This window comes from Helianthus annuus, chromosome 17 (assembly GCF_002127325.2).
Source record: "Helianthus annuus cultivar XRQ/B chromosome 17, HanXRQr2.0-SUNRISE, whole genome shotgun sequence".
Lineage (NCBI taxonomy): Eukaryota > Viridiplantae > Streptophyta > Magnoliopsida > Asterales > Asteraceae > Helianthus > Helianthus annuus.
The window spans coordinates 85,265,953-85,338,041 of NC_035449.2; the positions used below are offsets into that span (position 1 = coordinate 85,265,953).

At 37.1% G+C, this 72,089-nt stretch overlaps 1 non-coding gene across 1 annotated transcript; it reads left to right on the forward strand.

Annotated features, from left to right (window-relative positions):
- Nucleotides 1–70,843: 70,843 nt before the first annotated feature.
- TRNAQ-CUG lies at nt 70,844–70,915 on the forward strand. Its single transcript has one exon. It is a non-coding gene; the product is annotated as a tRNA-Gln (tRNA).
- The last annotated feature ends 1,174 nt before the right edge of the window (nt 70,916–72,089 follow it).

The window sequence follows — 72,089 nt, forward strand, 5'->3', positions numbered from 1 at the left end:
CGACTCTTCCATCGTTTGTTAGAAGTGCCTCGGCCTCGGCCCATTTAGACAAGTAATCTACCACCACAAGTATATATTTGTTTCCTTTTGACGGTGGGAAAGGTCCCATAAAGTCAAGTCAACACACATCAAAAATTTCACAAACAAGAATGCCATTTTGTGGCATTTCTTTTTGGAAGAAATATTACCTGATCTTTGGCAAGCGTCACATGTCTTGACAAGACTTTGGGAGTCTTTGTAAATAGTTGGCCAATCAAATCCTGAATCAAATTCATTTCGTGCGGTACTAGCGGCACCATGATGTCCTCCGTATGGACCTTCATAACAATGGCAGAGAATTCTTCTTGCTTCACTACCATGTACGCATCGGCGGATGAGTTGATCGACACACATTTTGAAAAGATAAGGTCTTCCCAAAAATAATGCTTTACATCGGCAAAGAATTTCTTTCTTTGATGATGTGGCTATCCTTTCGCGACTATACCGCTAGCTAGGTAGCTAGCATAGTCGGCGTACCATGGCTCTTCTCTGTATCCCACCCTTTCCAGGGACTCTGTTGGGAACTTTTCATTGATTTGCTCGTCCCTAGTTGCCTCCAAGGCTGGATCTTCCAAGCGCGAAAGATGATCCGCTGCGGTGTTTTCTGCTCCTCTTTTGTCTTTGATTTCAATGTCAAATTCTTGGAGGAGTAGAATCCACCGAATCAAACGTGGTTTAGCATCATGTTTCTTGAAGAGATATCGAATGGCTGCATGATCTGTATAGACTATCGTTTTAGAAAGAACAAGATAAGAACGAAATTTATCAAAAGCAAATACCACGGCTAGTAACTCTTTTTTTGTTGTTGTGTAATTTTCTTGTGCATCGTTAAATGTTTTACTAGCATAATAAATTGGGTGAAAATGCTTATCTTTTCTTTGTCCCAAGACGGCTCCAACTGCAAAGTCACTTGCATCACACATGATTTCGAAAGGTAATTTCCAATCAGACGCTATCATAATAGGTGCATTGACTAGCATTTCTTTCAGTGTTAGAAATGCTTGATTGAAATCCTTTTCAAAGATGAAAGGGGCATCTTTTTTCAAGTAATTTTGTTAGAGGCCTTGAGATTTTAGAAAAGTCCTTGATAAATCGTCTATAAAATCCGGCATGCCCTAGGAAACTTCTAATAGCTCTAACGGAGGATGGGGGTGGTAATCGAGAAATAGTGTCTATTTTTGCTCGATCAACCTCCATTCCCTCGCTTGAGATTTTGTGACTGGGTACTATTCCCTCCGTTACCATGATATGTCATTTTCCCAGTTAAGGGCGAGGTTAATTTCCTCACATCGGGATAGCATTTGTTCAAGGTTATCGAGGCATTGGTCGTATGAATCTCCAAAGATAGAAAAGTCGTCCATGAAGACTTCTATTGTCTTTTCTATCATATCACGGAAGATGGCCACCAAGCAACGTTGAAAGATTGCGGGGGCATTATATAGACCAAAAGGCATGCGTCAATAAGCAAAAGTTCCATAGGGACATGTAAATGTTGTCTTTTCTTGGTCTTTAGGTGCTATCGGGATTTGAAAGTAACCTGAAAAACCATCTAAGAAACAATAAAATTTGTGACCGGATAATCTTTCTAACATTTGATCAATAAAAGGCAGAGGAAAGTGATCTTTCCTTGTTGCCTCATTTAATCGACGATAATCTATACATACCCTCCATCATGTGACGGTTCTCGTTGGTATTAATTCATTTTTCTCGTTAGTTATTACCGTCATACCTCCTTTCTTTGGAACTACTTGGACGGGACTTACCCAAGGACTATCGGAGATTGGGTAAATGAGTCCAGCGTCAAGTAATTTAATGACTTCGTTTTTAGCCACTTCTTTGACATTTGGATTTACTCTACGTTGTGGTTGTATCACCGATTTATAGTCATCATTCATCAAAATTTTGTGCGTGCACATGGAAGAACTTATTCCTTTAATATCTACAAGCTTCCAAGCGATCGCATTTTTGTGTTTTTTTCAAAAGTGTAATTAATTTTTCTTTTTCTAAACTAGTTATTTTGACGAAATAATTACAGGTTATTTACCATCTTTGTCTAGAAAAGCATATTCCAAACCTTTTGGGAGTTCTTTGAGCTCAAGAGGTGGGTCTTAGGAGACTCCTTATTTGGTTGCTCATTTTGATCAAGAACCACAAAGGTTTGTTCTATGGCGACCTCTTCTTCAACAAAGTGGTCATTTTCTTCTTTTGTATCGGGTGGTTCATCTTCATCTTCAATTAGGGGGTCATTATTGCCGAATGGATATTTCATTGAACGCTCAAGATCGACACTTTTTTTAAATGCCCCTAATTGAATAGATAGATTGTTGTACTTTCGATTTTTCAAAGCTTCGTGGGTTTTTACAAAAGGTCGTCCCAACACTAGAGGAGCGTCATCAAGGATGACAAAGTCGGTTGGGATTACCATTTGATTTGTTTGGACCAAGACATCCTCAACTACCCCTATTGAATTTATTACTTTTCGATTAGATAGAAAAATGGGTATTTGAAGTGGAGAAAAATCACCAATACTTAATTTTTCGAAAATGTAATTTGGCATTATATTAACGCAAAGATCTTTATCAATTGTGATCTTACTAATAAAGGAGTTTTGAAAAAAAAAAACTTGGAACCGGTGTAATGTTAATTTCAAATGGGTCTTCTTTTATTAGCAAAGTTTGATCAGTTGTTAATTTAATGCTTACCGTTTCGTCAATTTTAGTGTTAGTGTTTAACTCCTTTAAAAACTTAGCATGAGTGGGTACTAAACAATGATTTTTGAAGAAGGTGACAAGAGATTATTTTTTTTCAAAATTAGACTATTCTTGAATTTTAACGTTGTCGGACTAACCTTTTTCGTTGTTAAACTCATGTGTCGGTTTTTCACTTACTTGTTCTTCCATTTTTACATTTTCAACTATCTCTTCTTTATTACAAGTTAATTCTTCCCTTACGCGGGACTCCTCTTCCCTTGCGCGGGATTCTTTTATGCAACGCTCGATAGTTTTAATGTGTTCTATTATTTTATCGGCTATGTGGGTGATAGAGTAAGGATCAGGATCCTCAAAGCTTGAATCCGGATGTTCGATCCTTTGTTCCTCATAATACTCATATGAAGTAGATGGTTCACACCATTGTTCTTCATTGTAAGTATATGATGGATAAGGGTCGTAATTTTGTTCTTCATAATACTCATATGAGGTGGGTTGTTCACACCATGGTTCCTCATAATAAGAATATGAAGGTGGAGGCTCATATCTTGGTTCCTCAAAGTATGAGTATGAAGGCTCATACCTTGGTTCATCTAAATATGAGTATGAGGGAGAAGGTTCATACCTTGGGTCTTCATAGGATATGTATGAAGTTGATGGCTCGTACCTGGGCTCCTCATAGTAGGTGTATGAAGTGGATGGTTGAAATACGTCACAATATTGTACCGAGTGAGGGTTACCACAAATGGTGCAATAGTCTTCCCTATAATCATCCTCCTCATAGGTGTAGTTGTAATCTCCTGAGTATTGATCCATAAGAATCACTCAGCAGACCACAACAGAGTCTCGAGACCAGAAAACAAAAATAAAAATGGAAACAGAGGCTGGACATGGCCCCGTGTTCAGGTTCTGTATCTGGGCGTTTTAATAAAAGTGACTGGTTTTGTGCAGCACGGGGGCGTGTTCAGTGAGCACGACCCCGTGTTCAGACTTTGTATCTGGGTGTTTTACTAAAAATGTGCAGCACGGCGCCGTGTTCAGTGAACACGGCCCCATGTTTAGGCTACTGTAAATGCAAAAACTAAGTAAAATGCAGAAAAATGTGTGCGCATTTTAAAAAGGTTTTGAAAAACTGATTAGGCCGTCAATTTTAAGCTTTCTTAAAATCCTTATATCCCCGGCAACGGCGCCAAAAACTTGATGTGTGCGGTGTGTTATAGGGTTTTATGTATATTTTTAGCCCTTTTTACACTTTAGTCAAGTTTTAAATTTATAAAACACGATATTTTACTAACACTAAACACACATATGGGCAAGTGCACCCATCGTGAGCGTAGTATAGCGTTGGTAAGATACCGAGGTCGTCCAATGACACAAGAGCTTTTAGTACCGGTTTATCCTCAATGTCTAATCAAATCAAAATTTTAGAAAAAGGTTTAAACATGAAAATAAAAACTAAAAATGCTGAAAATAAAAATAAAAATAGATAGACAAGATGAATCACTTGGATCCGACTCGCCTTTAGTGTAACCTTTGATTATTTCCGCACTTTTGCACTTTTTAAGAGATTATCTTAGTTATAGTAGTAGGCCCCTCTTTTGAAGGTGACGTTACCCTCAACCCAGTAGTTTGAGTCAGCAAGGATACAATCCTAAAGGGTTGGAATATTGAAAGATAATTAATTAAGTATTAATGCGTAATGTGGTAGGCCCCTCTTTTGATGGTGACGTTACCCTCGGCTAAGTAGTTTGAGTCAGCAGGGATACAATCCTAAGTAGCCGGGTTAATGTTTTAATAGTAGTTTACATATGAGGGGATCAAGAAATTCGGACCCCCGCCATCCAATACTAGTGGGTATTGAAGGAGGTCCTACTAAGCTTGACCCAGGTCCTTGCAGGAGCTATACACTGAACAAGGCAAGACGCTTACCAAACCATTCCCTTAACCCCCGACCAGGTAGCCAACATATCTCCATATAGACCATGGAGATATGAATGGTGTAAATCTTTTATTTTATATAGACAGTAAAATAACGCCAAGACACCACAGACAAATGACAAGGAAGTTTCACCTTCAACATAAGAAACTAGTTATTAAAGTCATTAATACATAACCAAATAAAAAGTGCGAAAAGATTAAAAATAAAAAGTATTACACTAAATGCTTGTCTTCACCAAGTGATGTAAGAGACTTAGGCAAACATGGCCTTTGATTGTCAAGAACTCTTACTATCAATCTTGGATCCCGAGACTACTACACACACTCTATGATGGATGATGGATGATGGTGGTGGATGTGGGTTGTGATGGTGGTGGTGGGTAGGTGAAGTGTGAGAGAGGTGGTTTGCCAAGGGATGCCTTTGAAGTGAACCAAGCACCTCTATTTATAGCCTGCACAGAAGCCCGGACATGGCCCCGTGTCCATCCATCTTTTCTTTCTTCATTAAATGCAGTTTGTCTGCATTAGTTGACCACGCCCCCGTGTCCATCCATCTTCTCTTTCTTCATTAATTCCTTAATCATACCTTTCAATCCTTAGCATCGTCCTTGATTGATGTTTCTTGTATTTCTCTAATTTGCTCATTTAAATCTATCTGCAGATTTAGTCTGAGAGAGCGTACTCATTTTGGCTTTTCATGATACTTTCGACTTAAAGCACCAGCTACTACATTAGCTTTTCATGCATGATACTGGATATCACAATCATAATCGCTAAGAATCTCCATCCATCGTCTTTGTCTCATATTTAATTCCTTTTGTCCAAAAACATATCTTAAGCTCTTATGCTCGGTAAATACAACAAACTTACTATGGTAAAGATAGTTTCTCCAAAACTTAAGGGAAAAAATTATGGCTCCTAACTCTAGATCATGGGTTGTATAGTTCTCTTCATGTTTCTTTATCTGTCTAGAGGCATAAGCTATAACCTTTTGATGTTGCATCAACACACATATGTATCCTAACTTAGATGCATCACAATAGACTACAAAGTCTTCTGTTCCTTCTGGTAACGTGAGTATGCGTGCGTTGGTTAACCTTTGCTTTAGAATCCTAAATGCTTCCTCCTGTTTTGATCCCCATTCAAACTTAACTGATTTGCAAGTTAGTTTGGTTAAGGGAATGGCTATTCTAGAGAAATCTTGAATAAAGCGTCTATAATACCCTGCCAATCCAAGAAAACTTCTTACTTCTGTTGGTGATTCAGGGACTTCCATTTAGTAATCGCCTCGGTCTTTGTTGGATCCACATGAATTCCTTTATGACTAACCAGATGTCCAAGGAATTGCACTTCTTGCAACCAGAATTCGCATTTTGAGAATTTAGCATAAAGCTTTTCTTTTCTTCACAATGTCAGAAGTATATGCAAATGCTCTGCATGATCTTCCTTACTCTTAGAGTAAATTAGAATATCATCTATAAATACAATTATGAATTTATCCAGGTATGGCTTACATATAATGTTCATCATGTCCATAAATGCGGCTGGGGCAATGGTTAAACCAAATGGCATGACCGTAAATTCATAATGACCGTACCTTGTCTTGAAGCAGTTTTAGGAATGCCCTCTTCCTGTACTTTCAATTGATGATATCCTGAGCGTAAGTCGATCTTAGAAAAGAATCGAGCTCCTTGAAGTTGATCGAACAGATCATCGATTATCGGTAGTCGGTATCGATTTTTAATCGTAACTTTGTTCAATTCCCGGTAATCAATGCACATACGCATTAATCCATCCTTTTTCTTGACAAATAACACCGGTGCTCCCCTTGGTGATGAACTAGGTTGTATAAAACCTTTTTCAAGTAATTCGTCCAACTGTTTCTTTAGTTCCTGCATCTCCGTTGGTGCTAGTCGATATGGTGCTTTGGTAATCGGTGTTGTTCTCGGTATTAGGTGAATTCTAAGTTCAACCTCTCGATCTGGCGGTAATCCAAGTAACTCTTCTGGAAAAACATCTGAGAATTTAGATACTACGGGAATATCTTTTAACTCTTTTCCTTTAGTGTTAATGATTATAGAAATCATATACACCATTCCTCATTTCCTTGCATAACTTGCAGCTTTCATCACAGAGATAAATTTTGTTGACCTGGTTGGCTTGTCTCCTTTAGTTGTGATCTTTTCACCCATTGGTGTACTTACTTGCACAGACTTTTGATCACATAAAATATTGGCATGATTGGCTACCAACCAATCCATTCCTAGCACTACATCGAATCCAGCTATATTCATTGGAAAGAGATTAGCAGTAAAGTTATGGTTTAGAATTTCTATCATGGTTCCTTGCAGGATTTCGCTTATCTTGATAGAATCTCCATTTGTCGTTTCCACCAGAGAGTCTTGTTGAAGTTTAGTTAATGGATGATTTAGAAGTTTGATAAAACTTGGGTTTGCACCAGAGTCAAATAATACTTTGGCAAAAATATCATTAACTAAAAACGTACCGGCAATCACATCCGGAATCTTCTTGGCTTCTTCAATTGTTAGAACGAATGCTCTGGCATTCTTCTTGGGTCCTTCGGTTGTCTTAGCTTTGCTGGTTGTCACTAAAGTTAGTTTTGGACAGTTCGGTTTGATATGACTAGCTTCTCCACAATTGTAGCATAATCTATTGTTGGCTTTCTTCCTGCAGTCTTCTTCCTTATGTCCAAATAGTTTGCAGAAGTTGCAGTATATTGAGCACCTTCCTGAGTGCTTTCTTTTGCAATACTTGCAGCTGGGTGAAGAGGAAGAACCTGTCCCTTTTCCACGATAGATATTACCATAACGTAATTCTTGGGTAAGCTTTTGAGCTACATTCTTTCTCTGGTTTTCCTTTTGTGTGCGTACCAACTCGTCAGTCAGAGTGTTAGCTAGTTCTACTGCTTCTTCTATAGTTTGTGGCCTGGCTGTCTTGACTACGTGTCTGATCTCACTAATTAATCCCCAGATGTAACGGGAGATTAATACTGGTTCTGGTGAGGCTAAGGTTGGTATTATCCTAGCATATTCAAAGAATATAGAAGTGTATTCCCTGCATTCTATTCCAATCATTTTATGATTTAGGAATTTATTAGCAATTTGTTCCTTTTCATGAGGAGGGCAGAATTTTCTTTCAACTATCTCCTTAAAGTTGCTTCATTCCATATTATAAACTTTGTCACTTCCTTTAGACTGAAGAATGGTATTCCACCATTCTAAGACTGCATTCTTAAAAAGATTAGAAGCAAACATGATCTTATCTTCATTTGCGCATTTACTTATTTTTAAGACTGCTTCTGGCTTTTCTATCCAGCGTAAGGCTGAAATCGCTCGTTCGTTGCCTGAGAATTCTATTGGTTTGCAGGCCAAGAATTATTTATAAGAATAGCCATATGAGATGGTGCTTCTTCTTTTTGGGATTGGAACTTGGATAAGTGGTCCGTGATTTTCGTTCACGTTGTGACTTGGTTCAGTGGTTTGACGTTTACTTCTAATTACAGAATTATTATTTTCTGCTTCTTTAATAGTCTTAATAATATATGGCATATCATCTATAATTACTTGTGCTACGATGTGTTCAATAACACTTTTATTCACTTGGTTCTCGTTATTATCGTTATTCTGGTTTTCCTTATTTACTTCGTTATCCATCTGAATTGTAAACATTTATCAGGTATTAATATCACAGAATAAAATTAACACAAACAAACAAACACTCAAACAGATTGAACCAAAAACGTCGAGCATTGCGACTTACTCTTTTTATATCTATATATTCATCGACTACAACTGAAATTTAAATACTAGTAATTATGCATCGATAGGTATTTTAGTTTATCTAATTTAGTTAATTTTGATGATTTTTTTAGTCAAAGTAACCAAATACACACACACACACAAACACACACACACACACACACACACATATATATATATATATATATATATATTAGGTGTTGGCTTGTCTAGAACTGCATCTCACGCTCGTCATACTTCCAGACGAGTTTCTCTCATATCTGACGGATCTGATTTCCCTCTTCAACTAACTTTTCACCATATTAGCAAAGCTCTTCCATATTTTCTTGGTTCATTGGTGGGAGTAGGGCTGGCACTGGCTCAGGGTAACGTGGTATGGTTCCCTTTATGGGTATGGGTTGTCTAATATATCCTGAATTGACCCGTTGTCGTTCCACCAAGGGTCTAAAGGGTTCAGTGTTGTATACTACTCTATAGGGGTTGGTGCGTGAATTCTAGGGATCTCATTGGGGTCGAATGCTGGGATTGGGAACTGGTCCTCCTGATTATGTTCTAGTTCCATGGGTTGGTTAGGAAATAAGGGTAGAAGTTGTGGTTCAGCTACTTGGTTAAGATTAGGGTCTGCTGTTGTATTTCCTCCCATAATGGTCTAGCTTCCTGGTTTTGGGTATTCCTATCTCTATTTGCTATTGCTCGCTATTGTTGGAGTTTTTTCATTCTTTTCCTCCTTTCATGAGCTCCTCTACTAACCAACCTCTCTTTTTAGGGGGGAATGGTTCCTCGGATTGTGCCTTAAAAATAAAGATTCCTTCCTCAGAATTAGCGGTGTAGCCTGAGGTTGGTTGGGATGAGGTTCCTTCATTCTTTGGAGAATGAGGTAATTGACGGTAGGCGTCAGAGGTACCTTCCTCACTCATACTGTAAACTAGAAAATTGTCAAATAACACAAAACGATAATATACATATTTACAAAGAATCACATAAGTTATTTCCTAACACAATTGGTTAAAATTTAGGTATTAGGAGAACACCTAAATGGCTTAAAACCAGTGGCTTTGGCGCTGATACCACCTTCTGTCGTAGCCCCCGACCCAAACCCCGGGAGCGGGAGCCGCGAACCAGTTAAGTGGTATCGGTGTTTATTAATTTGGCAGCGAAATTAAACATCAGGATCGTAGTTGGGAAATAAATTTCAGAGTTTCAAAACACTAAACTTTTATAATAAATAAATGGGATAAAACCAATGTTTCATTCACAATACATTTATAGGGATAAACCCTAATTATTGAAAACATAATCTCCTTTTATTTAGGTAACTTTTATAGCCACTCCTTTAAGCCTTCAGTGCTCCATAGGTGGCTTCTTATAGCTTCACATTAAGTTACCTGAAACGCGTTTTAAAAAGATTTTATCAGCAAGAAATACTGGCGAGTGCATCCCAATTTAATCAAAACAAGCTTTTATAACTTTACAGTATTGAGAGTGATTACAGTGTTTATATCTACCAATATTCTCATTCAGTACTTGTCACTCGACCGGATCTGTGACTATGGTCATATCACACATTGGCTAACCCGTTGTCTAATGGTGACGTTTATTAAGTAATGTATACAAAACCCCATAATATCAGTAGCAATTGTAGAATACAGAGACTCAATCACTGTAAGTATACTTGAAAATATTTGAGATTTCGTAAAAACAGTTTGGTAGGAAAGGAGAATGACTCACTTTTGTAGACTTAGGTAATTCTATAGCTTCATGTTGCTTTTCCTGATTATTTTCTATTAAAAATAAACAATGCATACGTGTTAGTAAGATAACCCAAATCACATTAGCCATACAATCACGAGACAGAACTCCAACGAAATTAGTCAGGCAGAGCCTCGACATGCGTTACGGAGTCCTAGATCAATCGAGCAGGGTAACGAATTAGCGACCGGGGGTTAAAATGCATACAACGGGGCAGAGCCTCATTGCTTAGGGGTATTTTAACTATAATTTTGTGCTATTAGAAGTCTGAGACAAGAAGAGAGGATGAACGATTTGAAATGTGCCGTTGATGCTCAATTTATAGGTTGAACTTGGGTTCCCACGCGCCCCGCCACCCACTGGGGTCTGCGCTTCGCCCCCTGCGAGAGACTCTAGCTAGGGCTTAGGTCAGGTTAGTCACCAGCCTAGCTTAGACGTGTGTCGTGCCACGTGGCACGTTGGGTGTCCTGCCAGGTAACTCTCGGTCGCGCCCCGCGAACCACAGGGATGTCCCTGTCGCGGCCCGCGAGTCACCTAAAGACTTTGTTTTATTTGATTTTTGTTAAAATTAAGGTTATACGGGTGTAATATAGCGTATATGGGGTATATTTAGAGCGTTTTATGAGGGTTGTTATACCTAATATACATGCTATGATAATATGCTTAAGATACATGCATGCTAGAAGCCATTCGTGTACTATACTTGTCATTAACTTCGTGAGCGTACCTTACAATGTATAGCACTATAGGAGTAGCACACCACCCTCGTGTTGGGCCATTATTAAGTATTCAATCGTATGATAGTCTTCTTCATTGTGATGACAAGATTACTCCGATGGACACTTTAGGTTGACTTGTATTTGTTACATGCTAGTCTTGTATTTTGTGCTTTAGTATACATTTATGCCATGTTGGATTAAACAATATTTTAATACGTATGCTAATACCAAACTTCTATGCTTTCCAACGCTTTATGTGTTGACCATTACTTTAAAATATGTTGCAGGAAAGTAATGATGAGACGTTCCAGAAATCAACTAGGATGGACTTAGAAACACACCATTTTAATTCATGTATTTCCGTTACGTTGTGATGGTTGAATTTGATGTAATTTGCTTCCATGTATTGTACTAGAATCTTTTTGAAACGAAAAGTTACTTATTAAATTATTATCACAATAGTGGTGGTGATGTCTCTTGCAATATCGTTTTCATCTCATTCCGATGTTTCTTTGGGGTGTGACAAATTGGTATCAGAGCCATAACAATAGGGAATTAGGGAAAATTGCTATACTTTTGACCTAGTCTATAGGTAAGAAGTCCCATACTTGACCATTCTTATATTCATGCTTAAATACTTGAAATCTCCCTACTTTGCTTCTCATCTTATGTTTCGTCTTAAATATACAAGTCTTTCCTAAGGTGAACTATAATATACACACGGAGACGAGAAGACACTCTTATTTCACAAACGAGACGATCTTACCAAAATAGGCATGAAAACCCTCACTTTGGTGATATCCCTCAATCTGCATTATCGATTTTTCACGAAATTATACCATCAAGTTAGGAGTGATTTCCACACCTTGATGGAGAATTTCCCATTCCTATTGTAGTGGACCCTTACCAACGAGTCGAAATTAGTTGCTTATCTCGTTCAACGTACTAACCACACTTAGGGTATGATGTTGTCAAGTTAGGGGTGAAACCCACATCATGATAACTAGTCCCACTCTTCAATTTTCAATTCCGCCAAAGTCTCGACTTTTCGATTGACTAGGGACATGTAGTAACCGGAAGGGTGAATATCGTTAACCGAAATTTCGGCGAGAGTATTCTACCTATTAGGCCAAAGCATGTTTTCTGAACTCAAGAGAATTTTCAGTCACTTTGGAATAGTCTTAGTTTCGTTCCGAGGCACTAAAAAATTTTACGTTGAAACTCTTTTATGTCATACCCATTTTAATGTGTTTTATACTTCATACCTTATTCATTTCAAAGTCAAAATTCCGAATCACGCTATACTCGCAATCTAAAACAATAATTATATTCAAGAACAAACGAAATTTACAACTCTTTCATTGTTGTTTGATTATGCACATGATAATACGCGTTATGCTTATGTGAACTACGTGAAACTTATACGCTACATGACATACTACCATGCTAAATTCGGGCAAAGAAAATTTTATTTTTCTAACACTTTATGATCAAGTCTCATCCTTTGTCCCTACTCGATCTTGTAGATGTCTTCTAGCCAATTCTCCAACTCTAGGAAAAGCTCCAAACAAGGCTCAGACAAGAAGATGATGGCATTCATGGCCAAGCAAATGGCCAAGGTCATACCCGAGATCATGAATCAGATCCAAGCCACTTCTAGCCCTAATACCTCGGTTGACACCAAGGTTGACCCCCCTAAGTCCACCTTCACCTTTAAACAGTTTAACTCATGTAGTCAGGTTCCCTTCACGAGTAATGATGGGGCGACTAAGATGCTCCAATGGTTTGACTCCATTGAGGTCACCTTCCGTCAGAGCGGGTGCCTTGAGCATCTTCGAACCACCAACGCCGTCGGCGTCTTTAAATCAAGGGTACTCGATTGGTGGACCGCCAAGCGTAACACCCGTGGATATGATGCCGCCTACGACCTACTTTGGGTTGAGTTGAAACAACTCATGATCAACGAGTTTTGCCCCCGTCACGAGCTCCGAAAACTTGCGGAAGAGTTTTGTAACCTCAGACAATTCGAGGGTGACAACGCAACCTACACCACTAGGTTCAAGCAACTTAGTGTGTTATGTCCTAGCCAAGTCCCCACCACTGAAAAGGCCATCGAGAAGTACATTCGTGGTGTCCCACTAGCCATTCGCGATGTCCTGGACGCCGCCGAGCCTGAGACTCTCGAGAAGACCTATTGGTTTGCCGTAAAATGCAACCATTGGCTCCATCAAAACCGCCAACCAAGCCACCACCGAGCCTGTCGATGAGCCCACTCCCTCCAAACCCAAAACCAACTCAAGCGGTAAAAAGCGTAAATCTTCGAACCGTAACTACGCAGTGGTAACCCCACAAACTCAACCTCCTCAACAACTCGCCATCACCCAAAACTCCGAACTAGCCAAACGAGCCTACACTGGGACTTTTCCCAAGTGTAACACTTGTAGCTATAACCACCCGACCAACGTGACATGTCGTCTGTGCAATACGTGCAATAGGTTAGGGCATTTCAATACCCAATGCCGAAGTGCCCCAAAACAAACCGCCGGTCAGCAATGGACGTATGTGCTTCAGATGTGGCGACCCAAACCATCTTATCAACCAAAGTCCGCAATGCAAAAACCAAGCTCAAGCACAAGCTCTTCGCGGACGTGCTTTCGTTAGCACTGCTGCTTAAGCGCAAAACAATAACGATGTCATCAACGGTACGTTTCTCATAAACGATGTATATATTTCTTTGTTATTTGATATTGGTGCAGATAAGAGTTGTGTATCCGTAGAATTCAAACAATTGCTTAACTGTAGACGCTCTAAGTTACTAGAATCATTCGCCGTCGATGTCGCTAACGGAAAATCCATAACCGTTGATTCTATTCATAGTAATTGCATTCTAAACCTCAACAAACATAAATTCCCGATCGATCTCATACCGATGCAACTGGGTAGTTTTGATATGTCACACCCTGGCTTTTGCGGAAGCGTGGATTATTTTGGTGTGACTTCTTAATACCATAGCAACAATCATAACAATGCTATATGTTAAAACACAAGATGTTCATCCATTCATTAAGTTTAAAAATACCAAAACGTCATTGTTTGAAAATGTCGACACCTAAAGTAAGTTACAACCATGACATAATTAACAGAGTTCACAAAGACTCATCAAAAGTACGTAAACAAAAACCCAAGTTTAGAATTGTGTATCCTGTCTAGGAAAGAGATCCACCTCCTAAATTCAACCACTCGGATGACATCTTAATTCACTACGCAGCCTTGACACAACGCATACTCTGCCAGATCCACTAATTTCCTGAAATACATGTAGTTTGAAAAAAAATCAACAAAAGTTGAGCGAGTTCATGTGTAAGTGAGTATGTAAAAACCTTTGTAAACAATGTATGTATGAAAGTCCCTGGTATGTAGCAATAAGGAAAAACTGATCACCAATGGGTTGCAAAGCCAATGGTATGTGTGAAATTGGTGCAGGAAGACTCAAATCTAGCAAATTTGTCTCCGGTATGAAGACATAGTCACCACTATGGGCCGCCCCGGCCTCACGGGTGTGGGCTCGCTACACCCAAATAGATCTATCACTCATGTCCCTTGGTCCTACAATGAGGATTAATGGCCTTACGTGTCATGCCCACCACTCACATGATCGCGTAGTAAAAACCCTCCTTAAGCTAACCATACCATGTAAATAAATGTCTGTAATAATTGTAACATGTATTTCACCCCCGAAGTATAAAACTGAAAACAGTTAAGAGAAAAGGGGGACATGAACTCACTGTACTGCGTCCTCTGAATCGAATCGTCAACCCAGACTCTGTCTGCTACGCGATGACCTACACGTACTAATGTCTATTAGACGAACGGGCCGTGCCTTGGCTTAGGGTTTAATGATTTTGAGTTGCGACTCTTAAGTTTCCGAATATTATTCCAAGTTATAATTATTAGTTAAAATAATTATCTTAACTTTAAATTATATTTTGTTTTGGAATAATCGTTAAACAATATTTCGTATTCATACTTCACAAGTATTTAATCTTCGTATTTCCTTCTCAAGGATGGGGGTATTTATACATCTATATTCGTAGTTTCGAAAAATATATTTTAAGTCCCGCTTAGAAAAATATATTTAAATTATCTGTCCAAAAACATCTTAATTCAAAATATATATATTTTTCCCAAAAATAATATATATTTTACTTCATTACTTCCCAAAATAATATTTTACCAAAAATGTACGTGTAAGAGTATTTTCTGAAATATTACATAAGTTACATTTTAGCGTTCCTTGTTGCAATAACAAATGCGTAACTTAAATATTTATTTCGTGAGAGTTTTGGTATTATTTTGGAGTTGTAATTTTTCATGGTATTTGTCAAGTTATATTATTTTACCCTAAAATAATATAACTAGTTCACAAAATATACATATATTCACACAAGTGTCTTGTATAAAATATATTTTTTAAATACATACTTATCCATTTTATTTGTAAAATCAACCTCCGATACTTGGTATTTTTGTAATAAAACTATGGCAAAGTTTATTTTGAAAACAAAGTTAAAAATATATTTGGAAACACTTGTTAGAAAAATTTCCTAAGTGTTGGATTTTTAGAAAAAATTTCGCCAGAGTTTCCTTTGTAAATGGAGGTATCCATGCTTATAAGCATATCATTTTCTTTTAAAAATTCATTCAACAATCATCAACAAGTTATTAGACAACATTACACTAACCAAGTGCAAAACAATGCATAATAACATGAACTTGGTTTTTAGTAGAAACGCGTAGTAACTAAGTGGGGGTGTTTAGTGGGTTTAGTTACCCTCCAAAGTGTGTTTGTTTTTGTAAAACTCTCGTTCTCGGGATTTTTAGGTGTTCACAACTAGTGAACTTATTTTACAAAAATATCCATTTTCAATATTTTCATACTTCACTAACATCCATATACTTAGTTTATTTCAAAGATGGTGTAAGTATATGTAAGAATCATACTTTTTAAAAAACCGCCTTTTAAAGTTGGTTTTCTAAAATAACTCACACACAAGTCTTGAGTTTACAAGCTTACTAGTCCACTAGGTTTATTATTTTCTAAGAAAATCACTTTTATTCCCAAGTTCATGCTTTAACAAGAAGATGATTATTTTATGTACACATAATCATCTCTAACTTGTTAGGTCATGTTTTTAATCATAACTTAACAAGCTTCATATGATGATCAAACATCGTATTGCTAGTAATCATCAAAATATCAACAACATAACTACAACAACTTCATTTTATCAAGTTTCCTTCTTATTTCATCATCAAATTAGTTTATGTTCATGTCTTCTTCATATGATTCATAACTGTTCTTAATGTTTTTGATCATGATACATCATTAACCACTTAAACAAGATGAAAAATGAAAGGATCTAAGTTCTTACCACTAGCTCAAGGCTAGGGAAGTTCAAGTGAAGAAATTGAGTGGATAAAAGAAGATAAGAGAGGTCCTTCCACTTCCGAGAACACCAAGCTTCGTTGTATGCACTTTAACACCTTTGTACACTCTTGAAATGGTTGAAGATGATCAAGTGATGATGGTGGTGGTGTCTCTTGGGGTCGGCCGAACAAGGAAGAGAGGGGGAGAGGAAAGTGTTGTTGAGTTTTAGTGAATGATGATAATGAGTGTTGATCTTATGGTTAAATAGAAAGTCTTCTAACTCTTCTTTGTCCATTAGGTCTAATGCTCCCTAAGTACATGGCAAACCAAATAAACAAATGAAGAAAATCAAGGGTGGGGTACCACCCTTGAAACCGTAAGAGGGGGGGGGTTGCTTGGTTGGGTTTCAGCTAAATAGTTCGTGATCTAGTTTGAAATCCAAAGTTAAGTTGGTGATTTATGTGTGTGGTGTAATATATAGTGTGTTAGGGTGTTCGGGGACCCTAACTAGCTTAGAAAAATAAAAACAATGCTTCTAGCATTATTTTGGTGTTCCGGGTATATCCGGTTGTTCGGTTAGATACTGTTCCGTTAACGTGCTTAATTAATCCGTAAAGTGTCTTTTATATAACTTTTAGTGACACTTTCAATTCCTGACACTTAGGAAAGTACACAGGACCATTTTGTCAAGTTTTTGCACATTACTGGCACATTTAAATGCTGAATTTTGATAATAAGTGCAGAATTTTGCAGTTAAAGTGTGTTTTAGGCACTTCCCGGCACTCTAACTATCACCTAGTGACGCAGTTTTATGATCCTCACTTTCCCACACTCCCTACTAGTGTAGAACCCCGTCTCTGGCTCATACTGGCCTTAAAAATATTGTCTGTCTATGTGCTGGCATTGTCAGCATGTTTTCTGGGTTCTCTGCTCACTGTGCTAACTCTACTTTGTGCATCAAGTTTGTCACTAAAGTTTGTATGTAATAAATGGAGTGACAGTATAAATGTGATGCATATATATGTATGATGCAAAAATCATAAAGTAATTTAATCTGTCAGTTGTAATCAAGCACAGTCATTAAGCACAAATTAAACATTAATTAATTGTACGGATACCTGAAATTGTGAGGGTTGTCACATTCTCCCCCTGTTAAGAAAATTTCGTCCCGAAATTTTAGGTTCTGCTTCTAGCTGCAGGGGTCTGGGGGAACAAATGTGGGTACTTCTCTTTCATATGATCCTCACGTTCCCATGTGAATTCTGGCCCATGACGTGCATTCCATCGAAATTTGACGAGTTTGACACTACTCCGGCGTGTCTTGCTAACTTTCCAATCAGTAACCTCAACGGGTTCTTCAGTAAAGTGGAGTGTGTCATCAATATGAACCTCGTCGGCAGGAATGACCACTGTCTCCTGAGTTGGACTCTTTTTCAGGTTTGATACATGAAATGTATCATGAACACCATTAAGTTCAGCAGGTAGGTCCAACTGGTATGCTACCAAACCAACCCTTTTTAGAATTTTGAATGGACCAATGTATCGCGGATTCAACTTCCCACGCATCCCGAAGCATGCCACACCCTTCTAGGGTGAAACCTTCAGCAAAACCATATCTCCCACCTCAAATTCCAGAGGTTTCCTTCTTTGGTCCGCATAACACTCTTGTCGATCACGAGCCGCTTTGATGCGCTCTCGGATCTATGCAATCTTGTCTGTCATTTCCTGGACCAATTCCGGACCAACTAGTTGTCTATTACCCGCGTCAGCCCAACAAATCGATGATCGACATTTGCGTTCATAGAGAGCTTCGAACGGTGCGGCTTGAATACTTGCATGGTAACTGTTATTGTATGAAAATTCAACCAATGGTAGGTGAGTGTCCCAACTCCCTCCTAAATCCATTACGCAAGCTCGCACCATGTCTTCCAATGTTTGAATCGTCCGTTCACTTTGTCCGTCTGTTTGCGGGTGAAACGCTGTACTCAGATTTAACTGAGAACCAAATGCTTCTTGAAAGGATTGCCAAATCCTTGACACGAAGCGTCCATCTCTATCAGAGATAATTGAGAGAGGCACTCCATGTCGTGCAACAATCTCTCTCATGTATACCTCAGCAAGTTTACTCGTGTTGTCTTTTTCCTTGATTGGCAAAAAGTGTGCAGATTTCGTTAAACGGTCTACAATTACCCAAATTGTATCATGGCCCTTAGGCATCCTTGGTAATTTCGTTATGAAGTCCATAGAAATCTGTTCCCACTTCCACTGGGGTATTTCAAGTTGTTGCAAGAGACCTGAAGGCTTTTGGTATTCGACCTTTACCTTGGCGCAAGTTAAACATTTGCTAACATATATTGCAACTTCGCCTTTCATCCTTGGCCACCAATAGAAATCCTTAAGATCTTGGTACATCTTATCCGCTCCTGGATGAATCGAGTATCGAGATTTGTGAGCTTCATCAAAAATAACCTTCCTCAAACCACCAAACAAAGGAACCCAAATTGTTTCATGAAGCACAAAGTTCCTTCCCCGTTTGGTACCAATTGCTTCTCCATTCCACGGAGATACTCATCCTCGATATTCCTTTCTTTAAGAGCTTCTCTCTGCGCGGCGTGAATGCGTAATGAGAGGTCTGTCTGAACAATCATTTCTAAAGCCCTAACCCTTATGGGCTTGATCCTTTCCTTCTGACTCAGGGCATCGGCGACAACATTCGCCTTCCCTGGGTGATACTTGATTTCGCAGTCGTAATCGTTCAACAATTCTACCCAACGTCTTTGCCTCATGTTAAGCTCTTTTTGATTGAAGATATGTTGCAGGCTCTTGTGATCAGTAAAGATCGTGCATCGCATGCCGTATAAATAATGTCGCCAGATTTTCAAAGCAAACACCACAGCGCCTAACTCCAAGTCTTGTGTGGTGTAATTTCTCTCGTGGGCCTTTAACTGGCGAGACGCATATGCTATAACTTTCTGTCGCTGGATTAGCACGCAGCCTAAACCCTGACTGGAGGTGTCGCAATATACCACGAAGTCGCCCATGCCTTCGGGAAGAGATAAAATTGGTGCATCACAAAGCTTGTTTTTCAATAACTGAAATGTCTCTTCTTGTTTGTCTCCCCAATCAAACTTCTTGTCTTTCTGTGTGAGAGAGGTCAAAGGTTGAGCGATTTTTGAGAAATCCTCAATGAACCTTCGATAATAACCAGCCAAGCCCAAGAACTGTCGGATCTCGGTTGGCGTCCTTGGAGTCTCCCAGTTCTTGATTGCTTCGATCTTTGTGGGATTCACATGAATTCCATCCCCATTAACCACATGTCCAAGAAACTGGACTTCGCGTAACCAGAACTCGCACTTCGAGAACTTTGCGTACAACTTCTCCTTTTTAAGTAGCTCTAAAATGGCTCTTAAATGTTGTTCATGCTCGTCCATCGTCTTCGAGTAGATCAAAATGTCATCGATGAACACGATCAAAAACTTATCAAGGTATGGCTTACAAACTCTGTTCATCAAATCCATGAATACAGCTGGCGCGTTTGTCAACCCGAACGGCATAACCAGGAACTCGTAGTGTCCATATTGAGTCCTAAAAGCAGTCTTGGGAATACTCTCCTCTAGTATCCTTAACTATTGATTACATGATCGTAGATCGATCTTTGAGTAAAAACTTGAACCTTGTAACTGATCGAACAGGTCATCAATCCTTGACAAAGGATATATGTTCTTGATAGTCAACTTATTAAGCTCGCGGTAGTCTATACACATGCGAAAACTACCATCCTTCTTCTTAACAAACAAAACTGGAGCTCCCCAAGGCGAGAAGCTTGGTCTGATAAATCCTTTGTCTAACAGCTCTTGAAGTTGCGTTGACAGCTCTTGCATCTCTGAAGGTGCAAGTCGATAGGGTGCCTTAGCTACAAGTGCGGAACCTGGAACTAAGTCAATATGAAACTCAACTTGTCTTTATGGCGGCAATCCTGGCAAGTCTTCTGGAAAGACTTTAGGATATTCCTTTACGACTGGAGTGTCTTCTATCTTTGGTTCAGCGGCTTCTTTATCAACGATATGTGCCAAGAAGGCAACACATCCCATCTTCAAACACTTTCTAGCTTTTAGACAGCTAATGATCCTCAGAGGCGTATCACGCTTTTCTCCATGAACCGCAATCGTTTCTCCATCTACCATTGGGATGCGGATGGTCTTCTCGTGACAAACAATCTCGGCTTTGTTGCTAGATAACCAATCCATCCCTACTACCACGTCGAAGCTTCCCAACTCGACTGGTAGTAGATCTAGTGTAAATTCGTGTTCTCCCAGCTCTATTACGCACCCTCTGATGACTTCATTGGTTTCAACTAGCTTTCCATTAGCCAGTTCAATTGAGTATGGAATATCTAACTTACTAGCAGTTAACCCAAGCATATTCTTAAATTCTAACGATACAAAGCTATAGTCAGCACCAATGTCAAATAGAACAGATGCAAAGCGTTGATTTATAGGGAACGTACCAGTAACGACATTTGGATCCTAGCGTGCTTCCCTCGCACCAATGTTAAAGACTCTTCCTTGTGCTTGGTTCAGTTTTGGGCATTCCCTTTTAAAGTGCCCCAGGTCCCCACAGTTGAAACATCCTGGTCCTCGACCATTCCCATGTCCATTTCCGCCTCGATTTCCGTTTGCTCCTCGGTTACCAGCTTGATTCCCAACATTTCCACGGTTTCCATTCCCGCCATTTCCTCCCTGTTGGCGGTTCCCTTTCCCATTTCCATGACCTCGCTGATTCCCACGACCAACTCCGGTACCAACCCAGCATGTTTCCTTTGAATGGCCAGTCTTTCCGCAAGACTCGCATTTCCTGAGTCTGCACGGGCCGGGATGATGGTACTGGCATGTATCACACTTGGGCAGAGTGCCCATGTAACCCTTCCCTTTGTTTTCGACACCGGTTTTGGCCCTGGTCGGTGTGCTTGACTCACCCTTCTTGCTCACACTGCTGGTACCTTGCTTGAAGTTGGAAAATTTCTATTTGTTTTCACCAGACGACTCCACATAAGTCTCCTTCTTCTTCGGTTCAGAAAATGAAAACTTGTTCAATCTAATGGCTTCCTCAGTAAGTGCCACGCTGAGATCAATGGCTTCAGTAATCGTTGAAGGCTTGGACGTGGTTACCATGCTCAATGTGTTTAAGTTCGGGCGTGACCATGTACGACACCACATGGGACAAATCATGAAACCTCTGAACATATTCGGCGATTTTAGGACCCTCCATTTTTAGGTGCCAGAACTCAGTTTCTAGCTTCTGTATTTCAGCCCGCGAACAGTAGTTCTTCCTCATGAGCTCTTTCAGCTCAGCCCATGTTAGTGCATACGCCGCCGCCTCTCCCAATGTTTGAACTTGCAGATTCCACCATGATAGGGCACCATCAAGAAAAAGCCCTGAGATGTATGTAACTTGTTGCTCGGGAGCACACTTGCTCATCCTTAGAATAGAATCTGTCTTTTCTGCCCACCTGACGAATGCAACAGCACCTCCAGTGCGATCGAAATTTACGGTCTTACAGTCAAGAAATTGTTTGTAGGTGCACCCTGCACAAACGATAGTATTTACAAATGGTATTAGCGGATGTGCTAGAAATATCCAAATGTAACGTAATGTGTCTCAGGCGACTTAACATTACCATTGGGTGGGTTGCTGTTGTTTTTGTTTGAGGTATTCCTGCTTGTTTCTGCGTGGGAGGCCGCATACTGTGCTACAGCTGCGGCAATTAGCTCCTGGAGTTCCGCCTTAGTAGTAGGCAGGCGAGTGCTTCGTCGTGGAGGCAGCTTCTAAAAGATGATCATATTGGTTAGGTCATAGTAAATAAATAATATGCGTACGTAATAACATTCATCAACGAAACAACACATGACATCCCATGTTATAATATAACCCAAATAATTCAACAAAGCATGTAGTGAGAACGTTGCCATTGGGCTTCCATTAATCATGACCACAATACAATTTTATATGTTTTACAGTACATCATATATCAAAATAAGATCATAGGGTGACATCACCCCCAAAATACAAGTCAGTCTACACTAGTCATATACAAAAGTGTGGTCTTCCAAAAGTCTTTGTCTGCTGGCCCAATTGCGACTTTCTCCTCTACCTGCACCAAACCAAAATGTAGCTACGCTGATGGCGGTGGAGGAGGAGGAGGGAAAAAAAATCAAACGGCGCAAGCGCACCCAGTCCTCCTCTAGTGCATGAATGACGCGCAGCAAGTAGGCAATCTGCTGCTCCGAGGTGAGGAAACGAATATCCGAATCAGGGGGCAGCGGGAGGGGAGCGTGTGGTGCGGCAAAGGGAGTCTGACAGTGACACGGGGGAGGACGTGGAGTCCTCTCTAACTCCTGAATGCGACGACTCAGTGCGTCCTGCTGTAGCTGTAGTGATATAAGTATGTCGTCTCTGGTATACCCGACATGAAATGGGTGATATGGGTCTGATAGTGGCATAAAATTGGACGAAGACCACCGAAACGGCTCGCCCGAAGGTACAAAAGATGGTGTAGTGTGAGGAAACTGAGACATGAACGGAACAGATGACGATATAGGAGGAACAAAAGCAGGCTGCTGCCTCGACGAACCCTCCCCAGGACGAGGTAGAGGTATATCCTGGAGGAATGTGATAGGAAGGTCGGTGCGATGGACATCAGAGGTGTGTGGGTGGTAAAATGGAACATCAATAGGTGCGGAAATAGGTGCTACAGGTGGTGTGACTGGTAGTACGAACGGAGGATAGTCATCATCATCCTCGATCCACCCATTGTGGGTGTCAGCGTATCGAGGATCGATGTGAGCGGCGAACGGTGCACGGTCAACAAATGCCGGCACGGGATCAGGCAGGGGTGCATCAGCAATAGGGACATCCACCACTAGTGGTGCAACAATGGGAATATCAACAATAGGTGGTGCAATGGCTGGTGCATCCATAAGAACAGGCGGTGCAACGACTGGAGCATCATCAGGAACAGGGTCGTGCACTGGTACAGGGTCAGGAGCAACAACAGGCTCTGGTGCCATGACAGGCTCAGGGTCAGCAAAGTCTATATCAAAGTCGACAGGTATATCAAATAATTGATCAATAGGAGCCACTGGTGCCTCCAAGGGCTGGTCAACAGGAATAAACTAGATCTCGTGATCGGGATCAAAATCAGGAGGAAAAACTGGATCAAACTCGTCCTCGAACTCATGATCAAACTCAAACTCGTGAGGTGAACCAGGTACAGCTGACATCGCTACGTCTGAGTCAGCTTCAGGAGAGTAGTGTTGCACGCCCTGGTCGTGCAATGAAGCGGATGCCACAGACTCAAACGAGTCTGGACCAGGTGAATCAGCAGGAGCCTCCTCCACAGGAGCCTCAGCAATAGGAATGACGACATCATCAGCAATCGGGGCCCCACCCTCATGGTCGTCCTCAGGGGGACGCTCGAAAAGATCGATGTCGTCATCGGACACAACATCGAGTGGCAAATCCCCTACGGAAAATGCGGCAAGTGGAATGGGAGTAGGGATCAAGGCGAGGGGTAAATCCCCATCAGAATACCATCATCGTGCTGGGCATCGTCACCGAAATCCGGCAACGCGAAGGGCTAGAAATCATCGTCGTCAGTACTGTCCGTATCAGATGTTAAGACCTCCAGATCGGTGTGCATCGGGTCCTCTGAATCTACTGCCACGGGATCAGAAACTCCTCTCGACGAAGACATAGTGTCTGTAACAAACAATCACGACAATTGCACATATATCAACATATAATAAAATAAGCATGTAAGTCACAATAATGCAAGTATTCGTCCTAGTCTTCCCAGACTATCCCACCCAGTCTCTTAGACTAACTCCCTGGTCTCTAAGACCAACTCCCTGGTCTCTAAGACCAACTCTCCCAGTCTCTAAGACTAAATCCCTGGTCTCTAAGACCAACCTCCCAGTCTCTAAGACTAAACTCTTCCTCAATCTCTAAGATTGAACCCCTCAGTCTCTAAGACTGAACCTCCCTCAGTCTCTAAGACTGAACCATGAATTTTGAAAAGTGTATTTGTGCCTTTTTGTTTGTAAAATGTTTGTGCCCTGGATCTGGACGTTTAGTGTATGCAATGTAAAAATGTTTTCGTGAGAGCCCTAGTGATCATAGTCTAGACTCGAGAAAGAATCCTAGTTCGCTATGATCGAGGCTTTGATACCAAGCTGTCACACCCTGGCTTTTGCGGAAGCATGGATTATTTTGGTGTGACTTCTTAATACCATAGAAATAATCATAACAATCCTATATGTTAAAACACAAGATGTTCATCCATTCATTAAGTTTAAAAATACCACAATGTCATTGTTTGAAAATGTCGACACCTAAAGTAAGTTACAACCATGACATAATTAACAGAGTTCACAAAGACTCATCAAAAGTACGTAAACAAAAACCCAAGTTTAGAATTGTGTATCCCGTCCAGGAAAGGGATCCACCTCCTAAACTCAACCACTCAGATGACATCTTTATTCACTACGTAGCCTTGACATAACGCATACTCCGCCAGATCCACTAATTTCCTGAAATACATGTAGTTTGAAAAAAATCAACAAAAGTTGAGCGAGTTCATGTGTAAGTGAGTATGTAAAAACCTTTGTAAACAATGCATGTATGAAAGTCCCTGGTATGTAGCAATAAGGAAAAACCAATCATCAATGGGTTGCAAAGCCAATGGTATGTGTGAAATTGGTGCAGGAAGACTCAATGCTAGCAAATTTGTCTCTGGTATGAAGACATAGTCATCACTATGGGCCGCCCCGGCCTCACGGGTGTGGGCTCGCTACACCCAAATAGATCTATCACTCATGTCCCTTGGTCCTACAATGAGGATTAGTGGCCTTAAGTGTCATGCCCACCACTCACATGATCGCGTAGTAAAAACCCTCCTTAAGCTAACCATACCATGTAAATAAATTTCTATAATAATTGTAACATGTATTTCACCCCTGAAGTATAAAACTGAAAACAGTTAAGAGAAAAGGGGGACATGAACTCACTGTACTGCATCCTCTGAATCGAATCGTCAACCCAAACTCTGTCTGCTACGCGACGACCTACACGTACTAATGTCTATTAGACGAACGGGCCGTTCCTTGGCTTAGGGTTTAATGATTTTGAGTTGCGACTCCTAAGTTTCCGAATATTATTCCAAGTTATAATTATTAGTTAAAATAATTATCTTAACTTTAAATTATATTTTGTTTTGGAATGATCGTTAAACAATATTTCATATTCATACTTCACAAGTATTTAATCTTTGTATTTACTTCCAAAGGATGGGGGTATTTATACATGTATATTCGTAGTTTCGAAAAATATATTTTAAGTCCCACTTAGAAAAATATATTTAAATTATCTGTCCAAAAACATCTTAATTCAAAATATATATATTTTTCCCAAAAATAATATATTTTACTTCATTAATTTCCAAAATAATATTTTACCAAAAATGCACGTGTAAGAGTATTTTCTGGAATATTACATAAGTTACATTTTAGCGTTCCGTGTTGCAATAACAAATGCGTAACTTAAATATTTATTTCTTGAGAGTTTTGGTATTATTTTGGTGTTGTAATTTTTCATGGTATTTGTCAAGTTATATGTAGGATCGTGTCTCGACCCGAACGAGTTGTTCAGAGGAGTTTTCGTCAATTACAGGTGCGGAAAACAAGTAATCAACGTAGAAACAGCTAGCAAATCACTTTAAACACCTCTTTGCATTGATTTATAACAGTTTACATCCAAATCTTGATCCGGCAGCACTTCGGTACGAGTTACAAGGTCTTGTACTTGTGGTTCCGCTTATGAGGCTATATATAGTGCGTGGAGTTCCGCTCCAATGGACATGAACGAATAAGCGGACCTCCATCAGACACATAAGCGGACCTATCTGATTAAACCAATATGCTATCCTATTTTCTCATAAAACATGCCTTGATCTAACAATCTAAAACTAAGACTCGATCCAAGACGAAGTCGACAGATGTAGTGCACCAACATTATATTATTTTACCCTAAAATAATATAACTAGTGTTCACAAAATATACATATATTCACACAAGTGTCTTGTATAAAATATATTTTTTAAATACATACTTATCCATTTTATTTGTAAAATCAACCTCCGATACTTGGTCTTTTTGTAATAAAACTATGGCGAAGTTTATTTTGAAAACAAAGTTAAAAATATATTTGTAAACACTTGTTAGAAAAACATTTCCTAAGTGTTGGATTTTTAGAAAAAATTTCGCAAGAGTTTCCTTTGTAAATGGAGGTATCCATGCTTATAAGCATATCATTTTCTTTTAAAAACTCATTCAACAATCATCAACAGGTTATTAGACAACATTACACTACCCAAGTGCAAAACAATGCATAATAACATGAACTTGGTTTTTAGTAGAAACGCGTAGTAACTTAGTGGGGTGTTTAGTGGGTTTAGTTACCCTCCAAAGTGTGTTTGTTTTTGTAAAACTCTCGTTCTCGGGATTTTTAGGTGTTCACAACTAGTGAACTTATTTTACAAAAATATCCATTTTCAATATTTTCATGCTTCACTAACATCCATATACTTAGTTTATTTCAAAGATGGTGTAAGTATATGTAAGAATCATATTTTTTCAAAAAACCGCCTTTTAAACTTGGTTTTCTAAAATAACTCATACACAAGTCTTGAGTTTACAAGCTTACTAGTCCACCAGGTTTATTATTTTCTAAGAAAATCACTTTTATTCCCAAGTTCATGCTTTAACAAGAAGATGATTATTTTATGTACACATAATCATCTCTAACTTGTTAAGTCATGTTTTTAATCATAACTTAACAAGCTTCATATGATGATCAAACATCGTATTGCTAGTAATCATCAAAATATCAACAACATAACTACAACAACTTCATTTTATCAAGTTTCCTTCTTATTTCATCATCAAATTAGTGTATGTTCATGTCTTCTTCATATGATTCATAAATGTTCTTAATGTTTTTTATCATGATACATCATTAACCACTTAAACAAGATGAAAAATGAAAGGATCTAAGTTCTTACCACTAGCTCAAGGCTAGGGAAGTTCAAGTGAAGAAATTGAGTGGATAAAAGAAGATAAGAAAGGTCCTTCCACTTCCAAGAACACCGAGCTTCGTTGTATGCACTTTAACACCTTTGTACACTCTTGAAATGGTTGAAGATGATCAAGTGATGATGGTGGTGGTGTCTCTTGGGGTCGGCCGAACAAGGAAGAGAGGGGGAGAGGAAAGTGTTGTGGAGTTTTAGTGAATGATGATAATGAGTGCTGATCTTATAGTTAAATAGAAAGTCTTCCAACACTTCTTTGTCCATTAGGTCTAATGCTCCCTAAGTACATGGCAAACCAAATAAACAAATGAAGAAAATCAAGGGTGGGGTACCACCCTTGAAACCGTAAGAAGGGGGGTTGCTTGGTTGGGTTTCAACTAAATAGTTAGTGATCTAGTTTGAAATCCAAAGTTAAGTTGGTGATTTATGTGTGTGGTGTAATATATAGTGTGTTAGGGTGTTCGGGGACCTTAACTAGCTTAGAAAAATAAAAACAATGCTTCTAGCATTATTTTGGTGTTCCGGGTAATGTCCGGTTGTTCGGTTAGATACTGTTTCGTTAAAGTGCTTAATTAATCCGTAAAGTGTCTTTTATATAACTTTTAGTGACACTTTCAATTCCTGACACTTAGGAAAGTACACAGGACCATTTTGTCAAGTTTTTGCACATTACTGGCACATTTAAATGCTGAATTTTGATAATAAGTGCAGAATTTTGCAGTTAAAGTGTGTTTTAGGCACTTTCCAGCACTCTAACTATCACCTAGTGACGCAGTTTTATGATACTCACTTTCCCACACTCCCTACTAGTGTAGTACCCCGTCTCTGGCTCATATTGGCCTTAAAAACATTGTCTGTCTATGTGTTGGCATTGTCAGCATGTTTTCTGGGTTATCCGCTCACTGTGCTAACTGTGCTTTGTGCATCAAGTTTGTCACTAAAGTTTGTATGTAATAAATAGAGTGGCGGTATAAATGTGATGCATATGTATGTATGATGCAAAAATCATAAAGCAGTTTAATCCGTCAGTTGTAATCAAGCACAGTCATTAAGCACAAATTAAACATTAATTAATTGTACGGATACCTGAAATTGTGAGGGTTGTCACATGATATCATAGTAAGCATAGATTAGCTTCGAAAATTTTGTGCCGAAGTTGTTTTCTTCGAAAAGTTCATTCATCTTCCACTATCGACCGGTGACACCTTACACGTCTATGGTGAGAAACCCTCAAAGGGTCTCAAGCTCATCTCATGCACTCAAGCGAACAAGTACTTACGCAAAGAGTATTTTGCCTTTCTGGCCCACATTGTGGAAAAGAAGGACAAAGGAAAAAGCGTAAGTGATGCACTGATCGTTTGTGATTTTCCCGATGTTTTCCCCGAAGACTTGCCTGGTCCTCCTCCTCGATCCATCGATTTCCGTATTGACCTCATTCCTCGAGCTATCCACGTACCGTCTCGTACCGTCGGAGATGCAAGAGCTATCAAACCAACTTCAAGAATTACTTGATAAAGGCTTCATACGCCCTAACATTTATCCTTGGGGGTGCTCCGGTCCTTTTTGTCAAAAAGAAAGATGGTTCATTTTGCATGTGTATTGAGTACCATGAACTCAACAAACTCACCGTCAAGAATCGTTACCCTCTTCCTCGAATCGACGACCTCTTCGATGGACTTCAAGGCGCAACATGTTTCTTAAAAATCGATCTTTGTTCTGGTTATCATCAACTCCGAGTCCTCGAAGAGGACATTCCTAAAACTTTATAACCGAGTTTTGTATATTTATTTATATGTATGTGTTTGTATAAATTCAAATTGATTTATGTTTAGGTGCAATTTTTTCCCGAAATGAGTTGGGCTAAATAGAATATGTTCTTACGCTTATTAATATATATGTTTTTAGTTAGTTTGCATTTTGACGTAAAGTTTACTTTTTTCCTGAAATGAGTCGGATCAAATATAATATGTTTGCATGCTTATTTTTATGTACGTTTTCAATTGGTCTACCTTTGACATTAATTTCATTCGGAAACGAGCCGGGTCAAATATAATACATTTTCATTATATGGTATAAATTTGAGTTACTTTACGTTTCGGCACCGCTGCAACGCACCATAACTACTTCTTACGTGCTTATTTTTATGCACACGTCGATATAAATTCAAGTTGGTTTACGATTCGATGAAATTTTTCTTCGGAAATATGTGGGGTCAAATATAATTTGTTTCATGCTTATTTTTATGTACCATTTCATTTTGTCTACGTTTTGACATAAATTACAATTAGCAAGTTGTGTAAATAGTGTTTTCATCCAATTGGTTTTTTTGTTCCTTTGTTGATTTTTTTCTGGACTTTATTACTTTTTTACTTTTCTTTATTTTTAGTGTTTTAGTTTTTGGTCTTTTTTTTATTAAAGTTATATTAAAGATAGCGTTTACGTTTCCATATGCAATTAATTAAAAATTAGCTCGTCCCGCTATCCACTTTAAATTTATTTTTATGGTTTTCGGTCAATGTAAAACATGGTCGATATTCTTTTGAGGGTATTTCTTTTGGTTGCTATACTGAACCAAAATAGATATCGACCGAAACCCCGCAACGTAGCGCGGGTAATCTTACTCATTCATAACATAATATATCTAGAGTCAACTCGTTATTTCTAAATAAATGTAATTTTTTATTTTCTTATCATTTCTTTATTTGAATTTTTGTTAAGGGTAATGGTTTCTCATACTCATTAAGGCATGTGTAGTCATAAAACCTTTTAGTAGGCGTTATATGACAAGTGGTGAAAAGTGCAAGAGAGAAGGCTTTATGGGGCTTTATGTCAGAAGAGGGTGTAGTCATAACTCTATACCTCATCATTACTTCATTATTAATTTCTATTTGTTATAATTAATTTCTAAATTTATAAAATTAAAAAACATTAAAAAAGTAAAAAAAACCGTTTCATTAAATTAAACATCATTACAATAAAATTAAAAATACTCTAAAACTCAAAGATTATATTTTTTCGATTCGCTGCTTTTTTTATATCGCCATTTGCAACGCTTTTCCGGTTAGTTGGTCGTGTGGTTTCGAGTAGAATGCAAAGTTTTTTTCCCATCATCTATCCCGCATAATCTCGGTCACTTCCCGGTTCTCTTGCGTACGTTGAGCCCCTAGGTTGTGTATGTCTTGAAGGCGTTGGTTCATCTCCGAAAAGGCATTAGTCAAGTCGGATCCCACCGACAATGACTCCGGCCTCCTCGATCTTGCAACGTTTCTTCTACCGAGTGGTCATGCTAGCTCTTCCGCTGGCTCATCCGCCCCTTCCTCCCCGGTGAATAACACATTAACATCGTTTACGTCTGTGTTTCGAGCGTCGGACGTTGGCGTTTCGGTTTCAACCGACTCAATGGTTTTCGATCTCTCTGACGACCTTTTATTTGCCGACCTACCCGAAGTAGTTCCTACCGTGGTAGGGACGTTCGCCCCTTTGGCGCTATTACGAAGAATTTGCCAACACTTCTAGTAGAGGAAAATCGGACCCGTAGAGGGTGGGTCGAGTGGGAACCGGAGAAACGGGTTGGCTAGGATTGGTCGTTTGGTTCGTGTCCGCACTAGAACGCGGAGGAACAAAACCGCGGTTGTAGGGATGCATGTATAAAAACCTAGATTTTTATAATAAAGATAGAGAGAAGATGGTGGTAGAGTGTGTAGGTTTTATAAAAAAATGAGTTGAAGAGGTGAATATATATAAAAATTTAAAAGAAATTAAATTTTTATTTTTTAAGTTTTTGACCGTTCAACAGTCATTTTTTGAAACATTCACTTTTTCTGACGTTATACATTTCGTGATGATTCAAAATCACTCATCTATAGCATCGGTCATAATGGTGTTGCCGACTCCGGCGGCATATTGGAGAGAGGCTTATTTCTAAAGTTCATCTTCTAAAATCCTTGTGCATCAATCCCATTTGTATTTAAAAAAGGAAACGATACTTTAAGAAATTTGTGTTAAAGGATTTTATTATTTTTAAGGGTGTGGCTAAACGCACCTCCATTTTTACTGTTTATACCCCCATTTCCAAAAATATCACTTTTATAAATTTTTAAATTCCACCCTTTACCTTTTATATATTATTGTTTTGTTCAATTGTTTACGGTTTTTTTTTTTTTTGTTCATTCCCTGTTTGTTTTTTATTAAATCTTGATTGTTTTGTTCAGGTTTCTTTCTCTTTTCACCCGGATGATTTTGTTTTGTATTATTTGTTGACTGTTTTGTTTAAATTATTTTTTTCACACATATGATTTTGATACTTTTTAACAATTTGATTTGACGTGAAAGATTTTTTATATTACATGTTACTGTATATTATTGATATAAAAACAGGACGTGTTCAACAACTAAATCTCAAAAAGAAACATTCGCCCAAAAGTTTGTAAATTTTTTTAAAAAGAAATTATGAAGTTTAACTAAACTAAAATGGCTATTCACGTGAAAAAAGCATGTGTAAATTCTGTTGTGATGGACTGATCAATCGTTTCAAGCCAGCTACATCATCAAGATTATCATTATTATATGAGAAAAAAATAGATGAAGTTTTAAGTGTTTAATCAAAACAAATTACAGTTGAAGTTCAACCAAAAACAAAACAAACTATGTTAATGCACGTTTTGAATTTTTTGGGGATCAATAATTGACAGAGATTCAATCTGTATAAAATTTTAGATAAGTTTTATCAATCTGATTTAATTATCTTTTTTGAAAGGTTTAAAAACTTAAATTAGATGCAATTAAAAAAAATACAAATTAAAAGGTTTGATTATACTTATTTAAAAACTTTAAGGGGAGAGTGCGATCAGTAAAAATTAAGAAGATGGGAGTGCATTTAGCAACACCCTATTTTTAATCATCATCGAAATCTACCAAATAGATTGATATACCACTATGGCACTATAATTACCACAATAACAGCTGCCACCACCATCACCATCCTCATCATCAACCAAGATCTCCACAATCACCATCCCAATCGTGGCTACCAAACCAATAACCTATTAGAGCATTCACATCCAGTCCCCTAAAATTATACATACATTTCACTAAAAAACAACTACTATATCAATATATTTCCACTAAAAACAAATACTTTTTCTCTCTCCTTTTCAATTAAATAATATTTTTATACCTTTATCATTACATTTTTCTCTCTCCTTCACTCACAACCACTTTCAATATATATTAAAAAATTATAGTGGGTGAACAGTGTCCCCCCAAACATACAGATGAACAGTAACATTTTCTCTTTCCTTCACTCACAACCATTTTTTATACTCTTTATATTTTAAAAACCCCACACTCACAATTTAGTTCTTTGGATGTGTTAGAGCATTCACATCCATTTCATCATTTTTTTACTTTAAATTACACTAAAAAATACTACATTTTCTCTCTCCTTTTCAATTAAATAATACTTTTAATACTCTTTCTCTCTCCTCCACTCACAATCACTTTCAAAATATATTAAAAAAATTAAAGGGGTGAACACTGTCCCTCTAAATATACAGATGAACAGTAACATTTTCTCTCCTACACTCACAACCACTTTTTATATTTTAAAAACACCACACACAAAATTTGATTTCATTAATGTGAATGCTCTTAAAGCTAAAAGAACATTCTAACATAGATTTGTGATTAATCATAGTTTTTTTTTAAATAATAATTTTTAAATTTTCTAAGATAAATACAATAAATTATGCATTTTGTAAAAGTGGAACCCTTAATCTTTTGATTACAAGCCACTAACTTAATCACGAGAATATATATATATATATATATATATATATATATATATATATATATATATATATATATATATATATATAATGAGGATGTAATTGATCAAACTAATCGCATGATAACATTATCTGCAGTGGCGAAGCTTGAGATTTCCGACCAGGGGGTCAGAAGTCACCGGACCTAAAATTATACCTTAGAAATTATAAAATCGGGGGGTCGAAAACATATATACCGAAAAAATTATATACGAAAACTACACACCGGGAGCTACTAAGCGAAAAGTTCGGGGGGTCGGGCGCCCCCCCGGCCTCCCACTAAGCTACGCCCTTAAATACATGTACTTTATTTTGACAAGTTAAATGTTTGGCTGGTCCTTTCAAAAAAAAAATGTTTGGCTGGTCCCTGTAGTTTGCAAAAATTATAGATTTGGTTCTAATGGTTTACTAATTACACGCGTGGTACTAAAGCTTTTCAAAAATGAACTCGTTTGGTCCCCATACCTAACTTCGGTTAAATATCTCTGTTAAAACAATTCATATGCTTGGCGCATGAGGGTAATTTGGTCCTTTCAGTCCAGCCCATTATAAAAAGAGTTAAGTAGCTGGTTGGTCCCACCCCACCCCCTTCTTCTTCCCCAAATCACCACCACCATCAAATCCCCAAATTCTTCATCATCTTCTCAAATCAATCGATTCTGCACTACATTTTAAAAATAGCTTCAAAACCTTCATATTCTGGTTTCAATAAACACATTATCAAACAAAAATTAGAAAAACAGAAACCCTAACTGCACTAAAATAACCATCAAACACAGCAGATGATCAACTGAACAACATTAACAAACCGCATTTACATGAAATATCATACATTTAACGGATTAGGATCAAATACAAAGGCTCCTTCTTGTAATAAGGGTACAAAGACTTCTAAAAAAACCCACTACACAAACCCCTCTCACCCATCCCTCCCCCCCCCCCCATTCTTTTTTTTTTTTTTTTTTGCTGGGTGATTGGGGGGGAGGGGTGTTAGGTTTTTGGGTGGTGGTGTGTGTTTAGGATTTTTTGTTTAGGTTTTTGGGGGGTGGGGAGTTTAGGTTTTTGGGGGGTAGGGGTGGGGGTTTAGGTTTTTTTTTTTTTTTTTGGGGGGGGGGGGGGGGTTAGGTTTTTGGGTGGTGGCGGGGTGGGGTGGGGTGGGGGTGGGTGCTTAGGTTTTGGGTGGTGGTGTAGTGGGTTTAGGTTTTAGGTTATTGAACACTTGTCACTCTATAAATCTTTCTTACATTTTTTTTACAAATAGGAGTCTTTGTAGAATAACTTAACCCTATATTTATTTTTTTACAAATAGGAGTCTTTGTAGAACAACTTAACCCTATATTTAACAGGATTAAAAAGAATAATCGAAAAATGCAACAACATTATTTGTGAATTTGTTCATATAATATTGTTGATTTTATAACCTAATTAAGAAGTACACAGATGTTACCTAATATAGATACGCAGAACGAAAACTGGAACAGAAATGAGTACTTATAGAAACAGTTACAGAGGATAGCCGTGAGGAAAGAGGGGAGATCATCAACCAATTACAGAGGATTTCCACCATTCACAATAGGAGATGCGCAGACGTGAGGTGAATTTGATTGATTTGAGAAGATGATGAAGAATCTGGGGATTTGATGGTGGTGGTGGTGGTGGGTATTAGGTGGAGGAGATGTGATGGTGGTGGTGGTTTGGGGAAGAAGAAGGGGTGGGGTGAGACCAACCAGCTATTTAACTCTTTTTATAATGGGCTAAATTGAAAGGATCAAATTCCCCTTATGTGCCAAGCACATGGGGTGTTTTAATAGAGATATTTAACTGATATTATAGCTCAAGGACCAAGCAAGTTCATTATTAACAAGTTTTGATACCAGATGTATAATTTGTAAACCACTAAAACTAAGTCTGTAATTTTTGCAAACCAAAAATATTAACTAAACATCTTATTTTGACAATGCATACCTTTTATTAGAAAATTACAAAATGCAAGTACATCTTAAAAAATAAAAAATCAAAACATATCCCCGCAGTTTCCTATGCAATTTACCATGCTTTATAGCTTTTTCACCCCCCAAAAAACCTCCATAATCACCATTCAACCATTCAAACTACACAAATTCTTCAAACTTCAAACCCCCACACTTTCCCTTCGCTTTCCAAACCTTCACCCAACATCAACTCCTCCAATAATGGGCTGTTGTTTAACCACCGCCGCCGCCGCCGCCGCCGCCACCACCACCAAAATCCAACCGAAAACACGTGACACATCTCCACCGGAATCCGGCCAAGAAACAGAAACAGTAAAAGAAATCCTCTCTGAAACACCCGTAACCTCCCAGAAACCACCACCGGCAACAACTTCCACCACCACCACCAGCAACACAAATACTTTTCAAATACCCAAAAACCCAGTTTCAGAAACCGCTTCTGAGGTCTCGTCGGAGCTATATACCTACAGCTACACAGCCAGTCTTTCTGCTGCAACAACCACGACGATCGGGACCACAATTGAAGCCGACGAAGATGGTGAAGTTACACAGAAAGTAAACAAACCTCCACCGGTGAAACTGGTGTCAAGAAGAAGGGTAGAAAGAGGTGTTCGGCCTCCGTCTCCGTCACCGGCTAGAAAACCGGTTGTTCGTTCAACGGATAAGAATTCCCGGCTGACGTCACGAGTTGTGACGACAGGTTATGGAAACAGGAATGTTGTGTCGTCGAATGTGGTCGGGCGGGAAAATTGTGTGAGGAGAGTGAGGTCGCCGGTGGTAAGGGAAGTGGGACGGGTTCGGAAAGTTAAGGAGGGTAGTACGGTTAAACTTAAGAAGACGAATGAGGTAAGTCCGGTGCCGGTGCCGGAGACGGAGAAGGAGAGGGGGAGGGGGATAGAGGCAGGTGAATCGTTGGATAATCCACTTGTTTCTTTGGAGTGCTTCATATTCTTATAAGTTACATGTTAGAAATATCACCTACGTACACGTGTACAACACGACCGCACATTAGCCGATTATCTCTGCTTATTCATATCAAAGTCGTGCGGGTTCAAGTTTCACGCGGCATAAGAGAGATTATAAAAGTAGATTTAGGAGGTGTGTGTTTCTCGTTGAGAAAATAATAAAGTAGGACGTGTTAAATATCATTATCAGGCTTCAACATGATGTAGTTGCGAGCCGAAGAGGATTTTTTATGATGTGATATATGTGTTGATTGAATCGAAATAACTCTTCGTCGGGCTATGTTAAAGCAAATGGAGTTTCTAACAAATCCATTATGTGGCGAGGCTAACGGTTTGCTATATGTATAGTGCATTCTAGTCGTTTTGGCTAGGCGTTGCAACTTCTTTGTCTAAAACACTAGTCTAGATCTCGGTGTTCGACATTGTTGAAGCAAAGACTTCATCATCGGGATTTAACAAAGAGGGGGAACAAGTGACTATATGTGAATAAAGGAAGAAACAAGCTCAAGAATGGAGAAAATTAAGGAAATGGATTTTAGGGTTGATTTTTTTTTTTTTTTTTTTGCGGATCATAACGCTTCGGTTTTTGTTGTTTTGTAGCATATTGGTTCAAATTTTTTCTTGTGTGATTATTTGGATGAGTTGATTGTAAATTGTTAGCTTAGTTTTGGTTATGGCAATTGGTATGATTTTGCATTAACTTGTGCTTAACGTTCATCAAAATTACATCCATGTTAGGGAGCTGGTGGGGTTCAAATTTTGTTGCTCGTTTACTTTTATATTTTATTGTTTTTTTTTTTCCTAAAAACACTAAAAGAGTTGGTTATATTATTGCCGGTCATTTATATTATTGGATCTGGACAGTCGTTTATATAAACCTTTTCTCTTTTTATAGGTGTTTGAATCTCTTGATTTTGTTTTTTGCGATTTGAACATAATTAAAGTTAAAGTGTGTCTTAGATCTATCTACATAAGACACAAAGTCTATAGAAATATCACCAATAACACATGTTTGTATATTCAATATTGTCACACATTGGGCCATTATCCTTAGTAAATGTTTCTTATATATGTAAGTATGTAACTAACATAGAACGACACGATCAACATTATATTTGTTATTTGTTTGATGAAATAATAGACACTAATAATGTAAATCTCACATGATAATTGTCATTACTATGTTAGCTAATTATGTATTTATCAACATATTTACAATAATAAGCCTACGCTTACATCTTTGGCATGAAACCAATGCATAAATGACGCTTCCGTATGGAACTAGTCCTGCTTGTATTTGGTTGTAAAATTCAAATCATTTACACATAACATCAATTATTAGACTATATGAAGTGGGTGTGGAAACGTGGTGTTGAAGCCAATCCACATTGAGCACACCATCGCGGGAACGATGTTGTTGAGGGGGCGTTGTTAGGAGACAACGTGGCCGCGTATGATTGGCTGTGGGACTGAACGACTAGTTTAACTAAAAAAGAAGTTTTTTTTATCTAAAAAAATACCTATACATTAAACTCATTTAACCCAATTTTTTTAAAACACACACATGTTCAACACAATTTTCTCTACCCACCTATATTTGCATGACACATTTTGAGGATGATGTGTAAGTTTATGGAAAAACCTAGAATTCGAAATGTGATATACGCGTACGTTATTTTACATAACATGATATTGGAGGATGAGTGGCGCACAATTTGTGAGTACTGCGAGGAGAGGAGTCAACCAAATAGTGTATAAACGAGTGATAAGGAAAGAGAAGAACACAAGGGATATTTATGACATTGTTAAACATCAAAACCTTCGAGCGAATATGATTGAACACATTGGAGTGTTCCACAAAACGACGTTGACAAAGACAAAGGCGATGATTAAAGGTTTATGTATTTTTTTTAACTTTATGTAATTTTATTTTAACTTAATGTATTTTTTAATTTATGTTATTTATCTAGTTAATATTTTTGTTTTTTATTTAAATATAATAGATTCTTTTTATAATATAAAATAAATACAAAAATGTATGTCACGTATCACACAACGCCACCCTTTCACGCTCTATCCCACTCTCTTCGTTTTTGCACCACGCCACTTTTCTGACACTTACTGACATGACTGTCACATGAAGTTTCACGCCCTATTTTCAAGTCTCACTACCCCCATATAATCTTAGTTAAATGGGCTTCTAGAATCACTGGGCTTGATTTGTTTAATCGCTTTACAAAGCATGTACATATAGGCATATAGGCATATAGCGCTTGTCCAAACTCTTTTAACAAGCACTCACTGAAGCACGTGTAGATTATATTATGGTTTTAAACCATAGCGTGTCTTCCATATCCTTCTTGTGGTCCTTGGCTTTAAGAAGAGGCTTGCTTGTCTGAAATAAAGTAAGGGTATAAATAAGTCGAACTTATGCTTGAGCTCGACTTGTTTAATCTATAGAGAGCTCATAAACGTTCTCAATTCGTTTAGAGTTCTATTTTTGAAGCTCAAGCTTGGTTTGTGAGTAAAGCTCGAGCTCGGTTTGTTTATTAATGGCAAATTGGAAATAAATAATCCCAACTCACTGTTATTAATAATCCGAACTATTCACTTTTGTTTGTAAAATACTCCCACGTTAAAAAAACACTAACTAGGTTAAAATATTGCTGATGTGACTTAACATGTGTGGACTAACGTGGCTGGTTAACATCTTACCTGTGTATAAAATGATTATCAGCCTCATTTGCACACACAAACGACTGAATGTGCCCAATTTGTAGAATTAGGGTTTTGAAGGAGAATGCGATTGTGTGTGCAAATGAGGCTGATAATCATTTTATACACAGGTAAGATGTTAACCAGCCACGTCAGTCCACACATGTTAAGCCACATCAGCAATATTTTAACATAGTTAGTGTTTTTTTAACGTGAGAGTATTTTATAAACAAAAGTGAATAGTTCGGATTATTATTGGTGATTAAATGAGTTGGGATTATTATTGGCCAATAACAGTGAGTTGGGATTATTTATTTCTAATTTGCCTTTATTAATTATAATTATTAAGTATTAATTATTTGTATAGGGGTGAATCAAATGAGAAGAAAATCGATTTAAGAAAAAAAATCTATAATGGTAAAACATTATATAGTTTATAATTCCTCACTAGGAATGGAAATGGGTCGGACATAAGCTGGGTGTGTGGCTAATCCTATACCCATATTCGTTTGTAAAATCTTGTCACATACCCAGCCAATTACATGTCGGGTATTTACTCGTCAGGTATCAGGTATACCTGATAGTATTTTCATGTATGTGTGTGTATATATATATATATATATATTACTTTCCTTTATAGTTTTATGTTTTATATATCTATATAATACATTAAGTTATGATAAATAACATACATATCATCATCATCGTAATAATATTTGATATAAAATGTAAATATAGCATAATAGTAATCTGAAAAATAATTTTGTATTTCATAGCGTATAAATATTGTCATCAAAATATATACTTCAAAAGAAAAGTTTATTTTCAAATAATAAAGCTGCTAGAATGAAACATTACTAAACAATAGTTAAAGGAAATACGTAAAAGTTTTCGAGTATATATTTTGGGTAAACGGGTATATAATTTCTGGTAATCTGGTCGGGTATCATTTAATCACATGCCTGTCCCATACCCGCGAAATACTTTTTTTTTCAATCTCATACCCAGCTCAATACCCATCGTGTATTGGGTATACCCATCCCAAATGCTTTGGGGTTTGGGTATACCCTTCTAGCTTGGGTATTTGTGTCATCCTTACTCATTATTTTCTCCCTAATTAATTAGTCAATATCCTTTTATCTTACACACGTAAAATTTTATCCTACACATTATCAAATTTTATACTATACATGTTGAAATTTATCCTACACTTTATCCTACATAACTCGTAATTTATCCTACACTGTAAATTAAAATTTTCTTTTTGAAACAAAATATGTCTTTTTGAAAACAAGTTACAAATCTATCTATTATACTAAAGCAAAATAGTGCTGACTATTTGACTTTGATGTGGCTATTCTCTTTGGCCAGAGAATTGGGTTTTTAGGCGCCATTCTCCTTTTCTCTCTATTTTCCTTCAATTCTTTTGGCCGCATCTTTCTTCATTCAATGTGTCTTTGGATTATATGTGGTAGGTTGAAAACTTAATCAATTATCGGAAGTTTTTTTAGGAAATTGTGGAATCGTTTCCAATTCTACAGCCTATATACAAATTATTGCTTTTAATCAGATGTTTCAAACGACAACTGAAGAAGCTTGCTCTGTTTTATCTTCATCATCAAACTTCGAAATTCAAGCATCGGTAAGTTGGATTCCACCTCTGTATTTGATTTTTTTGTTGCTATTAGAAAACCCTAATTTTGTTGTATGATTTCTATGATGTTGTTGATGTCAACGGATCCGCTAATTGTTGTTGATATGCAGATTTAACCCATTCATTGTTGTAATTTGTGTGTTTATTGAAGTTACTAATTCTTTATCCAGAGTTTTACATCGAACGGTAACTTGCATTCCACCTCTGTATGTGATTTTTTGTGCTTGCTATTAGAAACCCCTAACTTTGTTCTATGATTTCTATGTTGTTGTTGATGTCAACTGATCCGCTAATTCTTTTTCATATGCGGTTTTAACCAGTTCATTGTTGTAATTTGTGTGTTTTTTGAAGTTGTTATACACCCTAATGGAATTGTACAAACTTTTTGTTCTGCTTTCTGGTAGATAATATGGTTCTAATTTCAATATTTTTGTGTGTATTTGTTTTTTTGTTTGCAGGTATGGAAGTTGGGTTTCTGGTTCATATGACGGATCCGTATAAATCTGAGTTGGTTAGGATCATTATTTTGAAACAGGTATAATCATTATTTTCTGAATTGTGAGAAGAAATAACCTTCAATAGCGATTTTGAAACCCATCAAATTTCTTTAACATTATATGTGGTTTACCTCACTTTCTAAAAGAAATCATTATTTTTTTTTTAGTTATATGTTATAATTTAGGGATTATGTCGAGTCTGATTTCCCTGGAATGACAATTCTCCTGAAACTGTTTGTTTATCTCGAGTGGCGATTTGAAATGTTTACTTATGAATAGATCGATAAATGTTGTATGTTATTTCAAATGGGTATAACAAAATTAGTTTTTGTAAATGTTTTATATATGCTTTGTGTCTGAATTTCATGACTTTTGGGGCTTTTGTGAATCTTATAGTAGTATCCGTGGATTGACTTTGTTATTAATCCATGTTATCCTTTGCTACCCAATGGGTAGGGGTATGTTGGTGTAATGCAAACAAAATAACTTTGTTGGAAAAAGTTTTGCACGAATCGTGTTTTTTGTTGGAATTCGTTTTTTTGTTATAGATTTTGTGGCCTGATTTGCTCGGTATATTTCTTGAAGTTTGAGCAGTGGTTCAGATAGACATCGTGGCAGAGCACTGAATACAATCGGAAAGGACTCGCTGGAAAAGTTGATTGGAAAGTGAGGTCTTGAAATTTGGGTGTTAGTGTGTTCAAGAAATGAATTGAATCCAAATATTCTCTCTGGAAGATCATAGAATTGTAAAGAAAGGTTAGTTGTTATTCATTTTTTATGCTTTTTTAATTATAAGATATTAGCAATATTGATTTTCATCTTAGCAAAGGGTATTGATTGCTTTTTTTCTTTCGAAGACACAAAGGAAGCCAGTGAGTTGTTTTGTTATTTCTGTTTTGCCATAACACAAAGAAGAAAATAACCAAGTGGATGATCAAGTCAGAATTAACCCTTTTTAATAAATGTTTTAATTTATCTTTTATAAATTTTATCAATTTGTAAAAAATTCTAATCTGGTACCATTAAAATGAGTTTAAATTGATGATCATATTGGAATAGGGGTGAGGGTGGTACCGGTACCGTATCGAACTGATACCAAAATTTGTCAAAACTCGGTACCGGTACCGAAATATTCGGTACGGTTCGGTACCATTATTTGAAAGTAAAATTTGGTATTTTACCGGTACCGAAAATGCCATGGTATCGGTACCGAAAAATTTGGTACGTGAAATTCGGTACCGGTACCCGGTACCAAATGCCCAACCCTATATTGGAATTTATGGTAAAGTTGACCATTGCTTGACCATTTTATAACTTATTAAACATTATCGGGTTAACAAGTACATGGGTGGGTCGGTTTTTTTGTATTCAAAACTCATTTGACAAGTGTTGATAAAAATGTTTTTTATTATCGCTATGATTATTAGCCGTGTAATAGTCATATGTTATTATGATAGAGAAGTTGACCAGTTTTTCACCATTTTCTACCTTATTAAATGAATATATTGGCTTAACATGGGTGGGTCGGGTTTTTTGTGTTCAAATTAATTCAATAAGTGGTGATAAAAATGGTTTTTGTTATCACTATGATTATTAGTCGTGTAATAGTCATGAGTTTTGTTATTGTATGCTCTATTGAAGATAAATAGGATATACCTTCGTGTTTCTTGATCACATGAAAAGCACATCAAAACAAGAGATAGTGAAAGAGAAGACGAGATAGAGAGAGAGAGAGAGCGTGAAGGAGAGAGGGGTGATCGTAGCTTTACCACAGTTCGTCCACCATCGTTTTTTTAATCACCCAGAATTGTAAAGTGACAAAAACTTACCCTTGAGAAAGGTTATCTGATGCAATTTTTATTACGGTTTTTTAATTGAGATTCGATTAAGTTGGTGTTCAATTTGCAGATTAGACGAGGTATGTATCTGAGCATATATTTGATAAAATTCAGTAGATCAGTAGGGAACGGGGATTATGGGTCAGAAACTCAAGAAATATGATTTGGATTTTTTGTTTCGCACTGATTGATTGTTGAATTAATGAGCAGTAAAGGATCATGTATTTTTTATTATGATCAAGGCCGGTTTTGGGCCTGTGCGAGAGGTGCCGACGCACAGGGCCCAAAACATCTAGGGGCCCAAAGTTGTTTAAAAACAAGTATTATAAAACATATATATATAGAATTTTTGTAGTTTAAAATAAACAAACTCAAATTTAGCTCAGTGGATACGGAAATAGCCTGAGAGTTGGAAATTCTAGGTTCGAATCCTGCTTCTTTTATTTTGGCAACTTCACATTCTGTTTTTGTTTGGGGCTTTGGGCCTCAAGGGGCTAATTTCAGCCTTCTCCACTTACACAAATTGGAGCAACTTTTGCTAGCTTATTTTTTAGTTTAATTTTTTATATTAACATCTAAATTTGGGCGTCCATAAATTTGCCAGTTCTTTTATTTTTCTTCTCATTTTATTGTTCTCCATAAATTTTATTTGTATAAAAATGTTCATATTTTCAAACTAATTTGGATATGTTTACACATATTACACTTGTTTTTACTACAGTACTTTTGTTTTGTTTATTTTTCTTTAACAATTATCGCCGTATTGTGTTTTTTTTTATAAATGATTGATGAGTTTATATAATAAGGAGAGGGCCCAATTTTTTTTGTCTCACACGAGGCCCAAAAGTTTTTTTTTATCATTTTCGGGGACGGCTCTGCTTATGATTAGCTGTTTTCTTTTCTTTGTTATTATTCAAAGTTGTATATATGTGATTATTCTCTTTTTATTATTATTTTATAAATATAGAGCGGCCTATTAGTGTTTAGAAAGAAAGATATATGAAACGCTCTGTGGTTGCAGTGTTATTTCAAAAGAATGAACAAGATCTACACCGTACTCATCTTTTCCATTTTCAGGATCTGTCAAACGGGTCTAACAAAATTAGTTGATTGGAAAGTGAGGTCTTGAAATTTGGGGTCATGCAGTTTAAGAAATGAATTGAATCCAAATATTCTCTCTGGGAGATCAAAGAATTGTAAAGAAAGGTTAGTTGTTTTTCATTTTTTATGCTTTTTTAATTATAAGATATTAGCAATATTGATTGCTTTTTTCTTTCGAAGACACAAAGGAAGCCAGTGAGCTGTTTTGTTAATTCTGTTTTGCCATAACACAAAGAAGAAAATAACCAAGTGGGTGATCAAGTCAGAATTAACCCTTTTTAATAAATGTTTTAATTTATCTTTTATAAATTTTATCAATTTGTAAAAATTTCTAACCTGATACCATTAAAATGAGTTTAAATTGATGTTCATATTGGAATAGGGGTGAGGGTGGTACCGGTACCGTATCGAACTGGTACCAAAATTCGTCAAAACTGGGTACCGGTACCGAAATATTCGATACGGTTCGGTACCGTTATTTGAAGGTAAAATTTGGTATTTTACCGGTACCAAAAATGCCATGGTACCGATACCGAAAAATTCGGTACGGGAAATTCGGTACCGGTAACCGGTACGAAATGCTCAACCCTATATTGGAATTTATGGTAAAGTTGACCATTGCTTGACCATTTTCTAACTTATTAAACAATCTCGGGTTAACAACTGCATTGGTGGTTCGGTTTTTTTGTATTCAAAACTCATTTAACAAGTGTTGATAAAAATGGTATTTATTATCGCTATGATCATTAGCCGTGTAGTGGAAAGTTCAAATGGGAAGAATTAAAAATTACGAATAAAAAGAATAAAGGATATAAATGTAATTTGAACAAATCATTAAATGAATCTATTATTTATTTTTGCTATTCAAATTAATGAACTCTAATCATTTAATGAGCCCATCTTATAAAATAGTTGTGGACCTTACACAATAAAAACAATCTTGCACATGATCTTACATTTTCAAGGTTTCCTACACCATTAAAACAATATTTTGGTGTAGGATACAGAATGTGTAGCACTCAAACACTTTTAAATAATTTTGCGACTCATAATAAAATATGTGTAGGACACAAAATTTTTATATAATTTTGTCACTTCTAATAAAATTTGTGTAGGAGCCAATACATTAATGATGGTGAAGGAGTAATTTCTGGTTGCATTAATAAGACTTGGATAACTCCTTAAAATATTTATTTATATTCTATATCAAAATGTCTATACTACCCTTAGTAATTAAAGCATTTATTAAAAGTGGACAAAAATTATATTTTGATTCACAACCATTGATCAAAAAAATATAAGGTCTAGATTAATTCATTTTTTCTTCTTTTAAGAAGATTCTTCTCAAATGAACCTTCATATGTTATCATGATAGAGAAGTTGACCAGTTTTTCCCCATTTTCTACCTAATTAAATGAATATATTGGCTTAACATGGGTGGGTCGGGTTTTTTGTGTTCAAATCAATTCAATAAGTGTTGATAAAAATGGTTTTTGTTATCGCTATGATTATTAGTCGTGTAATAGTCATGAGTTTTGTTATTGTATGCTCTGTTGAAGATAAATAGGATATACCTTCGTGTTTCTTGATCACATGAAAAGCACATCAAAACAAGAGATAGTGAAAGCGAAGACGAGATAGAGAGAGACCGTGAAGGAGAGAGGTGGTGATCGTAGCTTTACCACAGTCCGTCCACCGTCGTTTTTTTAATCACCCAGACTTGTAAAGTGACAAAAACTTACCCTTGAGAAAGGTTATCTAGTGCAATTTTTATTACGGTTTTTTAATTGAGATTCGATTAAGTTGGCGTTAAATTTGCAGATTAGACGAGGTATTTTTCTGAGCATATATTTGATAAAATTCAGTAGATCAGTAGGGAATGGGGATTATGGGTCAGAAACTCAAGAAATTTGATTTGGATTTTTTGTTTCACACTGATTGATTGTTGAATTGAAGGCTTGCTGTTTTATTTTCGAATATGGCAAACAAGAAGTTGAAAAGTATGCCTTTACCTGAATCTTGAACGGTAAAAGAAGTGAACGATATTTTTTTATTAATTAAAATTGTTGCTTATGCCGTAATGACAAACTTTGTTTCATATGCTGTTGGATGTTAAATGACAGTGGTTCAAGCAAATCAAACTCATTACGCGCCTAATATTAATGAGCAGTAAAGGATCATGTATTTTTTTTATTATGATTAGTTATTTTGTTTTCTTTGTTATTATTTAAAGTTGTACATATGTGATGATTCTCTTTTTATTATTATTTTCTAAATATAGAGCGGCCTATTAGTATTTAGAAAGAAAGATATATGAAACACTCTGTGGTTGCAGTGTTATTTCAAAAGAATGAACAAAATCTGCACCGTACTAATCTTTTCCTTTTTCATGATCTGTCAACAACATTGTCACCTCTGCGTAACAACTCGTTTCTACCAAGGTAAGGTCTTCAATATCGATTTGTTTTCGTTGTTGTAGAATGCTAGATGTGTGCTAATGCGATTGTTCAAATACATTTATTTACTGGATAGGGTTGTTATAACTGTAAACATCGACTTTTTTTTTTTTTGTAAATGATCGCATCCCTTATTGGGCCACATCTTGCGTGTAAAGGCAGCCACGCCTCTACTTCTTCATGTCATCTCTGTTTTATAGTACCGTAGAGAGAGACGAAGATGCAAAGTTTAGAGCGAGAAGAAGCACTCGCGAAGAGAGAGAGAGAGAGAGAGAGAAAGAAAGAGAGAGAGAGGGAGAGAGAGAGAGATAGATATAAAGATGGAGCTAACACCGCTTCCAGTGTTCCCAGCGGCACAACACGGTGCTTCTATCTTCGGTATGCCAACAACCCCAAATTTCTTCTCACTTATCACATGAAGATACACACACACACACACACACAGAGCGACAGAGAGATGTGAGAGAGATGTCAGCAATTGTCGTGGATGATCCGCGGTGGTAACTGGCTGCCATCGCACGTTCCCGATGACTTTTTGGCCAGGTGATTCACCCTACATGATCTTCTTTTGTGAAGATCGATGACCTAGGGTTTTGGCGATTACACCTGATAACCATACAATCTTTCATATACCATAATTGAGTTGAGTAGTGCCATCTGAGCCACAGAGAACTATTAAGGTAACCGATTTGAAATCTTTTTTAAATTTGTTAGCTTTTGCAACATTGTTGATCTACATATGATTGGATAGTTAGGTTACTATGAATCCAAAGCATTCAAATGAAGTTTCATACCGAATTGATTATTTAGGTTTGAATCTAACACATAATAAACTGGCTTGTACTAAACTATACATTATTCTTTACAAGTTATTTGTAAATACAATGATGCCACCTGTTGATGTTTTTAGAATGAAATAAATGATATTGTTATTTGCAGGAATGGGACATGTTATCATAACTTATTCAGACTCAAACGAGAGTGGAACTGGGAATGAAGAGCCTAATGACGATGTTGCCCATGAAGATGAAGACTATGACATGGTGACTATTCGATTGACTTGACGGTACTGGTCGCATAATATGGCGGAAAGGTTGGTTAGTTTATCTGCACACATTTTATTTGTTCCTGATCTATGTAAGATGTCGGGTTCCACAACACAGTACACACATAAACAAGATTAAAGAAATGCAAAACTGGATGGGAAGCTTCAAGAAGGAAGGGCCGAAATGAACAAATTGGGCATATCATTGGGTTTTTTTAGTACAACGGCTGGTGGCGTTTCTCACTTTACTCTTGTGGAGGACCCGAATCCGAGCTTGCGTCTAATCTATCAACTATTTCTCCACCAAATTCCTATGTCAACGGTCAACACTATTGAATATATAATTTATTGTAAGACCACCCGTGTAACACACGGGTACTTAGACTAGTTTACTAATATACCATTACAATAATATTAAATTAGATGAAGCAAAATAAAGAATTCTTATTGGTTGAAATTTATTCTTTTTCCTTTTTACAAAGAATTTCTTCTTATTTGAACACTTCATTTATTTATATACTTTATATTTACACATTTGTGTTTATCCATTTTTATACCCCATTTATTCACCCATTTAGACCACACGGTGTGAAGGGGCTTGAAAAATTGGCATTATGCGACATGTGGACGACACGTAAGCACGAGTCAGAAAAGTGGTGTGGTGGAAAAAATAGGGTGTGGGAAGGGACGTGGAAGAAGAGCGTTATTCGACACGTAACACCTATTTAATATTATTATATTTTCTATTTAAATAAAATCAATTAAATTTAATTTAAGAACATCAATATTGATTGAATAAAAAACATAAATTTTAAAAACCACAAAAAAATATTAGTTACATAAACTTAAAAATAAAAAAAAATGCATAAACTTAAAAAAAAATTACATAAACTTCAATCATCATCCTGGTCTTCGTCAAGGTGGTCTTGTGGAAGGCTCCAAATATGTTCAACCAAATCCGCTTCTTTTTCTTGATCATTTAATTCTACGATGCTTGGTTGACTAGTCTCCTTATAATACTCACAAATTGCGCGTCCATCATCCTCTGAAATCATGTATGCAAAATAACGCACGCGTACATCACATTTCGAATTCTTGGTTTTTCCATAATTCTACACGGCACCTTCAAGATAAATTGGATGATTTAGTGTGTGGTTTTCAAAAAATGGTGTGAAATATGTTAGTATATATAGGTTTTTTCAAAAGTTTTTTTTTAAAGATCAAACTAGTCGTTGAACGGCTAGTTTGAAGCAACCAATAACCAAGTTGCACGTCGACTCGTGTTAGCCCTCCACGCCGGTGGAATATCTCTCGCCCAAAAAACAACGTCGTGCACAACACAGGGGACGGTGTTGGAAGGTGGGCGTTGACTGGCAATAACGTCAAGAACGACGCCGACACCGTGTGGCCTTATAAATCAACTTCATTGATATGATTTCAGCATGGACCAATAAAACCAGCTGGACTCTTAACTCAACTTCAGCTCATACTAGGGCTGTAAACGAGCCGAGTCGAGCCGAGCTCGACCCAGCTCGAGCTCAGCTCGAACTAAATTCGAGCTGGCTCAAGCTCGAATTTCAAATCGAGCTGAGGTTTGAGGCTCGAGCTTGACTCGATTAAAATTCGAGTTGGCTCGGCTCGCCTCGATCTAGCTCAAACTAATAAAGAACCACAAAATTTACTAGTTAAAAAGCCATAAAAAATGAATCTCTTCATAGACTAACGGCCGTAATTGCAATTTTATTTAACCAAATGGCTAAATATGCAAGTATAAATAGTTAGCTCACCTTGTACATTTTTCCTTCTTTTATAGGGGAGATATTTGCTTAGTTTTTGTTTCTGGGCGATGTGGGACAAAAAATGAAGAATGTAAACCTTATCGAGCCAGCTGACGAGCCGAGCCAGGCCAAGCTCGAGCTCGACTCGTTTATAAACCGAGCCGAGCTGAGCTGGCTCGTTTACAACCGAGCCAATTTCGAGCCGAACTTTTTTTGAAGTTTTTTCGAGCGAGCTGCGAGCCACGAGTTTTTTGAACACCCCTAACTTTTTTTTTGGAAGGCAACTTTCATTAAAAAACACCGGCCAATCTCCAAGGCAGAGATAGCCACATAAACAATCACTTACATAACATCAAAATGAAAAGAGCGCCAACCCTCCCATTTAACGTCATTACCCTTACAACGACTATTGAACCAAAGAAAACTAAGCGCCTTCACATCCGCGATAAGTTGAGTAATTGACACCTTCCTCTTCTTGAAGACTATGTCGTTTCTTGCGTTCCAAATCCGCCATAACGTAATCACCAGGATTCCTCGAAGGATATCCTTCTTCGGCTGAGAAAAACCGGAAGAGTCCGCAATGGCATGAATGTCTAGAACCGAAAACAGAAAAATCGGAGGAATATTACACCAACTAGCAATACCACTCCACACTCCATTAGCAAACAAACATTCAGCGACAATATGATCTATCGATTCAACCGGCCCATCACATAAAACACACCCAGCAGCCTCCACATTAATGTGCCTGCGCCGAAGAGCCTCAATGGTCGGTAACCGATTCAACCCAGCTCTCCAGAAGAACAAATTGCATTTGGCTGGAATCCATTTCACCCATTGCGCTGCATTAGAAGGCTCCATACTGTGCGCATCATTAACCCATAATTTGGTGTCCTGAACCGAAAGATTCTGCAGCGAATTAGCATTCCAAATCCACATATCTGAGTCGTCATTCAATACCGTGTCAGCAGCCATACGAGTACTATCTATCAGCTCTGCAATTTCTTGACCCGTAGCTGGGTACCGCTTCCAATCCCATGCCATAATGACCGATCTTCCATTAAAATTAACTCTATCCGCTACTACGCACCACTTGTTTTTATCAAGACGGAATAAAGCCGGATATAAAATCTTTAGGGGAACCCCGTTCAACCACGGATCAATCCAGAACTTTATCTCCTTTCCATTTCCTACCCGCCCTTGGAGCAAACTATTAAACGACGAACCGTTAATGATGAGACGATCTCCACTAGACACAATCTTTCCCCAAACCCCGCGCACTAATCTGTTGTAGGGGACCGAACTCCATCTTCGTCTCGACCCATGGATTGCATCTATCACTTGCCTCCACAACGCCATCCCCTCCGTTCTATACCGCCATATCCATTTCAATTAAAGGGCGCTGCTACTAACATCCAACTTTGTTAAGCCGAGACCACCCAACTTTTTAGGACGTGTAACCACCTCCCACCCAACCCAATGAACCTTATGAAGATCCACATTTCCACCCCATAGAAACTTTCTCACCAACATCTCGAGTTTAGTCACTACCGCTACTGGGGCCTTGAATAAGGAAAAATAATATGTCGGGATACTCTCCAAAACCGATTTAATTAAGACCACCCTGCCCCCCCATAGAAAGCGTCCTAGACTTCCACTTAGAAAGTCTTTTTTGAAACACCTCCACGATCGGGTCCCAATTGTTAATTCTCCCCATATTAGCTACAACTTGAATCCCAAGATACTTGAAAGGAACAACACCCGGGCTACAACCCATAGCTTCTGCTCGAACCGCAATCTCCTCACCATTTACCCAATACCAAAAAGAGTGGACTTTTTAATATTAATTTTGAGGCCCGAACAAAGGAAGAATATCCTCAAAATTCTTTTCAACGTTTTAAAATTAGAGTCCGACCATTCCCCCATTATCATGGCATCATCCGCATACAATAAATGGGAAATACATGGACCATCATTAGGAAGTTGAACCCCCTTAAAGTCCCCATCAACACACGATTTTTTAACCAGACCCGAGAGCGCTTCCATGGCAATAATAAAAAGAAAAGGAGAAATAGGATCGCCTTGCCTCATACCTTTGCCACAGGAAAACTCAAAAGTAGGAGCGCCATTGACTAGAACAGAGGATCTAGCCAAAGAAAGCACCCCTGATATCCACTCGCACCAAGTATCCGGGAAATTCATTTGTCTCATAACCATTAACAAGAATCCCGAATTCACATTATCGTACGCCTTTTCAAAATCGATCTTAAACATGAACAATCGTTTACCACTATGTCTTGCCCAAGCCAAAACCTCACTAACGATCAACGGACCATCAAGGATGTATCTACCCGCAACAAACGCAGATTGGGTCTCATGAATAATCGAATTCATCACTTTCTTCATTCTGTTGGCAAGGCCTTTTGAAATAACTTTGCTCAAAATCCCAATCAAATTTATCGGCCTATATTCTCCCAAGGATACCGGATCGCTAACCTTAGGAATTAAGGTTATGAACGACGATCCAACACCCCTACTAATAACACCCGTGTCGTAGAAGTCGTTAAAAATACTAATAAAATCATCCACCAACAAAGGCCAAAATTTTTTAACAAATCGAAAGTTAAAACCATCCGGCCCGGGAGCTTTATCACTGCCACAACTAAAGACGGCCTCCTTTATTTCAAGCTCAGAAAACCTCCCCACTAACCCACTCGCATCCGTAGAAGAGACTTGTTTCAAATCGAAACATCTTAAAAACGGACGAACCACCAACTCCTCTGTAAACTTATTTCGAAAGAATACCAACACCTCTTTTTTAACCAGATTAGGACGTGTTTCCCAAACCCCGTTTATCATCAACCCCGGAATCCCATGGCTCACCTTGCGACTGTTAATGAAACCATGAAAGAACGCCGAATTCTCGTCACCCTCTTTAGCCCACTTAACCCGAGACTTTTGTTTCAAATCCTTACTCTTCAAAAACTCCATAACTTTCACTTGCTTATGGCCCTCTTCAAAGACCCACTGCTCTTCTTCGGACAAATCCCTACTTTCCATGGTCACCTCCAAAACCTCTAACTCTTCTTTAAGACCCACCATCTCCTCTGTTTCTTTTTTACTAACTTCTTTAACCCAATCTATAATAGCACCTTTAACTCTTTTAAGCTTTTCCATAAATTTCACATCCGGCTTCAAATCCGCATTCTGCTCGAAATCTAGCGCCTTCCCCACAACATCTTCAAACCCTTCCCTACACAACCAAGAGTTGAAAAACCTAAACGGTTTTGCGCCAAAGTTTCTAGAAACCAATTTCAATATTAACGGGCTGTGGTCGGAATGAAGTCTAGCTAGAACACGATACTCCGCATTAGGCCACCGATCACTAACATTAGACGAAACAAAGATTCGGTCTATACGGCTTAACTTATTACCTGCGCAAAAAGTAAACTTACGGTTACGCAAAATAAATTCACGGAGAGCCAAATCATCAATAAACTCGTTAAACTCCGACGCCGCTGCAACCTTGAATTTAGAATTTCTTCTTTCATCACGGTTACGAACACAATTGAAGTCTCCTCCTATTAACCAAAGACCCGTATCCGTATCCACCGCTGATCTTAAATCGTTCTAGATACGTCTCTTATCAACCAACTTTTGCGGAATATAAGCGTTAACACAAGACATAATCAAACCATCATCCTTCAACTCTCCTGAAACTATCATAAAATTCTCGTGCTTCATAACAACAACACTCGAAAAGACTTTCGGATTCCACAAAGTGACTAGACCACCTGATCGACCCGAAGAAGGAACCCAATCGAAGTGGAACTCACCATTACCCCAGAATTTACCTACATCAATCCCATCAATGGAGACAAGTTGAGACTCTTGTAACATTATCATACCCACTTGGTTCTATCTACGTAACCCCCGAACCCAATCGGCTTTGGACTCGGACCCCATACCCCGAATGTTAAGAGACAGCACATTCATTGATCAACCGTTTGAAAGCCTTCCTCCCTCACCATATTACCAACCGATTGTTCAAAGAGGTCAATATTTTCGACCCCCAACTTCTTTCCAAGAGCCATTGTTTCCAGCACCTCTTTCGAAGGATCACCAACATTCTTTTCCAAACCCGCTACCTCAACAGGAGCGTTGGAATCAACCCTACCCTCTACGGATTCAACATTCACCTCATTCAAATTGCCACCAACCATGTTATCCATTTCCGCCAAGTAAGTTGAATCATTCGGCCTACTGGAACTTGAATGACACTCCACATTCTCGTAAACAGGACCAGAGCTCACACAGTTTAAAAACCTGTCTAAGTCGAATAAATCTTCCCCTTCCCTTTGTCTCTTTTTCGGCCTTTCATGCCCCACAGGAGAACACGAAAGCTTCTTCCTCGCCTTTTTCCTGTAAACCTTTCCTTTCTTTTTAAGATCTTCTTTTTCTAACGTAACCCTTACCGAATTAACCTCCTCGGGATCCTTGTTACTACCAGCATTACCCAAAGAAACGGCCTCAGGAACAACTTGAGAAGAGTTGACCATGTTGGTGCACTACATCTGTTGATTCCGTCTAGGTGTCTAGGATCAGGTCTTATATCGTATTGTATAGCATAGCGCACGTTTTACGAGAAAACAGGAGTCTGTATAGGTGTTATATGCTAGGACCGCTCATATGGACATAGGGTGTCTGGACCGCTTATTTGTCAGGTATGGACCGCTTATTTGAACATACCTGGTCCGCTCTTATGAACATGTGTCACATGAGCGGACCCAGCATCTTATATATAGGGGTCTTTAGGGCGGATCTCATAACGTGTATGTGAAATTCCACGCCGAAGCTCTGCCGGTGTGACGATCGAGCTGTAAAACGTTTGATATCAATAAAACAAGCAGTTAGAAAGAAGAACAAGCTACTTCTACTTGTATTTCTTATTATTCCGCATCTGAAACGCAAGAGATAACCTCTGAACGACTCGTTCGGGTCAGCAAACGATCCTACAAGTGGTATCAGAGCTTGGGAGGAGGTTTTCTGCAGATTGTAGCTGTTTTTCATCGTTTCTTCTCACTTCTACACTTTTTTTTCTCATTTCCGGGAGATTTCACGGTTGAATTTCGTTCAAAAACTCACAGACTGTGTATAATCATACTTAGACAAACCCTTGAAAGATTCAGGCCGAAATACAGCTTAAAAACAGGTCAAAACATGTTCGTTTTATGGTTCGCTCGAAGTGACGTCATCATGAACCGCTCTTAGATCACGTTTTGGACCGCTCATTCGTACAGATTTGGCTCTGGTTCGCTCCAAATTAGTATCTTGGACCGCTCGAACGAACAATCTTGAACCGCTCGAACAAACAATCTTGAACCGCTCGAACGAACATAAAGTTTGGACCACTCCAAAGATAATTTCTGGATCGCTTATTTGGATCAATTTGGTTCGCTCATTTGGTTATCTGCTGGTCCGCTCGAACAATCATTCGATAAATTGATTGGTCCGCTCGTTAGTCAGTCACCCGGTTCGCTTATTTGTTCAGTGTTGGATCGCTTTTCTGTCATCTGCATCGAAAAACGTGCTAATTCAACATGGATTCCGAGTTTTACAACGCTTTTGCTACATCGACTACTCCAGCCGCAATTGCTCAAGCAATGAATTTAGAAAATGAGACGAGAACAACTCAAAAGCCCCCGAAACTGATGAGTATTGAAGAATACTACGGGTGGAAAGATCGCTTTGAAAACTGGGTTCAGGCAAATCATCTCAGATCATGGGAGTGCATATTGAAAAAGTACACGTTGCCTGAAACTGAATTACATGTTAAAAAGGAGATATCTGAGTTTACAGATCAAGAACGAGCAATGTATAGAGCCGAGAAAATGATGATTAGTTTGTTGCAGCAAGCAATAAAGGAAGATATATTCATCTTGTTACAGCATGAAAAAACTGCTAAGTCAATATGGGAAGCTCTTAAAATCAAATTCGAGGGAAGTACGAGTATGGTCAAGAGCAAGAAAGCATTGTTAAAGAAAGAATTCGATTTATTTAGCAGTTTGCCAGGAGAGGATACTAAACAGCTAATCGAGAGATATTGTCATTTGGTGAGATCGTTATCAATGTTGGGAGTTGAGAAAGGTCGTGATGAATGGGTGGATAAATTGGCTGACACGTTACCCCAGAAAGAGTGGGGAACGTATTTGATGATTTTAAAGAATACTGGTGTGTATGACGGGCTGACTATCTCACAGTTTATTGAGAAAATTGAGAGTCAGGATCTTGAGCAGCAGAAGATCGCAAGGATGAATAATCCTAGTGGTCAACAGGATGTTAAAATGTACTATAAAGGTAGTATTCCAGTTTCTGAAGCTGAAAGAAGTCCAAAGATTCAAACCGCTTTCAGTGCTGGAGATTCATCAGACAAAGTTGATCAGGGTTCAAACAAGAGCAGCAGCGGGTTTTCATCGTTTCCGAGTGTGAATCCGAAAGAGACTAACACAAGCTTTCAGTCTCAGAGTACAAAAACTGGAAACGGATACGTGATTCAATGCAACATAGCTCTCAACCTTCCAGAAGGTCAAAGTTTTTCTGAAGATACTGCAAAAGACCATATGGCACTTCTGGGTTCTGTTCTGTTATCTTATGAGGGTCTGGTAGCTGGTCGGATCGGAAATCCTATGCTCACCAAAGAGGATTACAATCAGATAGACGCCGAAGAGATGGAACTCATGGATATCAAGTGGTGTCTTGCAAGTGTTCTTCGACGTGCTGAGAAGTTCAAAACTATTACCGGGAGAAATGACTTTCTTGATGCTCATGTATCTACTTTAGGTTTTGATAAATCTAAAGTTACTTGTTTTCGTTGCAGGGAGAAAGGCCATTTCAAGCGGGAGTGCAAAGGAAGAGAAGCTAGCGGAGCACAGAATCCATTCGGGAAAGATGACTACTACCGTAAAGCTATCTATCAGCAAGTCGGTCAATCCCAAGAACCTCAGACAGCTCATGGGAGAAAGATTGAAGATCCCAAGAGAGCATGTTTGGTAGATTTTAGCTGGAGTGATTACATATCATCTGAAGCCACAACAACACGCATTATTGATCAAGATGATGAGAAATTACCAGAAGGTTTCAGCTGGGATATGTTTGTTGATGAAAAGGGAGAGTTCAAAGCATTCATTGCCAAGATTGTCAAAGAGCCAGATTTGTTTGCTACTTGGATGAAATCAATTGGAGTGAATGTGGTTAGTGAGGATGAAAAGTCTGTTGCGTCTGTTGGAAATTCAGAGAGTACCGATGAACTTTCAGAAAGATCTGGAGAAATTTCAGAGGGTTCAGATGAGAGTTTATCGAGTTCTGATGAGAGTGTACAGAATGAAATTGTTTCAGAAAAAGCAGTTGTATTTGATAAAACACCGTCTGATTCTGGTGTTTCTGATGATGATTCTGAAAAATCTGTACAGTTTGATCAGTCACCAGTTGATAGTAGCAGTGATGTTGAGGAAGAAAAACATATAAATGTTGCTAAATCTCATCTTTCTCCTGAAAGTTTTCATTTCTATTTTGCAGAACGAATGGAGAAACTGAAAGAGAAACGAGTTGCTAGAGAACAACAAGCTGAATCTGAAGGTGATATTCAAAACGCTGCGAATGTTGCTGAGAAGATTACTGAGGTTGTGAAAGAAAAAGAAAAGGTGATTGAAGAAGAAAAAGTGGTTGAAGTTATTAAAACAATCGAAGTTGAGAAGATTGTTGAAGTCGTCAAGCCGTGTGAGAAGTGCTTGAAAGCTTGCAAGGATTGTGTATCAAAAGATGACATCATAGCTGAGTACGAGAAAAAGAAGGAGCAGTTACTGTTCAATCTCAATTATGTGAAGGAATCGTACGACGTGTTGAACAAAACAGTAACTGGTCTCCAAACAACAAACTCAGAAAGAGAACAGGCGCTGACAATGATGAATGCAACTTTAATGTCAAAGCAAAAAGCTATAAATTTCTACATTGAAGAGAGTGCCAAATGAAAGCAAGAGTTGGAAACTGAAAAGATCGAAAATGAGAGAATTAGGCGGTTATTGTTAAGCTATTCTACTTCTGATTATCTCATTGATCGAGTTTACCCAACTGTTGCAGGATTGGAAGCTTTTCAAGACGAGAAGCCAAAGAAGAAGAAAGACTGTGGTAAGAAACCGACTGTTAGCTATAACAAGTGTCCGCCTCCAATTTGGGATGGGTATTCTCCTAGGAAACCAAATGAGGAGCAACTTGAGAAAGCAGTCAATATAAAGTTAAAAACCGACACAACTGACGTTTTACTAGACAACATCGATGTCACGTTTACCTCGTCCGATACTGATCATGAGTCTGAGTTAATTAAAAAGGTGGTCGATCGGGTGTTGGATACTGATGAGGAGTCCGAGTCGAAATCTGAGTCTGGAGGGTCAAAGTCGTCAGTTAACAGTCAAAATTCGTCGGTCAAACGGTGTTACAGTAAAGAATTTTTGTTATCGAAAGCAAATTTGGATGATGAAACATTTGAAGTTGCATACACTTTAAATGATTCGGACAAATTGTACTATGATAAAGAATTTCCTATAAGAAGTGTTCGCTTTGATTTGATCAAAAAGGTTTTCAAAATGACAGAAATCAATATTTCTGAAATAAAAGATTTAAATCTTACTGAAAAACCTAAAAAGTACACTTCAAGAGTTCAACAACGTCTAAACAAGAAAAAGGGTTACAATTCTGGTTCTGGTTTTAAAAAGAAACCTAACCAAAATCGTAGCTACAAAAAGAAAGGATTAGGCTTTGTTCCACCAGAAAATTATAAAAATGATAAAAATTCTAAAATAAAAACAGAATTTGTGTCAGGTGGAAGCTCAGATGAAGAACAGAAGAAACCGTTCTGGAGACAGTCAAACCAGGAGTTTCTTGCTGAGAAAAAGAAGAATGGAGTTGATGTTTGTTATCAAAGAGAGACTCGAACCTGTTACAGATGCAATGAAGTCGGTCACATTGCATGGAACTGTACACAGAATGCTAAAATAAAACAGGGAGTTTCTCAGAAAATGAAAGAGAAAGTTGTTGATGTTGAATCACCGACTGAAAAACTTAGAATTTTTGAGAATTCAAAATTCGAGGTTGGTGAATGTTCACAAAAGAACAAGTATGAGAAGAAAGGAAAAGACAACCAGGTCTGGGTTGCGAAGAAAGATGAAGTGAATGTCGGCGATGAATCTGGTTCCACAAAGCCAGAAGAGCCACAGATTGAGAAGAAGATTTCAGTGAATGATGAGGAATTTCCATCATTGAAATTTGAGGAAGTAAAGAAGAAAGTGGGAAAAACTGAGATTTCTAATCAGTTTTACAAAGAAAAGAATGAATTTGATGTCGAGAAAACATTCAACGGGAATGTTAAGAAGATATTTGGAAAGATGTTGAGTGGGAGAGCTAAAGGGGTTAAAGATTTTTATGCTACTAAAAAGGCAACATACAACCCTACAGCTCAAGAACTGAAAGCCATCAAGTCTGAGAAGACTTGGATGGAAGTTTGTTTTCCATGATAGTCTTAGGACTATGCCGGAGATCCCAAGTTTATATCGGGGATCAGGAATCGGCATCATTCTAGTTTTTGAAGTGTTTGTTTGAATGATTGTGATTAATGTTTGGATGTATTTACAGGTGAAAGGACTACGCCGGAGCTTCCAGGTTGGTAATTGCGAAGCAGGAATCGGCATCCTGATTGGTAAAATGGTGATGTAGACGTAACATTCCTACAAGTGGTAACCTTGATCTTGCAAGTGGTATTTGTGGTTAAATTTTGAGATGTTTGTATACTTTGAAGTAATTACATTTACAAGTGGTACAGAAGGTTCTTAAATGAAAATGGTAAATCAGGGACATTAAATTGTACTTGATTTACTATTCATGGCAAAAGATAGACAAGATGATGAACCACATCCCCGTTCTTAAAATTAATAAACCTACAAATGGTTTTTATCAACACAAATTCATTTTCCGGAAAAATCATTTTGATTAAAACACACTTAAGTGTTTTGAAATCTAAATGAGAAAATGGTTTGTGATAGGGGGAGTTCTGATTGTTTATGCTAAGTGAATGGCGATTTGATGTGATTCAGTGTCAGTTGTCAAGTTTTTGTACAGTTTGTTTTACTTTTCATGTTCCTAGTGGGTTAAGAGTCTAGAAGTTTTCAAATTTTCTTTAAAATGTGTTTGCATTCTAGGGGGAGTAGGGAAATTTCAGAAAATCCAAAAACATTTGAAAATTTGAAAAAGCCAAAAACATGATAAAATTCAAAAATGAGGTTTGGTGCTAAAAAGAGGAAATGATAGTACATCAGTGGACTATCACAGCACGCTAAAGAAATGTAAATTTAAAAAGTGATAAACAATCTTACTGTGGATGTGTCAGTAGATTTTCGCACATTTAGTAAGTTGAAACGAGATATAAACTTAAATTCAAACTTGCTTAATTTGTGGGTAACTATTCTTGGATATATGGGTAACCCCCGAAATCTTGTTTGAAAGGTCCCATATTCTGAGATACTAGGTCTTTATACTCAGTGATATCTGGGGTATTATCCCGGGACTTCTGCTGAATGGAAGTTCTGACCTAGTCCCCGGATAATACTTTTTGCTAAAGCTTTGAAACATAAGCTTCGCCCTCAGCAGCATGCTGATGAAACAATAAAATTGATAGTCGCTGCTGTTGAAATGCAAAAGATCCTCTAAAGGGGACCCACCAAAAGTCGAGCCGTCATCTCTCTGCTGAACGGAAGTTCTGACCTGAGCTCTCACGGTTTCGCACCTAACCCTTTACAGATATCAGCTGTGGTATATTCACCTGTAAGACTGAATATTTGGGATCTGGATACGGGAGTATATTCGAGTGGAGTGATACACAATTAAGTTTAAGTCTCTAAAACATTAATATCGTATCTCGAATCGATTGAAATTCGTGTTGAAAATTTAAGAGGACAAATATACTGACAATCTAGGTAAATTGTTTAAAGCTTAAAATGAAATCAAGCTTAACGGTGTTTGTGATTAGTCTCAAAAACTGATATGATCCTCTTGCACAAACTCACAAAAATATTGATTGTAAATATTACATGTCTATATGTTTGTATCTTCAAGTGATGTCAGATAATGTCTCTCAGAAAATCCAAAAAGATTTTTGTGTGTTTTAGTTAAATTTTTGAAAAAGTCAAAAAGATTTTCGACAGCTGATGTTGGAGAATTGATTTTCAAAATTCCGAATGCTAAACATGATGAGCAAACTTTGAGGGGGAGTGTTTGTGTAAATCTAACTGTTTTCGTTAATCTATCTTCTTCAAGTGGTTCATCATAAATTGATTGAGAGAAAGTCATGCGTTGGTGCACAGGTTTTTGATATGTGATGAATCTAGAAAATTTATTTCTGGGTTAAGATTGTGCAGGTAACCAGGTTTCGATTTCTAAAGATCTCTGATAGAAGGGAGCCAAGTTTCGATTCTGGAAATCAATTCTGAAGATCTCAGTTAGAGTCAGGTTAATTGATTCTGAAAGCCTGTGAAGATCAGACAACGATCCTGAAGATGTTACTGAAGAACGAAAGAATACCAGTAAATCGAGAGGGGGAGTCTGAAGATAGAGAGAAAGAGAAAGCCCAGAGACTGATTAAGACTGAAGATGTGAAGACACGGAGACAGTGCTTGATAGTCGACTCCATCAACATCTGAGGGGGAGTCTGTTGGTGCACTACATCTGTTGATTCCGTCTAGGTGTCTAGGATCAGGTCTTATATCGTATTGTATAGCATAGGGCACGTTTTACGAGAAAACAGGAGTCTGTATAGGTGTTATATGCTAGGACCGCTCATATGGACATAGGGTGTCTGGACCGCTTATTTGTCAGGTATGGACCGCTTATTTGAACATACCTGGTCCGCTCTTATGAACATGTGTCACATGAGCGGACCCAGCATCTTATATATAGGGGTCTTTAGGGCGGATCTCATAACGTGTATGTGAAATTCCACGCCGAAGCTCTGCCGGTGTGACGATCGAGCTGTAAAACGTTTGATATCAATAAAACAAGCAGTTAGAAAGAAGAACAGGCTACTTCCACTTGTATTTCTTATTATTCCGTATCTGAAACGCAAGAGATAACCTCTGAACGACTCGTTCGGGTCAGCAAACGATCCTACAGACCACCACTACCTCCTTCTCCAAGCCTTCGGTGTTAACTTCCGGCGCCATACCCGTATTAAACTCATCATCAACCAACATATTCTCCTCCCCAATATCCTCCTCCTCTTCATTGCCTCCCTCCTCACCATCATACAAACAATCAGGTGACCATTCTTCACAATCTTCTTCAACCAGGATCGGAAACACCGAAGACTTCCAATGCAAGTTAACCAACTGATTAATTCTATGATTAGACTTCGTTAACATCCCAACCAAAACTTGAGACAAATCCTCATCTCCATCAGAATCAATCGGCTTTTGAATAATCTCACCAAAGTTGGACACGATATCGGAAAGAACAATATCAACATTTAAGCACAAAGGGATACCCAACACGTTAAGCCAAGCAACACGTTCATACTCCCATATTTGTCCTTCCCATGCATCCAGGGAAACAAACACCTTGTCCCACACCCCTTTTTTTATCAAAGAACCAATTCTTCTCTTCGATAGATCCATATACAAGAATAATCGAGAAGCCACCCAAATACTTGATAGTAACCTTGTAATTAACTGATTCACTCAGCCAAGATCTTAATCTATTTAAGGAGGAAAAATCTTTAACTTTCCCCAACAGACCAAGTCCATTCCATGGATTCCGAACCACAACCTCGTCCTTAATAGTAATGTCCAGCACCTCCTTCCCAGTATCCATATTCAGCAAAGTATCCCTGAATGACCTAGTACCCACCCTTGACGGACCATTACTATCCTTAACCTTATCCGACTCACCGTTCACATCAACAGGCAAATCGGCCCCTATATCACTCACCGGTTTCCAAACTTTAGTCTCCTTACCTTGAACCTTCATACCATTCACGAATCTAGCCAGGACAGCGTATAACTTATAACTACCAATCCAGACATCCTTTAGGTCTTCTTCGAGTCTCAACGGATCTTCAATATTAATAAACGAAACAAAACCAAACCTCTTCCCTAGCTTATCATATTTCCGAGCAATGTACGTACCTTGAATCACCCCAAAACCTTTCATCACATGGATCAAATCTGCCGAAGAGCAGCCCTCTGGGAGATTCAACACAAAAACCTTGGTGATCTTGACGTTAGAACTTGATTCCCCATGCTTCTTTGATCTTCTATCGTACTTGAATGGTACATCATACCATGTATTGATCTTGAAACGTTCCTTTTCCGCCATGCACGAGCACCCCTAACTCATACCCAGTCAAAACCTAGTCCAGAAAGCAATTAATAAGAATTAAGGCTGATGGGTCAATGGATATCTGAATTAAATCTATTTTTATGGCTTTAACTGATGCAAATTGAGTGAAATAATCGTAAAATTGTTATAAAAAATCTTTTTCAATCGACAAAAGACCTAAACCGTTTAATTTAAGTATTTTTTTATTAATTTTAACAGCTGCAATGTAACTGTGTTCCAAGCTTTGACCCCATTTAGATTTATTTGGGGCATCATTTTCTTTATTGGGTCCAACCTTTTTTTTTCTTTTGAACTTGATTCTTGGGTTGAACATAGTTAACTTCTCAGTTTTGGGCTTCTATCTTATTCAAAATCCATTACCTATATAATAAAAACAAATAAAACCAAATGGGGTTCCCTATTTTTTGGGGCCTAAGCACTTGCTTAGCCTTGTAAGCCAGTGTTCATAAAAAATTCTCTACCTTCACCAAACACGAAATTTTGACATACCTTATAATGAGATAATGTAGTTGACTCTAAATCATCAAACATACACAAAGTTCATTTCGACTCTAAATCATCAAACATACACAAAGATCATTTCGATTTTTGGTTAGATTAGAAGGATTTGAGGTAAATTATCAAGAACTAGGGCTCCCCTTTTATCTCTATCTCTTTGTGCGTTCACACACACATATGTGTGTTTGATTTTTTTAGTTTTTGTTTTTAATAAACTAGTTTCCAAATGCCCCATTTTAGTCCCTCGTGTATGGATTTCTTTTTAAATAAGGTAACCATTCTTTATCTCACTAATTATCGGTAGGTTAGTTGTTCCTAGTTATTATACTTAGCATTTTTTTTCAAGGGTTTACATATATATATATAAACGGAATCAGGAGAAAACGGCAAAAAGTGTGAGAACGGTAAGAAAGCATCCTGGCTGAACACATGGCGTGGGGCATGATCAGGGTCCGAGGGGTTTTTTTGTCTTTTTGGTATTCTTCTCCTTTCACGATTTTCGCGTTTGACATGCTTCTTTATTTTTTGCGTGCAAGATAATTTTGGCGTTATGTAGATTTATTAACTATTTGGCGTTTTACTGTTTTTTCTCAGATTTCGTCTCGTTGAATTAATTCTTTTTGTGTCACATAGTTATTTTTTGGCGTTATGGCTTTTTCCATGTCATTTTTGGCGTTTTGTATCTTTTTGTTAATAATTAGGGCTGTAAACGAACCGAACGTTCGGCGAACAGTTCGTGAACCGTTCAGCGGGAAGTTCGTTTATGTTCGTTCGTTTAATAAACGAATGAACATGAACAGAGATCTCGTCGTTCGATTGTGTTCGTGAACATTCGGTAAGGTGTTCGTGAACATCCGTTTATTTGCGTTCGTTTATGTCCGTATGTTTGTGTTTTAATTGAAAATCTTTGTACTTTCTTATATTTTATTTGTACTTTTTATATTATTAAGCTTTTTATTATTTTATTTCCCTAACAATTAAACTAGGAAACCTACTTTCACCTTGTTTATGCATCATTTCCCTTTCATTTCTCATTATTTACATCCATGAATACAATCGACCTCCGTTCCACAATAATGGATTCAAGTTCGAGTGCTACTCTCTGGGCCATCTATCTTTATCCTTCTTCACGTTAGGCAGATTTATTTGTGTTCGTTTGTGTTCGTGAACCGTTCGCGAACACGCTCATTTCCTTAATGAAGGAACACGAACATAAAATCTCGTTCGGTAAGTGTTCATGAACCGTTCGTGAACATTTATTTCCTTAACGAACGAACATGAACAAGGCCTTGTTCGTGTTCGTTCGGTTCGTTTACAGCCCTATTAATAATTCATTACCATAGATTAATATTTTATAAAACTACAATAACACGAAAATCAAAATAAACTAATAGTCTTCCGTAGGTGGGATTACATCAGAGATGTACCCATCGCTTTATTCATCACTTTCTTCAGATTCTTCATCATCAAATTTCATTTTTGCGTATAACGCCATTAGCTCGTCTCTTCTTTGCTGCAGCCTATTCTTGAATATCTCTGCATCCTTGGATTTTGGATCGTTTGAAGGTGTTAAATCACAGAGTTGTTCAATGACAGATAGCAACCCTGTCTTCAACATTTCTTCCATTGACCTTGAATATTGCACCCTATTTTTATAAGCCACTTCAAGTAGGGCTGTAAACGAACCGAACGTTCAGCAAACAGTTCGTAAACCGTTCGGCGTGAAGTTCGTTTATGTTCGTTCGATTAGCTTAATTAACGAACACGAACAAAAAATTTTGTTCGATTAGCTTAGTGAACGAACACGAACACAGGTCTTGTTCGTTCCACTACATTCGTGAACGTTCGGTAATATGTTCGGTTACGTTCGTTCGTGTTCGTTTGATTATATCAAAAAAATAATAAATAATAAACCATTTATCTAAACATATTGAAAATTTGAAACCCTATTTGTTTCATTGTTAGCTAAAATTTGGACATTCTAAAACATTTTTGGGGATAATTATGTGCAAGTTAGTTAAATTCGATTCATCGTTTGGTGGTGTAGTATACTTCTTGTGTTTTGATTTATCATTTGATGGTTGTATTTATCTAGGTATATCCAATGTTTAAGGATAACAATGTTTTTATTCTTTTATTTTCAAGTTAAATGTTCGTTTGCATTCGTTTTTATTTGTTTGTGTTCGTTTGTGTACGAGACCAGTGTTCACGAACTGTTCGTGAACAACTGAATTTCCTTAACGAACGAACACGAACATAAACATATGTTCGGTATGCGTTCGTGAACAGTTCGCGAACATGTTAATTTTCTTAACGAACGAACACGAACATGGCCTTGTTCGTGTTCGTTCGGTTCGTTTACAGCCCTAACTTCAAGTGTTCCTTCTTCCTCATGCAATACCCAACTGCTAATTTTTGGTATATGAGTATCTTCAATATCATCATCATCTTCTGCTCCAGCCTTTTTATTACAGTTCTCGTTCTTTTACAATCGTTGTCTCTTGGAACCCCAAGGGCCAGGATATCCTTCTGAACATTTTCATTCATTCCCATCATGGCTTTTATTGTTCTTACATTTACCCTTCTCCTGTCAGAGAACTTTATGATTAATCGTTTCTCTTTCCTTTCAAACCTCCATGCAATAACCTTAGCCATTTTTTAAATTTTTTGGCGTTTTGGAGAATATGTGGCATTTTAGTCTTTTTGGCGTGTTTGAGCTTGGGTTCTCATGGTCTTGTTTTATATTGACTCCCCCCCCCCCCGTTTATGTCAGGTAATTATGGCGTTTTGAAAAAGATAAATAAATTTAATATAATAAATCTTAGTAACTATGTTTTCTGTCGTTTCATTTTACTGTTTTTTTGCAGTTTACCGTGTTTTGTTTTCAGACTCAACTATTTTAATGGTGTAACACGTCAAATCTTTTGACGGCTGTAATTATGGCATTTTGTTTTCCAATGACGGTTAGATAACTATTGGACTTCTTTTGTTTTATATTCTTTGCACATTGTTTCACGCTTTTTTTATAATATTAGTTGTTCAAATTAATTTTATTATAGTTTGGTAGTTTTTTGGGGGCGTTTTTATGGCATTATGGTGTTTTACACGTATTTGCTAATTTTGGCGTTTTATTATATTTTTCATTATAGCATTAATATGATTTTGTTGTTTATTAACTCACATTACAAAACAAGCAATATATAAAGAAAATTAAAAAGAAAAATAAAGTAGAAGCAATTTATGATTAGCAAATCGTGTAAAACGCCATAATGCCAAAACAAGCAATATATTCATTGAGGCCAAAGTAGCATTTATATTGATATAGGTTTCTTCTTATCATCCAAACCTTCTTCAGGAACACAGATGACAGTATGACATATGGGTGTCATAAGTCCATCTTTTTTTAATTTTGTCCATCTCATGCAGCAAAATTTTACTTCACTCACGTAACAAATCATTAAATGAAGCTTCATGCAGAACATTACTGAGGATCAAAGAAAAGATGTTTGTTGTCGTTGTATTTTTTGGCGTTTTACATTGAGTTGTAAATTTTTTTAGCTACCACTGTGTGTGTGTTTTTTTTTGTGATAAACAGAAGGTGGTGAGGGGTTTCTATTTATAGAATTTTTTGGCGCGTAGTTTAGGCGGGATGTTATTTTTTATAACAAAAAAATGTAATTAACATTTATCCAGATGTAAACTTTGGCGTTATATATAATGGCGTTTCATATTTTATGGTGTTTTTGTAGCAGAGAGCTTAAATAAAAACGCAGAAAAAAGTACGCAGTGATAAAATTGGCGTTTTGTATTTATTTGACGTTTTATTTTTCAATGGCGTTTTTATGTGAGGAATGGTTTTTTTTTTTTTTTACTTTTTACCTTAATGACGCGCGTCCACATAATAACATTGGTGTTATTTACTAAAATGCCACCGCACCAATCTAGTCCATAGATTGTTTTGATCGGACGATAAATAAGCGTTCTCACCGTTCTCACACTTTCTACCATTTTCTCTAAATCCTGACCCCATATATATATATATAATTATATTTATATTATTTAAACGTATATATATTTAGAATTGCGCTAAAATAAGAACCACCTCTAGTTGTAAGAACTGTGAGAACTACTTGATCCGGGGCGAGTTGGACCAAAATTTTTTTCATAAACGTAGATGCGTGTATTATAAACACATTTGTAAAAAAAATTAAAAAAAAATTAAAAAAAAAATGTCGTGTGTATAGTTTTGACCACCACAAGTTTGTGTTTACGGGTACCGTAAATTTTCTGGTAAGATTTACGGTACTCGTAAACACAAACTTGTGGTGCTCAAAACTACACACACGACATTTTTTTTGAATTTTTTTTTACAAATGTGTTTATAATACACGCATCTACGTTTATGAAAAAAAATTTGGTCCACCTCGCCCCGTACGGTGTAGTTCTCACGATTCTTACAACTCGAGGTGGTTTTCATTTTAGCGGTCCCCTATATATTTGTATATATACATTTAGAGTTAAATGCTTGGTTGGTCCCTGTGGTTTTCAAAAATTGCAGACTTGATCCTAGTGGTTTACTAATTACACGCGTGGTCCTAAAACTTGTAAAAAATGAACTCGGTTGGTCCCCAGCCCTAACATCAGTTAAATTTCTCAGTTAAGTCCATGTTAAATGACCAAAATACCCTTGCTTATTAACAAAACCCACTGCATCATCTTCATCACCATCATCATCTTCATCACCATCATTACCTGGCCGACTGAGTTGACTGGGTCGCCAGACTGAACCATCATATCACAATCCTCATAGCCATACTCACGATTACAATTCAGAGCAAATTAAACCTAAACTAATCTAAAAACATATGAACATGATAAATTTATTAAAGAAACAGAGGATCCAACCTTAAAAACTGAGCAAGATAAAAACCTCAAAGCTTCCATCTTTATGCAAATACCCATCTCAAATCGTATTTATTCTTCACAAAGAACATAACTTTAAGAACAATTGACTGACCCCAATATCAAAAAACAAAATTTAAGAAAATTGAAGAAGAACCCATCTTAGATTGTGCTCTGTTACATATCACACAAGAAGCACAACTTGGGGAACAAGCGATCTTAGAACTTACAAACCTATAAACGGCCCATCTCACCGGAGACAACGGTTAATCCGATTGCTTCATCCATCCACAAACCCTAACACATTCTCTCTCTATATCTATCTCATCTGCCATGGCTATGGACATCGACTTCGTTGAGTACCGATTGCGCTGCCAGCTTCGAGGTCATGAAGATGACGTTCGTGGTATATGTGTTTGTGAGAATGATGGAATAGCAACTTCATCAAGAGACCGAACCATCAGGTTCTGGTCTTTGGATAAAACTAACACTGCTTACACTTCCTCAAAGATACTACTTGGGCATACTAGCTTTGTTGGACCACTGGCTTGGATTCCCCCGAATGAACAGTTTCTAGAAGATGATGATGGTGATGAAGATGATGTAGTGGGTTTTGTTAATAAGCAAGGGTATGTTGGTCATTTAACATGGACTTAGCTGAGAAATTTAACTGATGTTAGCGCTGGGGACCAACCGAGGTCATTTTTGACAAGTTTTGGGACCACGCGTGTAATTAGTAAACCACTAGGACCAAGTCTGTAACTTTTGAAAACCACAGGGACCAACCAAGCATTTAACTCTATACATTTATATAATTTGATATTTTTGGGGTGTTACACGAACACCCGAAAAATATATATATACATAACCCGTATAGCCATATGAACACCCGAACAATATATATACGAATCCGTATAATCACCCGAACAATATATATACAAACCGATATGGTGTTCGGGTTCGTATGGTTATATGGGTTCATATATATATTGTTCGGGTGCTAGTATGGTTATACGGGTTCGTGTGTGTATATATATATATATATTTCGGATGTTCGTATGGTTATACGAGTTCATATATATATTGTCTAAGGGTTCGCATGTTTATACGGGTTCGTATCTATATTTTTCGGGTGTTCGTATGGTTATACGGATTTGAATTTAGAAGGAAAATATTTTTTGGTAAAACAAGGGGTATAATGAGAATACATTTAAAACACAGAAAAAAGGGAAAAATAGTCTTTGTACCGGTCAACTGACAGAAGGATATAAAGTGTAGAAATCTGAAATGACATGGATGTAGATGTCTAAAGGTTTCTTTAAGTCGCCAAACAGTGGTTTTGGGGTTTTACCAATGGGTTGTAAACTGACGTGGACTCTTAAAAAAATAAATGAGTCAAACTCGATATCTATATAAATAACAAACCGAGTTCGGGTTTAGATAAACTCGTCCTCAACTTATTTGCACCCCTAGTTACGATATCAAGTGACGCTGTCACAAACATGGTATCCTTAACCTCGATAACCTGTCCAACAATCTCAATAAACACCAACTTAACCAGACTAATTATTATAAATAAAATTTTTGAAGATGAGCCGAAAGGCCAATTCATGTTGTTTCCGAATTCCGAATCTTACTATATAATAAAAGAAACCATTTGATGGACACTTGTCATCATACTAAGCTATGTTTTATGAATAATTATTATTTTAGTTTAATCTTTTCTAATTAATTATAGATAACCATCATACTAAATATTATTTAGTTTAATATGTTATGGATAATTATTATTTAGTTTAATTTCTTCTAATTAATTATAGATAACTCATATTATTAATTTAAGATCTTTATAAATAACCAAATTATTTATCACCAAAACCAAACTTTGTATTAGTATATTATTTATTTTTATTTTCATTATTAAAAAAATATTATATCGATTTTATTACATAATTTTTAACAAATTGTATGTAACTTTCAATATTACTTTATATATAAAATTAGATTTATTACGGATTTTTAAATACAATTTATATTTTGTCACTCAAATGGCTGCTTATTTGTTTCTTGAACAACATGTTTGATCACTGTATCTTCTTTTCAATAATCATCTCCTCAATCACCATATATGTCGCGTACCGTCCATTAGTACTTTTAAATATAATTTTCTTTATTTGGTATATAAAATCATATTTATTCAAGCCATGTAATACACGAGAGATTTTAAAGATATAACTTTTTTATTATTTGGTAAACAATATTACATTTATTCAACCCGTGTAATACATGTGGTTTTAAAGATATAACTTTTTTTTTATTATTTGGTATATAAAATTACATTTATTCAACCCGTACAATATGGTTCTTATAGATATAACTTTTTATTACTTAATATTTAAAAATGATATTTATTCAACCCGTGCAGTAAATGAGGTTTTTAAAGATATATTGTTTTATTATTTAATATATAAAATTTTATTTATGCAACCCGTGTAATATACGGGGTTATAACCTAGTTGAGAATATAGGAGACGAAATTGGGAGTTAATACGGTGAACAAGTTGCGTCAGCAAGGTTTTGTATTATGGGTTTCAAATACTATATAAATAGATATAACTTCAAGTGAAAATAACAAGTGGTCCTATGGTCTAGTGGTTAGGACATTGGACTCTGAATCCAGTAACCCGAGTTCAAATCTCGGTAGGACCTGATTTTTTTTTTATTTTTATTTTGTCAGTAATTTTTAACTTTTCTTTTCAACTTTTCGCTTTAGGTTTGTCAGTTGTTAACTTTTCTAATATAAGGTTTGAGTATATTTAAATTTTTAACTTTTCTTTTCAACTTTTCGCTTTAGGTTTGTCAGTTGTTAACTTTGCTAATATAAGGTTTGAGTATATTTAAATGACTAGGTTAGAACCTCGTATATTATACGGGTTGCATAAATGTAATTTTATATAATAAATAATAAAAAAATATATATATTTAAAAAAACTCATATATTGCACGTATTTAAAAAAATATAATATAATGTCATATGTTAACACATACAGTCGTCAAATTTCTCTTTTGAAAATGAACTTTGATATACTATTTACTTATTATAACATATTACTTTGTTTTTTTATTTTGCATAAATGTAATTTTAAATAATAAATAATAAAAAATATCTTTAATAAACTTGTATACTGAACAATGAACGTGTTAAATAAAAATATAATGTCGTATCGTCAAGATTTATCTTTTAAAAATGAACTTGGATGTACTATTTATTTATTATAACATTTTACTTTGTTTTTTATTATTAGGTTAAAAACACATGTATTACATGGGGTTGAATCCCGTTTTTATGATACGTTCAAATTATGAGATACAATTATTTTAGTTAGTTTATGCACATTCATGCTTAGTTGTTTATTTCATTCATAAAACACTCGTCTGAATGCAATGTGCGATAAATGATGAGTTTAAACCAATTATAACAGTATGCCTAACATTACAAAAATGAAACTAAGCTGTCTAAATTTGACATTTGAAAGAATTGTGCGACTATAATGGTGAGTCCAAACCATTATAGTGATGCGTCTAAAACACTTACAATTTGATAGAACCATATGCCCCGACCTAGAATAATTATTTAATTCTAGTGAAACAAAACAATAATACAATTATTAATTAAGTATATATCAAACGGGAACATTTGATTCTTAATTTACCATAATTTCAATCATTGAATCCCAAAGTATATATATCTATCTACTCATAATAAAAAAACAAATGTTTATCCTCATCTAATTTTTTATTTAAAATTATTTATAGAAAAACAAATATTTATTCTTATCTAACTTTTTGGTTAAAATTATTATTATTATTTAATATAATCATA